Genomic DNA, 60,948 nt, shown 5'->3' on the forward strand with positions numbered 1-60,948 from the left:
GAACTTCTTCAGAAGTTCCAGCGTGTACTTCTTCTGATGGATATAGGTGACTCCTGGTCGTTGATCTATTTGAATTCCCAGGAAGTATTTAAGTTCTCCCATCATGCTCATTTCAAATTCAGCCTGCATTAACTTAGAAAATTCCTTGCACAAGGAGGGATTAGCAGAACCAAAAATGATATCATCAACGTAAATCTGAACTATAAGAATGTCATTCTTATAGGTTCTGCAGAAAAGAGTATTGTCACCTTTACCCCTTACAAACTCATTCTGTAGAAGAAAGGAGCTGAGCCTTTCATACCACGCTCTGGGAGCTTGTTTCAATCCATAGAGTGACTTCTTGAGCTTGTAGACATGCTCTGGATGTTTGTTGTCTTCAAAACCTGGAGGTTGCTTAACATACACTTCTTCTGAAATGTAGCCATTGAGGAAGGCACTTTTGACGTCCATCTGATGGAGAATGATGTTGTGATTTACTGAGAAGGAAATCAATAGCCTTATAGCTTCAAGCCTTGCTACTGGAGCAAAGGTCTCAGTGTAATCAATTCCCTCTTGTTGACTGTAGCCTTGAGCTACCAGTCTTGCCTTGTTTCTTGTTACTTCTCCTTTTTCATTCAGCTTGTTTCTGAACACCCACTTGGTTCCTATGACATGGAACCCTTTAGGTTTAGGCATTAAGGTCCATACATCATTCTTGGTGAACTGATCTAGCTCTTCTTGCATTGCTTGAATCCAGCCTTTGTCTTCAAGAGCTTCATCAACTGATTTTGGCTCAATGAGAGACACAAATCCCTTCAGACTCAGAAGAGTCTCTTCTGAAGGTTTGAGCATAGACCTGGTTCTGACGGGAGCATCTTTGTTGCCAATGATCAGTTCTTCTGGATGAGAAGCAACTATTCTTTTCTTCTTCTGAAGAGGATCAGAAGTTGTTGGAAAATCTTCAGATGCTTCAGCCTCTGGAGCAACATCCTCTGGGCTTTTTATTGGTTGATTTGCTTCTGAACAGTCAATGCTTAAATCTGCAAATCTTTCAAACAGCTTTGACTTTTCTGAGCCAAGCTTATCATCAAATCTAATCTGGATGGATTCCTCAACAGTTTGATGAATAATATTATAAATTCTAAAACCTTTGGATCTTTCAGAATAACCAAGAAAATAACATTTTAAAGCTTTAGAATCGAATTTACCCAATTGCTCCTTAGTGTTGAGCATGAAGCAAGTACTTCCGAATGGATGGAAGTAAGAAATATCAGGTTGCCTTCCTTTGCATAGCTCATAAGGAGTTTTCTCCAGAATTGGTCTAATGGAGATTCTGTTCTGGATGTAGCAAGCAGTGTTGATTGCTTCTGCCCAGAAGTGTTTGGCCATACTTGATTCTTGCATCATGATGCGTGCCATCTCCTGAAGAGTTCTATTCTTTCTTTCAACTACTCCATTTTGTTGAGGAGTGCGAGGACAAGAGAAGTTGTGAGAGATTCCTTGAGAGTTGAATAAATCTTCAAAAGCTTTGTTCTCAAATTCTCCACCATGGTCACTTCTGACAGTAATCACGGAAGATTGAAACTCCCTCTGAACTTGGGTGATGAAGTTGGTAAACACAGTATGTGTTTCATCTTTGTGCCTTAGGAACTTTACCCATGTCCACCTGCTATAATCATCTACAATGACTAACCCATACTTCTTTCCTCCAATGGATTCAGTTTTCACTGGTCCAAAGAGATCAATGTGAAGTAGCTCAAGGGGCCTTGTTGTAGATACTACATTCTTTGCTTTAAAAGGCTTCTTGGTGAATTTACCCTTCTGACAAGCTTCACATAGAGCCTCTGATGAATACTTCAGATGAGGCAATCCTCTGACGAGATTTAGCTTGCTAAGTTGAGAAATTTTTCTGAGACTTGCATGTCCTAGGCGTCTGTGCCAGATCCATTGCTCATCATTAACTGACATGAGACACTTGACCTTCTGAGATAGCAGTTCAGAGGATCTGATCTTGTAAATATCATTTTTTCTCTTCCCAGAAAATAAAACGGATCCATCTGTTTGACTAACAGCTTTGCATCCAGTTTGATTGAAGATCACATCGTAACCTTTGTCAGCAATTTGGCTTATGGAGAGCAAGTTGTGAAATAATCCTTCCACCAGAAGTACATCATTGATAACTGGAGTTTTTCCATCTCCTATGGAACCTTTTCCAATAATTTTTCCCTTCAGGTTTCCTCCAAATTCAACGTCTCCTCCTGACTTAAGCGGTGTCAGTTTTTGGAATATAGACCTTGTGCCCGTCATGTGTCGCGAGCATCCACTGTCCAGGTACCATGACAGGTGTCTTAACTGAGCTGCATAAGATGTCTGCAACAGGAATAATTTTTGCTTTAGGTACCCACATTTTGGGTCCTTTCTTGTTAGTTTTCCCAGAAGTTCTTGGAACTTTGGGTGCAACAGGAGGATAATGCAGAGGAACTTGAGTATAATATTTAGACATATCAAGTTTAAATTTCCCTTTTGATTTCACCACCTTTGGTGTAGCCTTTTCTGGAATGACAGTGCCAGCGGGAACGAAATGTTTATGCAAGGGTTCGCGTTTGGACTCAGTTGACTCATCTTTCATGGATTGAAAGTAGCCAAGACCACTGTTCCCATTTCTGCTCATGCCATAGATCATTGAAGCCATAAGACTTCTGTCTATACCCTTTGCAAGGAACTTTTGAAACGCTTTCTCATATTTTGTTTCATACTTAACATCAGATGATGCAAGTTGATCTTCTAGCACATCATTTTTAGCACGAAGAACAGCATTGTCATTAATAAGAATATAGTTTTCATCCATGAGTTCAGAGACTGACTTCTCATGAACTTCTGAAGAACTGGTTTTAGCAGCATATTTCTTCTTAAGCTCTTTATGCTTATTTAGCAAAATATCATGTTTCTTCATTATTTCAGATAAAGCAGTTCTTAGCTCAGATAGAGAAAAGTCAGAGAATACCTCATCATCATTTTCAGAGTCTGAATCATCTTCTGAAGCTTCAGCACCTCTGCTAGTGGTAGCCATTAGAGCCTCCACAACTTCATCTTCTTCTGACTCAGCTTCTTCAGAATCAGTTGCATCAAAGGTTATGAGGGCTTTCTTCTTGAAGACTTTTCTAGGTCTCTTGTCTTTCTTAAGCTTGGGACAGTCACTCTTGTAGTGCCCAGATTCCTTGCATTCGAAGCAAGTGACTTCCTTTCCAGATGATTTCTTCTGACCAGATGAAGATTCATATTTTCCTGAGCTTCTCTTTGGTCCTTTTCCCTTGCTATGTCTGTTCTTCCAAAGTTTGCTTAGCCTCTTTGTGAAGAGAGACAGCTCTTCATCATCAGACGCATCTGATAGCTCTTCAGATGAGTTCTCTTCTTCTGCCTGATAAGCTTTTGCTTTGTCAGACTTTGACTTAAGAGCAATAGACTTGTCTTTCTTCTGAGGCTTGTCTCCTTTGAGTTCAATCTCATGGCTCCTGAGATGACTCACAAGTTCTTCTAACTTCAAAGAGTTCAGATTTCTGGAGAGTTTCAGGGCAGTGACAAAAGCTCTCCACTCTTTAGGCAAACTTCTGATAATCTTCTTGACATGATCACCAGTAGAGTAGCCCTTGTTTAGCACTCTGATTCCAGCAATCAGAGTTTGAAACCTTGAGTACATCTCCTCAATGGTTTCACCAGATTCCATCTTAAACTGCTCATATTGTTGTATGAGAGCAAGAGCCTTGGTTTCCTTGACCTCCTCATTTCCTTCATGCGTCATGACCAAGGAGTCAAAGATGGATTTAGCTGTTTCTTTGTCAGAGATCTTCTCATACTCAATATATGATATTGAGCTGAATAGCATGGACTTCGCCTTGTGATGATCCTTGAAACGCTTCTTCTGAGCGTCAGTCATTTCAGAACGAGGGATCTTCACTCCTGAAGCATCTATTGGATCAGTATAGCCTTCAATGACCATATCCCAGAGATCTGGGTCAGTGCCAAGGAAATAACATTCTATTCTATCTTTCCAGTACTCAAACTTTTCACCATCAAAGATTGGTGCTCTGAGTTGATTGTTGTTGTTATTGTTGTCAGCGGAAGTATTGGCTTGGGCCATTGCTTGTTTTTCACACAAGGTTCTGGATCACTGAACACTGTTAGGTGTTAAAATCAGAACCGGAGCTCTGATGCCAATTGAAGGTGCGAAAAACACTAGAAAGGGGGGGTTTGAATAGAGTTTTTGAATCTTGGGTATACTTTTCGGCCTTTTCAAAACTCAAGGATAAAAACTAAGTGCTGAAAGATAGGAAGTAAAGCACACGAGTATTTTATCCTGGTTCACTTGAGATAAAAGCTCAAGCTAATCCAGTCCACCTGTGAAGGTGATTTCTTCCTTCTTCTGATGAAGGCAATCCACTAAAATCAATGAATGTTACAACTGCACTTTGCAACCTGCTAAGTGACTAACAGTACACTGATTTTCTCACTAGTATCCTCTTAAGAAGCTGATCTACCGATCCCCTTAAGACTAGCTAAATACTGAATCAGCCTTGATTCAGTCCTCTCAAGATCCGACCAACCTTGGTCTCTTGATGAACTTTACAGTATGATGTAAAAGGTTTCGGGTTTACAATGAGTGCTTCTCACAAGCTAATAGTAAACTCAGAAGTTTAAGAACAGTGAAGAAATAATGCTAAGAGAATGGTTCGTATATGTTGAATACTTTCAGCAAAGTTTCTTAGCCTCTTTCTTCTATCTTCAGCCTTTATATACTCCAAGACTTGTGATGTAGCCGTTGCTAGGGTTTTATCCGTTGGAGTGGCAATTCTGAAATATCAGACTGCTAGGCTGTACACGGTAGGTGGCGGACAGACTGAGACTTGTACGACGTTGTACTGTGATAGCGACCTGTCCTTTCACCAGTTGACTTGAGATGAAGGAGCTTCAGATGAACGTTGATGAAGCTTCTGATCATCGTCAGATTGGAGCTTGGATTCCTCTGACCGTGCAACTTCTGCTTCTGAACAAGTTCCTCAGAACTTCTGATCGTCAGAGCTAGAATAGCTTGGGTCTTCAGAACCAGCTTCTTGTAAGTCTTCAGAACTTGAGTCTTCTGCATCTGGACCGTTCCACTGGAACATCTGGCCTTCAGAACTTCTGACTTGAGTTCTTCAGATCTTCTTGAGAGCTTCCATCTTCAGAGCTTCTGAAGCTTTTGCCACTGTTCAGAACGAACATGGTAGATTAAATAGCTCTCTTTTTAGTAACCCTTGGTTCTTCTTCTTCTGAACGAATAAGCTTGGGTCAGATTCAGAACCTGTTTGTCACAACTTAAAAAGACAAACATTAGGGTACCACAATTGTTCATCATCACAAACCTTAATTGTAATCATCAAAATATAGAGATGCAACCACTGATCAAACCTTGATCTTACATAGCACATGCAATAGCAGCTTCAGTAGAAAATGGAAAACACCGAGCAAACCTATCAATAATTTAGCAACCATGAAAACAGTTTAATAAATCCATAATCCAGACAAATTAGGAACAGTTGAACAAAGTGGGGAGAGCCCCCAATTCGGGAAATTTTACAACAAAGTCAGAATGAAAGAACAAACCGCTACAGAGAATCAAACAATCGGTCCATATAAACTTCAAATTTAAGAACATGGTGTCGAAATAACAAGCGACAAGCAAGCACCAACGAAGACATTACAGTGTAAACGGCGATAAAAATGTAAAAAAATTAAGAACCCTAAAACGAAGGGGAAAACGAAGGGGGAAGATTTGTACGAACCTGAATCAAACAAATCGAAAACGAAGTTCACAGGTCGAAGGGAGGGGATCCTTATATATGTCAACACTCGGGCTCCAACTTGTCTTATAGTGTTTCCAGTGCCTGCTGAAGTGCTCAAGAAGTGTGGGATCTATTTCGCGTGTAGTGGGGACACGTAGTACATAGTCAGGGTAAGGAAGGACCTGGGGGTTTGGTGTTTTCATGATTCAGGTGTGATGAGTGGAACTCAGTTGGTGTGATTGTGTTGAAACTGCAGATTTCTGTAAGAGGGAGGAGGAGAAGAAAAATATGAGCTAGGTAAGATGTAGATCTACATATAGCCCATTGCACTGGGTTGGCATCCTATATTACTACCTTCAGTCCTCATTATATGAACCTTATATAGTATTTTAAGGATGTAGTTAAATTAGAGAAAAAAAAATAGTAAAAATGCATTAAATTTATCTAGGATTATAGACTTCCAAACATTCTTTGGGTTTGCCCTAGTACATGCAGATTGCAAACCGAATCTTGCCCTCATTAGTGATACGGAAAAGTCTTTCATGAAGGGCATATTAGTAATAATGACTTATGACTTAAATCGTACTTATCTCATACTTTAGCAATCAGGGCCTGTTTGGTATGTTGTATAGTATAAGACCTGATAGTATAATGCCTGATTGTATCAGGCCTGATAGGATAAGACGTGATAAAATTTTAATACTATACAACGTTTATTCATACACCGTATAATTTGGCGGCGATAGTGGTGGTGGTGGTGGTATTGGAAAGAGATGGTGGCAGTGGTGGTGGATGGTGGTGGCGGGGGGTGGTGGTGGAGGGGGGTGGCGGCGGTGCTGTAGGCGACACCTGTGGTGGTAATGGCGATAACGATGACGGTATTAACGATGGTGATAGTGGTGGAGCGTGGCGGTGGCGGCAACGACGATGGTGGTGTAGGTGGCGGTAGCGGTTGTGGCGGTAGTGGTGGTGGCGGTCATGGTGGAGGGTGGTGGAGGTGGCGGCGGGGGTGATGGTGGCGGCAATGATGGTGGTAGTGGCGATAATGATGACGATATCAATGATGGTGGCGGTGGTGGAGCGTGGTGGTGTGGCGGTGACAGTGGTGGTGGTGACGGTGGCGGCGGCAGTGGTGGTGGTAGTGGTAGCGGCAGTGGTGGTGGAGGGTTGTGGTGGTGGTGTTTGATTAAATATATTCAAGTAGTTTACACATCACACTCTTATCATGCCTTATCTTTCATGTAAAGGGTGGATTAATTAATCCATCATTTTAATGTATAAGAGGTTATTGGTGTATAAGCTAATACAATACAATGTAAGCACCAAACAATGGATAAGTCCATAATGTATTGTATAAACTAATATAATCATGTCTAATACGACGTACCAAACGAGCCCTCAATCTACGAATTAGATCTTATATTGGTTGAGGGAATTTCACTTCGAACGGAAAATCGTTGCAACCTAGTCGGCTAATGACACTTCATAAAATTCACTATGTTACCTTTCGCAGGTTTATTTAGATAGCCCTGAGCAAGTCAACGACGCATAGGTCATCCGTGGGTATATGTGATGTGCCACTGGGGTTTTAGTTGCTTTTAGGTGGCTTTTGATAAAATTTTTTTTTTGGATGGGCAGATGTTAGTTGTTAGTAAATGTTAGTACATTGGTCCTCGTGAGGGTACGAACCCTGGAAACTTCACCCTCCAAAACTATTATGTCCCTTAGCTCTTAACACTTGACCTAACATTCGGGGACGGGGATTATCGATGAACTGTAATCCGATTTTGTCAACGAGTCACTGTTTCCCAATGTTCTATGAGTAACGATGATGATAATCATAAACTTACAGTGTGAAGCAATGTTGACCTAGTTTCAGCGTTGGTAGCAATGACTTGGTGACTCTATGTATTAACATTATTAGATGCTGCTACAATATAAAATGGTTTCGCCCAATGACTTGCCATTCCAATATGTGTATTGAATTAACTAATAATAATATTCCAACTACAAAAAAATGTAATAAACTATTTATGTGTCATTTGTTGGGTTTAAATAAAGGTAAATACATACAATATATAAATTTAATTGGAAAAGATTGACAAATGTGATGCGTTAGTCTGATGGTTATTCTGCTCGTGTATTGAGCTTGAGATCCCAGGATCGAATCACCCAATAATGCATTATTTTTACATTTATTTTTATTTCTTTGCCTCCTACAAAGGAGCCAAAAGTTATGTCTGAATTTTGAAATTCCCGCCCTTTATCTACCAAAAAAAATAAAAATTCCCGCCCTTTCATTTATCCCAACTTTGTCTACTTTATTTCAACGTTTGTTAGTTTCCCTCCTAGATTGGAGCCAAAAACTTAAGTCTATATTTGTAATTCCCACATTTCAATAATGTCACATTCCTAATTGATTATAATCCATTAATTTGTATTTCAAATTTAAAAATACAAAATATAAATATTTTTCAAATAATAGTCTATCTTTCATGAAGGGCATATCAGTAATAATAATGACTTATGAATTAAATCTTATGTATCTCATACTTTAGCAATCAATCTACAGATTATAGTCTCATATTGGTTGAGGGAATTTCACTTCGAACGGAAAATCGTTGCAACCTAGTCGGCTAATAACAATACAATACGTTTCATGAATTCACATTTGATTGATGCACTTAGGCTATTTAGTTAGTTGCCCTAAGTGTTGCTAGGTTATATGTGACGTGCCATTAGGGTTTTTTGTTGATTTTATTGGGGTTATTGACAAAATTGTTTTTTGATAGGCATTTCTTAGTTGTTAGTAAATTGTTCTTCATGAGGGTGCGAAGAGTGCATAATTCATAATAAAGTCTTAGAGATAGCTCAAACCCAGATAAGAGGCGACGACGACTTGATGTGGTGATGTCTTCTCCATGGTTGTCAATCTCTAGAGATTACCTAATCTCGTGGATGGGAGGTAATCTCGTAACGTGATCTCGTAGAGATTACCCTCGTGCAAAAATAATACTTTTAAAACTATAATAATGATTAAGTCACACTAATAATACTAAAACTATCAAAATTATCCAACAATGACAATTAAAACCATGCATAAAATTACCAAATATTCAAACAAGTTAGGATAAACTTAAAACCAGGAACAAATAAGTCACTAGACATCCAAATTTAAAATCTCACAACACCATCAAATATTGCACAACTAGAATCATCATCTCCATCATCACCATCAAGTTATTCCTCATATGAGATGGACTTAGAGCCTCCAACATTAGGATCAAGGACCAAATTCTCACCATTGTCTTGAACTAATTCAATGACATCCACAGTATCATCATGACGACTGTCAATCTTATTCTCCTCTACATCTACATCTCTAGTTCATTCATGATCAAATTGGATTTCATCAAAAGGAAGAGGAAGTCGCGCCGAAGGAGGAGGATGAAGATGCGTTGGTGGTCGCGCGAGAGGACGAGTGAAGGCTCTGCACGCATATATGAGAAGTGGAAAGAACAACGGAGTTGAGTGGAAAGAACGACAGAGATGAGTGCAAACCCTAAAACTATTTGGCCCTTCATCATTTAAATGTTTAAATGTATTATTTTTTTTTTGTGTGTCTTAATTTTCATGATTTATATCTTCAGCCCTGCCTTTATGGTTCAAATATTTTGCATACCAGTGGAAATACTCCTAAATTATACACTACTTTTTTTTTTACTAAAAATAACTAAAGGAAGAATAGCCAAAAAAAATTATAACCAAAGTTGAATAAATTTACATTTATTAAATAATATTTTATATATTAACGTTATAAATTATACAAGTTTAAAAGTTAAAATTACTTCGTTGTTGATAAAAAGTGTACAAAAATATGTTAATATAATTTATATATTTTATGAATTTAAAAACTAAATCCTTTGTGTAAAATATTTTTCTGGTTACAGGAGGAAAATTTTAAATGGAGCTCATGATTTGTCATATTATTAGATAAATAAATTCTTAAAATGATTATTTTTATTAACAAAAAGTAGAATGAAATATATTGGGAGGACTATAGGTGTACTCCAAACCATATATCTAGTAATATGGTATTTCAAATTAATTTTTTGGTTAAAATAATGTAGATCTAAGTCGAGACAATATAATGGTGTACGCCTACAAAGTAACGCTCTTCAATTTTGATATATTTATAGCTTGGATGCACAAATGAAACAAGAAGATAAACATCAAACACAATTATATAATAAAATTGCAGAATGTAAATGAAGTTTCTTCCAACACATCCTTTGGGGGGGGGGGCTACAAAAGGGCTAAACATAAGGAAATTGTTAGCTAAGTTAATACATGCCGCAGGCCAAGAAAACACACCCAATCATAATAATGACCAACTGTGGAAATGAACCATATTCAAAGAGCTGAGGAGGTCAGGAATTGGATGCAGGGCCATTTCTTTTCCTCTTCCGATAATTGAGTTCGACAACGGCATCAGGGGAAGAGGATATTACAGATTGGTCAGAAGATGAGTCTGATGCTGTGGAAGGTTCTGGATCGGTATCATCAGAAAGCCATGGAGCTTCAATGCTTATCCCAAGTCCATCAAGAAATTCAAGTGACATCATCTTAGGGTCTTCTCGACGAATCGGGGACCAGCGAACAAATGGTCTTGGCCTCATGTCCATCAGCAGGCGAGTGATCATGAATCCATAAGGAATGCCATGACTGTTGTTAGACCACATGCGCTTCAAATGCCCATACACAAGGTCCACAGGGTCTAATTCACGGTTCTTTAGGACGTGATAAATTATGAAACAATCCAATTCACGGACATATTGGTGTTGGTTAAGCCTGGGACAGAACACATTGACTGACATTATGTGAACGAGGTATGCAGCAGGGGTAAGGTTGAGAACGTTTGTGGCATCCTCATCAAAAATGGATGGTCTGCCATACAGGGTTTGGCAGATGTCGGCATTGTCGAGTTCACGTCTCCAGCCCTTTTCAAATTTAGCTCCACTGCTTCGGGCTCCCAGTATCCCAGCAAGAGTATGCATGTCAAATGACAATGCATAGTCAACAACTTCACCTGAGAACCCTAATTCGCGATCAAAGGTTGCACCTCCCCAGAATTCTGAAACCAGCTCCGGATACATGGCCCCATACGAGGCAAAGTTGATGCATGTTAGTGATGATGATGCGATTTGTCTGGATCCTGGCAAATTCCATGATACGACCTCATCCATGTCAAAGCAAAAAGGTTTGCATATAGTTCGGGCAGCCATTTCAGATATATTGTCTGCAAAAAAAATGAGAGCATGTGTGTTAGACTGCGTATTTAGAAATTTATACATGGCAACCCTAAATCCCTAAATCATATACAGAAGTATAATCTCTAAGTCTCGCCAATCTCTAAATCCAGATAACAGAAACATAGTGCCGTTGCATAATGTAACAAAATGAAAAGAGAAAATCATGACCAATGTATACAACAATTAAGGAAAGTCCTAATTGCCTAAATCCCTCTTTCCAGATAAGGGGAAAATCATACTACACTAGCACTAATGTATTTAACAATTAATAAAGACATAATTCCCTAAATCCCTAATTCAATAAAAGGGGAAAATGTTCCTAAACTAGGAATGATAACAAACCCAGATAAAACATGCACTCAACCTAGCTAATCGGGAAAATGGAACATCGATTTCTCATCAAAACGATTAAAAGAAAAAACATAAATACATGTGGAATCAAACACCAAATTAATCTACCTTACAGAAGATTGTTTGAGGCCAAGATGCTTACATAAAAAAAGTTTGATGCCAAGATGAACCAAAGGACATGTGAAATCAAACACAGATTTAGTCTAACCTACAGAACTTTGAGTCGAAAACGAAAAATTGATCATGTACAGGCTAGAGGGAAGAAAAGGGTAGTACCTTGTAAATTAGTAGTTTACAGCGTAAGCTTTTTGGTCCGCATGTTAATGAGCTTCACAAACACTAGGGGGGGTAGCACCATGATTGCCTAACGATGTGAGTTATCGTCTTGCTTCAAACGACACCCGTTGAAATCTTCAAGTTGGGTTTGAAAAGTCGTGTCCGCAGACAATGCACAATGACCAATGCAATTATGATGTGGTCTGAGTTCTCTATTTTCAGGCTTGTCAACGAAGGATCTGGATTTTCCTGATAGAATAAATCATTTAATTTTTGCCTTAATTTTTACCAGGTCATTATGTGTTCAAAATCATGTACAACGGATATATTAATTAAAGTGGAATATAAAATTTATTTACAAAAGAATAGTTAATGAATTATCATTATATATTAAATCTAATAATTTATAATTCTGCTCCACTCACACCACCTCTAATTTTCCATCTTAATTTACTATTTATCTATTGTTTTTCAATCAAATCAACTATCACACTTCACATCTCTTTATTTTCTCTCATTTCTTTATTTAATATCTCTCCTCCCTCCTCCATTGCTTTTTTATTTTTTTCCAGAAGAATAAGTTAGCACTCCATCACATGACATGGTCATGTGAGATATCAACACGAGGGGATCCAAATTCTTGAAAATCGTATATAAATATTGTTAATTAGAAGGACTAAATAAAAACATAAATATTGTTAATTAATAAAAGCTCTATTGAATATATTCAGTAGTAGATTTAACATAAACTTATGAGTTCAAAAAAAAAACATAAACTTATAATATTAACTTCATAATAAAGATTCATACGATGAAAAACCTAAACATATTATTTTCTTCTGAAATAATCATAAAAAAACATGAATCAAAATATAAAATGAGTACAGTAATTTAAAAATTATATGAACAACATACCTTCCCCAAACATATTTTGGTTACTAAGTTATATAAATTCATGAAGCTAAAACATTGCTTTTACAAATCTTGGAAAAGGCTTGGCATGAAAAATCACGCCCATGCGTGTTGAAAACTGAAACACACTTTCAGTCCAAGGGTCATCAATCACATTTGTGTTCATTTTGACTATAAAAAGACCTCTTTCAGCCAAAAAAGGTAAACCACATTCACAACAAACCCTAAACCTTATCTTTCTCATTACTGTGTAAAATACACCACTTGAAACACCATGCAGAACGGCTCAGTCTGGGCATACAACGACAGACAATTCTCTATCATGTGGAAAAGAGAAGTGGTATAAACCCATGACTTTGATTTCTTTTGTGTGCTTCTCTTCATTATTTTTCGATATTCTGACGAACGGTCATGTTTTCTGCATTTTCAGCAAACCATTTTCTTCATCCCGAAGAACTTTTTGGATCAATGGGGTCACGAGCTTCGTCCTGAAGTTGTTATAACAGACCCTGCCGGAAACTGCTTCGATTGCGTGATCAAACGAACGGTTGATGAGGCATATTTCTGGGCGGACTTCGCAATGAAGGTGATCCGCCGCTACCAAATTAACCGTCCTGTTCGAATGCATTTCGAGCTGATCGACGGCGGCCATTTACTCATGAGGATCACGATTGACGGCGAAGGGGAGATCTCGTACCCCATCGTCAAAAGTTGGCCGCTGCTGTTTTAAGGCCCCCTTTTTTTTTCTTTTCTTTAGTGTTTGTATGTCCCATCCCATCTTCTTCCTTCACACATCAATGAAATGTGACTTTTCTTTAGTGATTTGTTTAATTTCCACTTGATCTGTCCTAAAAGAGACAAAATACTACTAATGGGTGAACCAGAACGAAGATTAATTAAGTAAAAACGTAAATAATCTTGTTTACATAGCTTTGTGTGCACTGAAAAGTGAAAAGATGAGCTGATGAAGGGTCGGAGAGAGAGGAAGAGGGGGAGAGAAAATAAGTTTTTTATTATTTTTTTATGAGCGCATAGAAAAGAAGTGGTGTTAAAGTTTTTGATATATTCATTTAGAATTTTTTTTTTGAAAGAATTCATTTAGAAATTGAAGTAGTGCAAAATTGGATATTAATTTGGACTAAATAAATTGAATTGTTTTCTATTTTGAGAGTTATATATATATATCGATGTAACACCCCGATTTCCGAGTGTCACTTTAGTAACTCAAAAATAAAATAAAGCGGAAAAGCAGGTATATTTTTTTTTTTCGATATTTGTTTTAAGTAAATAAAAGACTTGACGAATTAAAGACTCAACCCAATCGCGATTAACAGCGACTAATATACAGTATAAGTACAGCCCTCGCTGCAACTAAAAACATCGTCACGATAGTCCTCAAGTGACGGAAAGTAACATCAAATAACTGAAAGTAGTGCCCGCAGGCAAATAAGTGTGACTCATAAATAGAGTCATAAGTTTTATAAATACAGTCCTCCGAAGAGTAAGTCAGCCCAAAACGGCTTCCAAAAGAAAGACTTCTACGTCCGACAAACTCCCTGTGATCCTCATGGAAGAGAACCACACAAAAAGCTAATAGTCGGGGACCTACCCTGCCCCAAAATAAGAAATGACAGTCAGAGCTATGACAACGACACCCGATGTACTACACCCCTAACATCGACCCTCATCTGATCCTGCATGAAGTCCGGGTCCACGTCGAAGGCTCAGTAGTAGTCATTTCGCTCCGGGTCCTCCCCGAACGACGAACCATCTCGAATCGGCTGTTGAACGTTTGGCAGCAGGCCGACCGCCCAAACACAAACATGAACACAAAGCCAAGGCGCGAGGGTCAACTCACAGAATATAATAGATAATACAAGCAACATGTGAAGAATAAGGGGGGTATATATATATATATGTTGTATATATACGTATAACTTACGTATTGCCTACCCTAAGGTATATACATAACATTTATCAACATCAAATCATCAAGATATATAACGATGTTTATCATCATCAAATCACAAATAACAATTGGATCTCCAACCCATCAACAAATATAGTTAGGTGCATGGCGTGCCAATGCAATGTCATGCTCAAAATATGATCCGGATAAAATGTCACCATCTCGATGGATGGGACGAGCCAAGCATCTCGCTCCGCTAAAGCATCTCGCTCGTATGAAGCATCTCGCTTCTGTAAAGCATCTCGCTTTTATAAAGCATCTCGCTTTTATGAAGCATCTCGCTCCTGTGAAGCATCTCGCTCCAATGAAGTTCGATCTGAGATAGTCCTTCGGAAAGCAGCACACTTTCCAAGAAATGTATGCATGGATGCAATATGGTTAGCCAAACAACGAAACGTCCTCACCAAGGTACGCGTGTCTAGCTAGAGTACATTGTCTCTACAATACCCTGAGGTAAACAAAGAAGTGCTAGTCGCACTTGGTAACTTTCCTAGTCACTTTGGCTCACCGTCTCGATGGCCAACCAAACTGCTCCACGAGCAAAAGAATGCATCTCGCACTCAGTGACCTTTCAAGTTACCCTGGCTCACCATCTCGATGGCCAAACAACTGATCAACGATTAGAGAGAATGCTGCTCGCATTCAGTGACCTCTCGTCACAATGGCTCATCTTCTTGATGACCGAACCAAATGCTCAAGGAGCAAGGAGTGTCATCCGCACTCAGTGACTGTCCCAGTCACAACGCTAGGATCGCCGACACTTCCCGTTTTCAAACTTATTTCAGATCCTAAGTCTTTTCCAAGAAATTGTTATTACTATTTGAATATGTTCTATCTTTGGTTAATGCATTATGAATTTCATTTATGAAGTCAAGTTTCGTTTCTCTTTGTTCCAAAACTCTATAAGTAAAAAGATCCCAATAAACCCAAGTAATTCCCCGGGAAGGTCTCGATCCTAAAATGACTATGGCTTAGACCTCCGGTCAAAGCCTGCCTAACATTTCCCAAACCTCGTCATTAGCATGGCATAACATCACGTTTTCCCACACTCCGAAATCATATAATCATGTACTATCTCAAATCAGTACAATTCAATAGAGCATATGCAAAACATCATAAACTCAGCAGAAATAATGGCATATAGCTCAGTTCAATAACAATATCAATATAATATCCAACATTCAAGCAATATTCAAGTCGAATTCATCGACGCCTATAAAGCAATAGCTAGTAAGTAAGTTGCCCTCACCTCGAGTTGTTCCAGTCTCGCGGTGTAGGTCTCCCTCACAAGCTTGTTCAATCAATCCCAAAGTTTCCACAATTGAACCTTTGAGCAAACAAAGCAATAATGAATTAACACAAGTCGATACAGTCGAAACAATCCTAACTAATGTTCGACAAAGCTCAAGAAGCTTCAGAGTACAACATTTAGGCACGAATGGAAGGGCTTCCCCCGAATGGATGAGTTTTGACTCGATTCAAGTTTTGTACAAAAACACTTTATTCGCTAAAACGTGCATAACTCGAGCTACAAAACTCGGAATGACACGAAACCGGCGCCAAAATTTCGACAATTTAAAGAGCTACACAATGGCTCAGGTCATAGAGGCCCAAAAATTATTTTTGGACACGGTACCCAAGCAAATAGGTTTCGGCCACTATGGAAAATAGGGTTTTCGAACTTTTTCTTCGATCTAAATCAATTCCTAGGTATTCTTAGGCGATATCTAGGCCAGGGAAACTCTCAGAAAAATTATCGGGTCGAAAACTGTCACAGGGGTATTTTGGTCAATATTTTTAGCTCAGAAACTCAAAATCAGAATTTCGAAAAACAAATTAGATGGGGTCGATCCTAACGACATTTATAACAACTAATCCTACTGAAGCTAAGCTCAGTCGAGAGTTTTTGATCAAAAAAGCAGAACCTCAGCATAAAAATGGGTTTTTGAGCAGAATTGAAATTCGGCGGCAATTCGGCGAGATTCAGCAGAAAAAAACCGGATATTCATGCTCTAGAGCACGCAGGCAATAAGTTTAGACACTGAAATCAACTTATTTGGACAGTTTTACAAAAAGCTCAAAACTTTGAGCACAGAAAGACATAGAGAAAAGCGACAGAATTTACGATCAGAGGTAGGGAAAAGCATCAGTACCTCGAGGTCTACGCGTAGCAACGAACGGAACGACGATCGGTCAAGAATTGGAAAAATCACTTTTCCTCCTTTTTCCTCTCCAATGCCTCGGCCGTGTGTGTGTTGTGAAGCTTTTGTTTTTTTTTTCATTTTTCAAAGTATATATAGGAAATTGAAAACGTGAGAAAATGATTATTTCGCGATTCCGATTTTTCCTACTGATTCCTACGTATTTTAGACATGATATTCTTCCCGCTGAATCTTCTAATTCTCCAAAGAAATATCAGTATGATTTTTGGTTTTCGAGGCTTGTTTTTAATGTTTACCGGCTTAAAAATGCACTTTATGCACTTTATGCTTTTGACCTCGGATGCAGAAACTTCCTTCTGAAGAAAGATTCGGAACGTCGATTAGAGTGGGCGTACGCGAATGAAATCTTTATTTGAAGCTCCGAATAGAAAAAGTCTTCATCGTCCGTTGATTTTAGGGTTTCTGAACTATCAGGGTTTCGGTTTCGGCAAACTTCCGAGTGTTGGAAATTGACGTTCGTACATTCCAGGGTTTCGTATCGAAACGCTTGTCATGGAAATGAATAAGAGAAATTCTGACATTCCTCTGAATATTTTTTTTTGGAATTAGTTCCTATAGTGCTTTAAGGGTAAATTAATTGTTTACTAACGTTCTTGACCTAGGTTTAAGCGAATACTAATCGTGTTATAACTTTTATCGACTTTGATACAATCCTTAGCTTTTTCCTGAACTTTCTCCTTCACAAATTTATCCCATTCAATAAGCACTTGTTCAAGTTTTCCTTCACGTTACATCAAATTAATCGTGAAAAGAAATTTCATTCGATTTATTCCAAACTTAAAAACTTGGGTCTCACAATCGAAGTGTTTTTCGATTTTATTGCATTTTACCAACTTTAATCACTTACCTTAAATTAAGAATATAAGCATCAAAATATTGGTTATATACTATGAATTAATATCATTTAGGAACAATATGTAAGTTAAAAAATTTAAAACTTTAAAGATTAGTTAAATTCAAATCTCACCTCAAAGTGTCTAATGATGACACAAAAATAAATAATTTCATGAGGCAAAAACTTTTCCATTTCTACAATATGAATAACATGTGGTTACTATTATGTAGAAAATATAAAATAAAATTGGTATGTCAGTTTTTAAAATAAAAAACATAGAATTCAAAACTAATTTATTTAAATAATAATAATGTAATATTAAAATTAAAAAAGAACGAAAAAATTATTTCTATTACGTGTGGTTAAATTATATTTATTGAAAAATTTAGTGATTAATATATCAGTTAAAATTTCCGAAAGACATGATTAATTAGTTGGAATTTATACAATATATTAATCCTAAAAACTGAAATTTAATAGTTTTAAATTTTAACATAAATTTTAGATAAACTCCAAATAATTTATTAATAATGATCTTTTAATTTAAAAACCACACAACACATTCATGATCATAATGACAAGATAAAATAATTTCTTCTTTAATGATGAATAGAAAAATAACCTTTGCACTACAAAAGTTTCAGTTACATGTGACTAATATCATATTATGTGTTTATTGAAAAATTTAATGGATAATATGTGGTTAATAACACGTAGGAATTCAAAAGGATATGATTAGTTACTTAGGATTTACAGGAAATATTAATATTTTAGCCTTTAAGAAGTGAATATTTGTAACAAGATTTCATAGGACATGACAACATATTTAGATTTATTTATATATTAATTAATATTAATATTAACCTTTAGCAATTGACAACCCTTTCACCTACTGAATTTTTTTTCTATTTAATTAATATTAGTTGCACACTAAATAAAAAATTTATTATTAGTTATAGAATTTCATGACACATGGTAAATTGTATTTGATTTATATAATATTTTAATTAATATTAACAATAATATTTAACAACTGACGGTGGGAGTTTTAGGAGTTTTAACATTAAATTTGATATGAATGTCAGAATAAATATGGACTAACCCTTTCACTTTCACCATTTTTTTAAGATTATAGTTAATATTAGTTATACACCAAATAACCACACCAAATAATGAGGTTAATATCAGTTATGGAATTACAAAGGACACATATAATGAGTTTTGATTTATTGAATAGTAAATAAAATAATAATTAATATTAGCCATAATTAAAAGTTGAAGGCAGTGATTTTAATACTAAATATTATATCTATGCATAATATAACCTTCTCACTATCCCTTTTTCCTTGAAGTTCTGTTTGACAGTTTCAGTTCTCATATAAGTGTCATGCTATATTCTTTTTATATTTATCTCGAAACTATTTAAAAAAGGTTTAATGGTTTATCATTATTTGACTCATGAGTTAAGAAATTTCAAGGGGCACACATAGAGTTACTATTACAAGTGGTGAAAAAAAATAAAAAATAATAAAGACAAGACTTGCAATTAATGTTTTTTTATTTTTTTTGAAATGAAAGAATTTTTTTTCTTGAAGATAACAATCTTTGATGGTCTGAATTCTGAAATGAAATCAATCACTTCAAAGTTCAAACTCAATGAGACATGTAACAAAAAAAAAACTCAATGAGATATCACATCGGTATTTATGAGATTTTTAATGCTAAATTATCAGTAATCAATTACTTCTAAAATACTCCAAAATTGGCAGCTGATAAGACAAAGGGAATTTTTACGCGCCAGAAGAAAAATGAAACAGTCAGGCGTAATCATTTCTGCATCGGGAAAGAAGAATATTTCACAGTAATCAAAGGCTGCTGAACATTAATCCCACACACGACTAAAACACTATCTATCACTTTCTGCGGGATTCACATACTTCTCTCCCCTTTGTCAAAACCTTACTTCTCATCCAACTAGCAGGCATTCAAGCAGGCAGCAGGAATTGAGGTTAGCCCCTTTTCGCATTTGTTAGGGTTTCTTCACTTGATCTTGGTTTTACTGTTTTGGTTTTTTTTTTATATTATGTTTTCAGCTTCAATTTTTCCCCAATTTTTCCTTCATATGCTTGATTTGATTGTTCTTTTTTCTGATTGCATCACTGAGTAACCATATTGTTCCTTTGTTTTAAGTTTGCTCATCCTCTATTTGCCTATTTATGTGTCCAACCATGCAGTTACTTTTGAATTTCTAATAGCATGCAGTTACTTGTTTTGATTATTCTTTTTTCTAATTGCAATTTGAAAAAAGAATAATTTAGAAAAGAGAATAATCAAAACTGGCGCACACACACACATGGTATATTGGTTGCAAACCGTTTTGTAACTTCCCCCTGTTTGGACTATAAATATAGTGATGTAGTGGTGTTTATTCCCCTCAACCATTCTTGTAACTTTGAAGGTGAAATATACAACTTTTAAGAACTGCAGAAGTGATAGATATACATGCATTATTTAAATTCTGCTTCTGGTTCTAATTGATGATTGCTGTTGCTATTCCCTTGAATTATTTCAAAAATACTATTTGTTGGTGACATACTTTAAGTTTATTCTTGAATTGTACACATCAAACCCCTTTTGTTCAAACCCCATTATGCATTCTAATGTATATAATGTCTACATTTTGATTTGTTTGCAGAAATTGTTAATTCTATATTTCACAACATGCCTCTAAGAGATATTTGCCCACACCACTGCTATGATTCAGACAACTTGGCTATATGGGATGTTCCTGCTGCTGATTTGATTATACGTTCATCACTGGATGCAATCAACACTGCTGCTACCCTTGGCCATATTTACCCAGAGATTGTACAGGAGTTTTGGGGGTCTGCAAAATTCACTGAAGATGATGGACTGAAAGGTGAGTTTTTGACTATGTCCTTAATTACAACATGAAGTCAATCTCAGAAGTACTAGGGGTTCGAAGTGAAGGGGCAAAATTCAAAACAGGGTGGATGCTTGAAAACGATCCTGTTCACATCAGAAAAACTGTTTATGGAAATGGTAACCTCTCTGCCCCTGAAGCCACAAAGGCAGCCAATTTGACTCAACCTGCAAGGGTGATTCATTTATTGATCACTAATGTCTACACACCAAGGCTCAAATACCATGATTATGTCTTTGAGAAGGACGTTTTTATAATGTACCACATGCTGAATAATGTCCCCATAGATCCAGTGAATTTAGTCTATGAGCATCTAAAGACTGTGCAGGCCAACACAGCGCATGCAATTCCATATGGCTATCTGATCACACACTCTCTGAATAAAATGAGGTCTCACCCCTTCCCAGGTTGGAGCCACTTCTACCCGGTGCTTGTTGCTGTTATGGACAAGGATATTTTTCTGTGCAGTGGTGTCAGACTTCCTGATGTTGAGTATGAAGATGAGGATTCTGATATGGATTCAGAGAGTGAAGCCGAGGACAAATAGATAGGTGGCTGCTGATGTGTTATGTTGTTTTGTTTAGTATAATTCTTAATTGTGGTTTGTAATTTAACAAGTATTTAGACAAATTTATATTTCACTTTCCTCTGGTATGGCAGTAGTCAACCAGATGAAAGCTTGTGTTCTTCTATGCTGACAATGGTTTAATTTTATGGTTTAATTTATGCAAGTGTTCTATGCTGATAATGGTTTCACTTTGATTATGGTTTTATGATTTTACTTTCTTTGATGGTGTTTCTGGAAAATGGTATATACTTTAGTAAATATCATTGCAAAGATACTCTGGTAAATATCTTTAGTAAATATTATTGATAATCAATTTTTGCTTGATGATCACACATGGAGAGGGCAGCCATGACCAGCCAAGGAAAGAATATAGAATAGTGTATGTGTGTGTGTGGTGTGAGTGATAGTGTTATGGTTGTTGATTTCTGAGGGCATGAGGGTTCAGCCCTTAATGTGCTTGAAAAGCTTTTGCGAAAACTCACATAAAACTGTTTTTGTTTTCAAAAAAAAGATACTCTGGTAAATATCATGGTTTGCAGATGTTCATGAGTTTGATAATATGCCCAGTTTTTTTTTTCCTTTCCTTTTCTTTCTTGTTTTATGATTTCTGTGTTAAATTATTGGACTTATACACATTTAATCGAACAGATAACAAAAATCGATAACTGTCAAAGTGGTTAATGCCACACCAGTTTAGCTATGGGTCCTAGGTTCAAATCCAAACTTTGGCAGTTTTTTAAGTAGGTTGACCTTATTAAGGTTGATATTATAAAAAAAAAAAGCTAAAGTAGGATTCGAACACTCTACCTTAAACAATCAAATAAAGTACTTGGCCAATGAGACAAGGCTGTAATTTGGTCATTTAAGTCAACAATATATAATATATTCTAAAATATTTTGTTACACGGTGTTGTAACCCACACTTCATCAAGTTCAATCTCATCTACTTCGCAGCCCCAACAACAATGTCTGCATCTTTGTTTCTCTCTAGAAACTAGTGTTAAAATACTAAAATTAACAATATCAAATTTATTTTTTCATTAATAGATAAATTGATTTATTTTCACATGAGATATCTATTCTCATTAAAATGTTTACTCAAAAAACGCCATATTTTATTTAAACCTGAACAAAGCAAAATTGATTTATTTACACATCTTCTCATGAAAATGGGTACTCTATAACGTCAGTAAAATTGATTTATTTACATAGCATTCATAAAATGAAAAGAAAAGAAGACAACACTATATATAGAAGACAAAAACATTTCTTTTATTAAAAACAAAGAGGTAATGAAACGAAAGCATTCATACTAAAAGTAAAAACCAAGAACTGGAACGTGATAAGGAATTTAAAGAATCAGCTGTGATTCATGATGGGACCATCTAACGTAACGATTCCTTGTGCCGAAAGTTAGGGTAAGAGGGAAAATAAAATCAATCTGAATGTAAAAATATTCACATACATATATCTTTCTAAATTTTGTTTTTCAACCATTTTTGTTAACTTAAATTAATTGATCCTATTAAATTATTTTTTTACAGGTAAATATACCCAATTAATTAAAAGTTAGATTATTTGTTTTATTTTATTTGTAAAATTTCAAAATTTCCTGCAGGAACAAAACCCCAACGCTACCCACTCTTCATTTATCCTTCATCTTTTCATTCACGTGCTTTGTTGCAGGGTCATCATTAGCTCCGCGTTGGTAACCCACACGACCAATTGAACAGTGCCTTGAGCACAGTGACCAAGGGCTTCGGCTGCGGATAGGTGAGCTCTGTACTCAGAAGCCATCTAACGTGATAAACACGCCGTTTATCTATGATGATCCCTCTCCTCCCCCCCTTAAATATGAAGCATGCAACACACTATGCTAGGGTTTGTGGAAGGCAGCGAGGAATCAAGGTACGAATTTCACATTTTCCTGAAATAGGGTTTATAAAGAAATGCTTCATGCTCGACTACATCTCTATCGTTTAGACTCAATTTTGTGTTCGTTATCACCATGTTTTAGGTTTATTCTTTCTGAGGCTTCTTGTCATTAGTAGCGTGTTTTTAATGTAGGGATTTAGGGGTTTGATGATAGAACTTTTATATTTTTCAGGTTATATTCATGCTTCAGTTTTTCCACATTGAAAAACATGCTTAGTTATTTACTTTATCCTCTTTTTTTCCCCTATGTGTGCGTAGTATTCATAGCTTGTCTGCTTGTTTATCTTTTAATGGAATATTGGCTAGCTCTATTTTATTTTTAATCCATGGTACCTGATCATCTTTCCCCTGATTATGTAAATTTTGAATTTCCATCACTATATAACTTTATTGTTTTATTTTAGGCATTCTAATTCAGCATGACTGGAAGCAATTTATTTGTATTTTCGCTGCAATGATTATTTCCTTCGTGACCTATATATATTGTTGTTCTGACTCACTTGCTTGTTGTAACATGTTTCACTTACAGAACACACATATTTGTTCACAGTTGTCGACACCACAGTTCCTGAAATGGCGTCCAGAGCTATATGCAAGCCTAGGTGTTTTCACAAGACTGAGCTCCGTGGGTGGAAGATACCGGGTGGCAAACGAATCGCATCCTCTTCGTTGATGTGCATCAACGCTGCTTCTCATGCACCTGTCTATCCCACACTTGTTTCAGAATTCTGGGGGGGTGCTAAGGTTGAAGGAGGCCAAGGAATAACTGGGGAGGTTCTTGACTTGACGTTGTCATGTAACATGATAACACTTTCTGAGATACTCAAAGCCCCAATGGAGGGAAGAAGATATATGTGTGGTTGGGATGCCCATTTCGACCGTGCTGATATAAATTTAACTCTGTATGGCAGGGCATCCATAACTGCTGAGGAAGCCTCTAAGGTGCTCTATCTGACGGACGATGCCTGCCTTGTTCACCTTTTAATTGTGAACGTGTTCTGTCTAAGGATATCCCAACACACAGTGATACGTGATCGGGATATGTTCATTATGTATCATATCCTGAAGAAATTTGAGATAGACCCTGTGTACCTTGTGTATGACCACTTGAGGCAAGCTGTGGGAAACACCTCTTTTGGTATTCCTTATGGATTTCTGATTACCAAGCTGCTGGATGTTAAGGGCGATGACCAATTTGTTGCTTGGAGCCATTTTGATCATATACACCCTGAAGTTATTTCTGATAAGTTTCTTGACTCTCATCATGTTAGCACTGTTGTCCATAATGAAGTGGTTTCTGAGGATGATGAAGGCAACGGGGATGCTGACCTAGGCGACATGTCCAAATCACTTGAAACGGACACTTCTTCAGCCACTTCTGGATCCTCCTCTTCTGGGCCCTGTGATGTTATTGTCCTTGTAGGTTCATTGAAGAGGAAGAGAGCTGAAGCAGAAGGTGCAGATGAAGAAGGTGCAGATGCAGAATGCCCAATTGCAGAAGGTGCAGATGCTGAAGGTGCAGACGCAGGAGGCCCAGACGCAGAAACCCCAACATCGGCTGTTTGAAGATTGTTTAATGCTTACCTGCTTGTTTGATTTCCAGACTGCTTGTTTAATTTTCCTGCTTGTTTATGTGTTGAAACCAATTTGCCATGTTTAATTTGTTCTGGGTTTGTGATCTGACTATTTGAGACTCTTGGTAGCTTTAATCAGCCATCAATATGTTAAGTTTAATTATGGTTAAATTATGCTTAAATTATCCATTTCGAATGTTTAATTTTATATTTATATTTTTATAAGCAATAGTGCCATACACATGTTACGAGCATAGTATTAAATGTTGCTATCATCAAAATTAAATAGGCCTTATAACCCATCGTGTTTCACATGAAAATACTGATAATAAATTAAAATCAAATAGTCAGAAACTGGATGCATAGTCTTCCGATGAATCAAAAAATAAAAATTGATTTGGAAGTATTGTTTTTTACATTTCTATCGAAATAGCAAGTAATTTTTTAATTTTTTTAACTTAGTCATAAGTTTTTTTTTTTTAGATAAGCCATTGTATTATTAATATAAAGGCACAAGGGGTGCCACCCATGTAACATGTACCAAAACAAAGAAAGAAAAGGACTATTTCTATGTACTTATGTACCAATATCAAGTGGCAATTGGTAAGTGATTGTAATAGAGTAGGCCTATTTCCATGTACTAATTTATTAATATTTAATAATTTTCAGTATTCTAATCTAAAATATAAATATAAATAAAACATGAAAGAAAATATGCAAGTGTGAAAATAGTATTTAGAGAGAGGAAATGCATGAAGAATTGAAGATAATCAAAAATATAAATTAAATCGGCGAAATGTCAAAAATAAAATAAAATAAAATGAATGAAGGAAGGTTAAAAGGCCAAATTCCTTCTCCTCTTCACATGTGATACAAACAACAAGCGAGAGGTAGAGTGAGATGGAGAAACAGGCAATGATGAGTCTTTTTCTCGGTAATTAACATGGTCAGTAGTCAGTAACCCTTACCCCCAACTACTATCCTAAGCGTGCACCAGAGAAGAGTGTATCAGAAGAACCATCGTGATAGGCTCCTCGATCAATTCGAAAACGCCGATCATCCACTCATACAAGACCCCATAATGACTACACTTCCCCACACACTGTCACATTTGAAGCAGTTGACGAGCTTAGCAAACCCTTTACTCTCTCTGCCAATATTGGAAGAATTTGAAGAACTAAACAGGTAATCATCTTCCTGCATTAATAGTTTCTTCTTAATTAGCAGTGTATTCTTGTATAATGCATGAGTGATTTCTTCTTGTATGAGGAAAAACCTTTTAGCTGACATTGTTTTTATTTTTTATTAATATTATAAGAATTAACATCTCTGATGAAATACATTTTTTGATGGTTGCAGTAGTTGTGGCTGGAAATGGAAAATCGTGGAAACTTCCCCCACAGAGGTTTCATTATCGAAATCACGGGTGATAAGGTTGTAACGCTTGGTTGTCCAAAATTTTTAACTGCCACATACGCTTTATTATTCATTCAATATATACTCCTATGTGGACTAACATGTTTCATTTACGTTTCAGAGTTATTCCCGCATCTCCGACATGTTCATGGCTGATTTTGGTCCAAGGATAACTCGGACATGTTTATTCAAAGATCCCGCTGGCAGTTTGTTCAATATCCGGATGGTGAGAGATATGGACTCAGATAACTTCACTGCTGGGATAGCTTCATTGAGAGCCCATTACCGATTGCAAAGAGGGGGTTGGCTGAACCTCTACTATCTTGGTGCTTCTGAGTTCTACTTGAAAGCATTCGATCGGGATATGAAAGAGGTGGATTATCATAAACTACCACAAGTAGTCCAGGAAGTAGGTTGGGATGATTTCCATTATGAACCCAACCAGTATGATAGCGACCCTGATGATCTCTCAGAAGATTTCATCAATGAGGATTCTTTTTACCTAAAAAAGTCACATCTTACATCCAACCGTAAGGTAAACCCTAACATGTTATATTAGTTTATTAGCCTAGTTTATTAGGTAATGAGGATAACTTATTCAACTGTATTTTTTTTTTGTCCAAGTTCTTATCAAATTCATGGTAACTAAATGTCACAGTCTGTACCTGTTGCTTTGGTGAGAAAAGCCATTCTTCCACACAAGCCGGATCGTTGTGTTTTAAGGGATGAAATTGGCAGACGATATTATTGTGATATGCATTGGGCGAAACGCAGCGGTTCTACCTGCTCTATATCTGGAGGTTGGACTGAATTTGTGAAGACCAATGATTTGGCACAGGGCGATCGTCTCCGCATGGGCATTGAGCTGAAGGATTGTACTGTGATCCACATTGAGGTGCTACAACGAGCGGAGCGATCGAAGAATGCAAGAGGATCCCCTGCTGTTTGAGTGAGATATTTGTCTGGCTATATTTTTAAGTTTTTGATGAACTTCAAATTGTTATTTTTTTCTCTTGGTATTGTTGGAAACATGGAATGACAATTATGTATGCTTGAATTATATTATGGCTCAGTATTTGTTATCTTCAGATTGTGTTTTCAGACTTATTTAATCTGAGATGTTGAGACAAAAAACATACATGTTTGAAAATCATTTAGATGCTTTATCCTTTTTTAATGTCCAAACTTATATAACTCAAGTGTTGAGATACAAAACATATGTTTGATAATCATTTAGGTACGTACTGTGTACATGATTTTTAATTATTTTTTTGAAATCATAGAACATGTATTTTTAGTGTTCAAATGTTACTCACATTTGTAACTTTATGTTTTTTTTCGCCTGAGGCATTCTGAACTTTTCTTGACTCTTGATTTGCTTGTTATTTTCATCTATCGAAAAAAATTTCATTTTCCTAAAAAAAAACACTACCATATAATATCATTTGTGGGACTCAACACAAGAAATTGATTTCTACCTAAATTCGAAGAGAATTACAAAAAAAAGTGCGAGTCATTTCGTTTAGGGACAAAAAAAAAATCAGGAGTATGTAAATAGAAAAATTAATAAAATTATTTATGGGACTTTACACATAAAATTGATTCCTCAAATATTTTTTTCGATGGATAAATGATTCATAGCTAAATTATAAGAAACTGGTAAAAACGGTGAGTCATTTCGTTTTGGAAAAAAAAAATCCCGGAGTTTGTAACAAGACAAAATAAAAAATAAAATTAACTTTCTTCCGGGTTGTTTGTTTGAGAATTTGAAACTACAAACTAGTTGATTTATCTCATAATATGCTATACTAAAAATAGTCTTTTTTATGCTAATTTTTGTTATTTTCTAACTTTTGGAAGATTGAGTCCGTAGGCCATTTCTTGTCCGTTCGATCTTGCTCTACAGGCTTGTTCATAGCCGTTCATTATATAGTCTCAATCGCTTGTGTAAAAAGCTAGGGCTACCCTTCATAATGCCTTATGCCCTAATCATTATCATCATTACACGAGTACACCACCTTTTTGGTGGCCCAAAAAAGCTCTCGAACCAAAGACGGCTGCGTGTGGTAGCTTCTTGAAGAGGACTTTCTATCTTCCGTCACATTGTCCACCACTGTTGGCCTCATTGATTGGTGGAACCACAAACAATCTGAATTGTTCATCATCATGGAAGGGTGAAGGAGAGTGGCCATACTAATCTTTGTGCTACTCCATCTGCGTATATATAACCTTAGGGTACATGCTATACCAGACACCAGTATCCTCATTTCCAAATTTAAAGTTAAGGTCTTCCAAATCATCAAACGAGAGACACTCATGGCTGGTCGTCCAAAATCTGCTGCCAAGAAAAGCACCCCTAAGAAACGTGCAAAGCCTTCACCAGCAAGCAGAAACGCAAAAAATGAAGTGATTGACATATCTTCAAGGTGAGCTCAACCCCATTGTACTTCCTTTTAATATCATTTGGCTTATCTAAAAAAAACTCACAAGTCAACACTATTGGTATATGTCAACTTTAAGGCCACCATATTCTCTGAATGTTTAACATATAAAGTGAAACAAACCTTCATATTCATACGGCAGCTTTTAAATGTTTTCATGGATACTTGCAATGATCTGTAAAAAATGTTTTAATTACAAGAAACTTCTATACTATTTTATAAGCGTGATATCTCAGGTTTAATACCATTTGAACTTTATACAAGCTCCTTGACTTGCATGCACACAGTGTTTTGGATGATGAACTTGCTATTTGAATGAACTATTTGTTTTTCCTATTTTAAAATTTAAACCACTTTTCTTTGGAACTGAGACGATTGGGTAGCACGTCATGGCAATACATCTTATTATGCAGAATCTTTTTGTTATAAGCTTGATATTTCAGTTTTAATAGCATGTGAACTATATACAAGGTCCTTGACTTGCATGCATACAGTGTTTTGGATGAACATGCTATTTGAATGAACTCTTTGTTTTTTACATTTTCAAATACTATTCTTTGGACTATATACAAGCTCTTATACCTGCTCTGCACGAACCTGTGATTTTAATTGTCATACTTGTTTCAGTATGAGGTCTTAGTTTTTATATTTTCAAGTACTTTACTTTGGAACTGAGAATGTTGGGTAGCACGTTGTCGCAAAAGTGTTTACCAACATCTGCAGTTGAAGTTGGGTTACACGCAGCATATCAAGTTAGATGTCGAGGAGAAGATCCCCCAACTTGACTTGTTGCTGCTGGTAAAACACTTTGGGGACATCCAAATTTGCTATTCCTTTGTTATACATAGTTCCTACATTGAACTTGATCCTGGATGTTAGACAGGCATCATAGGATCAAATATTTTTTTGATCATTCACACACTCATATGTTCATCAACTTGATTAAATGTTTTTGATGTTCATATGCTCATGAATTAACATAACTGTTTTCTCAGTTACCACGAGAGTGTCCACCTCCAGACCATGAAAGAGGATACGATGGGAGGGCAGAATCTGTCAAGGGAGATTCTAGACCTGAAGTCAACGCTGATGGATCTTGCTAACACTGTGAACAAACTTGTGACCACAGTGTTTACACCGAGCCCCCTTGTCACACCTCCTGGACTAAGAGAATCAACATTCCCAAGGTCTGTAGAGGATCAGCTCAAGCCTTCAGGTCTATCTGCACGAAGCGAGAAAGCCTTGGATGATCAAACCCCCTTTAAGTGCAAAATGACAGGGAAGAAGCTGTTTTTAACTCAATTTGATGCTAATACCCGAGAGTACTTTAAGTTCGACCCGCTTCATGGTGTTAATGTTGGTTCGGTTTCTGGAATTGAAATACCTCAGGTACACCACTCATATAGGATGTTAAATTTTTATATTGAAAACATTTTCTTATACTTTACATATTTGAGATATTGAATCTAACTTATTTATAAACGTTGTGCAGTATCTGCCAGTTATTTATAGGCCTCCAGGAACAATGAAGCTGAACCAAATTGAGGCTACGGTTGCTGCGTGCATATTCGCGGATAGCGGCTTGTCTGGATTAGATGGGTATTTAACTATGACTTTTCATTGCTCTCACAACTTATATATAAGTACGTGAATGTTAATGAGTTAAATGTGTTCATGTTGCAGCAAGGAAACACTGGTGAGGTCCAAATTCTGTTATGCCACCAGAGACACACTGAAAACACTCCGTCCACTAGGGTGGGTGGACCAGGATGTGAGGCTTGCCTATTTTTTTTCTTTTTTTTCTTTATGGAAATGCTATGTTAAGCTTCCAATATGTATGTTGATATGCGAACGTAATTTCCTTTAATTTATAGGTCATTAACATGGTTGTCCACATGCTGACTTTCGAAGATGTGGACTTCGCCCACATGAGGACCAAGTGGTTCTTGCCCACAGTTTTTTCGGTAAGCCTTTGTCTTAGTTATTCATGTTAAAAGCTAGTTACACTTGAAGATTAAATTATGTTTAACTATTTGTCATGTTTTTTTCCTATAGCAATATGCATTGCAGGAACAGTCTAACACCAAGACGGAGGACATTGCAGCATGGTACAAGGATACCTTTATGGGAGACCCGGCAAGAGTGAGGAAGGTAAACAATTGCATTGTAGCTAGCATGCTTAGACTTACACTTTCTTTCAATTTATGCCATTGTTTGTTGCTCAAGTCTGGATTCATGTTTTTTTGCAAATATTCATCCCTATTAATGATCAAAACAATCATTGGTATATGGCTGTGGTTGAGGTGACTGCAAAGAAAATCATTTTGCTGGACTCATTACCAAATGCAGCCCGTAGACAGATCAGGCGGAGAAAATGTATTAGATTGGTAAGTATCAACATGATTACGTATGTTTATATGTGCTTGACACTTTGTTGATCTTCTATTTATGTAAAATCTCATGCAGGGTATTTTCCTTGACGAGTTGTTTGCGCTGCCAAGTTTCTCCACTCCCCCGGGTTTTCCAGCCATGGCTGAGTTCGATGTCATTGAGCCGGAGGACATTGGAGAGCAGGACCCTGGATCGTAAGAAATAAGCATACGTCAATTTTGTTTTTCAATTTAATTGCAATTTACTAAAGCGTTCCTTGACACTTGACAGGAACGATTGCGGGGTTTGGGTGTCTACTTGGATGACGGACAGTGTTTGGGCTGAAAACTATAGGATTTTTGTAATCCTTTGTTATTTTTGCTTAATTTATACATATATTCCCATGTGTGTGTATTACCTTTGGACCATTTCTTTTCTTATATTTTGTACTTCTGTTTACGTAGGTGTCCGATGAGACAAGGTTGCGGCTTGCTGTGGACTTGGTGATCAAGCCACACAACCTATGCCTCAATGAGGTCATTGCAAATGCCTTCAAATGGTGGAACGAATACCCAAAGAACAAGGAATCAATCTGATCTGTGACTGTTTATGGACAATTGTGTGTGTGTTGTGGTAATGGTTTGTAATATTTGTGGCAATGGTTTGGACTGTTATTTGTGACAGTGGTTTGGACTGTTATTTGTGATTTGGTCTGTAATTTGGACTGTTATTTGTGATTTGGACTGTTATTTGTGATTTCGGGACAATGGTTTGGTTTGGAATTTGGTGACAATGGTTTGTTTTTGGAAAGTTGAGATTTGGTATGTAATTTGTGGTTTTGAACTATGGTTTGTCATTTGTGATTATGGACACTTGATTGGAATGAAGTGCTCCTGTTATGGTGATGTTTTTGCTTGTAAGTGTTCTCATCTCCCTGAAAGTCCTATTGTTGGTGCCGGGGCAGTGCAAGGCTATATAACTAAGAGATAAGTACACTATGCCATGCAACTATATTTTACTTGCCTTACCTATTTTGCATGGCTAATCGCTTAGCCTTCTTATTATACTTGCAGATGTAGTTGAGGGATCACTCTCTCATCTCGCACTTACCCATTCTTATTCTTAGTGTCTTTTGAAACTTGTGTGGTCTTTCTCAGGGAAGGGCGCACATACAACAGTATGGGGGCAAATGACCCCACGGAAATCTTAAGCAATATATCAACATATAATGGATACTATAATATTGCCCCTTCAAGGAATTTGGTTGTGCCCCCATACTACGAGAGATTCTGTGATTGTTTCTATGTTTTATGTTCTAGTAAAAATGTCCGTTGGATCATTCTTTTACTTTTCTTTTTTAGAGAGTTACAATATTCCAGCATTTTGTAGTTTTTATTTCTCTGTTTTTGTTCAATTTGTGTCTTTTCTCATATGAGTTGGAAAATTACATGAACCCACCCCAACTTCCTCCTTTCCAAATTTCCCTCACAATATCCCACCAAATCTTTTCTTTGGTGGAAGACATTAATCGTTAATTTTTTCGAAGAATTTGCTGCTACCCATTATATATGTAAGAGCTATTATGCATCACTTGGTTTTCATTTTTTTATTGGCCTTCCATTTAGCAGTAAACCAACAAACCATATTGTCATTTTTCACTTGTTTTTTTGATTAAAATGATTCTTATAAAAAATTTTGCAAAGATTTTTTTTTTGGACATATTGCCCCACAAACAAACATTTCTGGATCCGTCACTGGTCTTTCTACTACATGGCCTTGTTCACAAGCACCTGGTCTTTATTGTTTGAAGTGTTAAAAAGTTTTTATATTTTCAAATACTTTTCCTTGACAAAATTTACTCAACAGAATAAATGATTTGATGAAATTCGATAGGTTACGTTTTGCATTTCTGAAGGTATAACGTTTATTTAACCATCCAGGTTTTGAGGTAAATGACTTGTAATGAAAACATGTTTGTAAGACTCAAATGAATCATCTTTATAGTGTTTTTATTTTGGACTTACATATTTAAATGTTTTCTTTCAACACTCTCTCACTCAGAAGCCTTCTTCCCATCAACAAGCAGCTAACAAATTTACACTTAGGAAATAGGAATGATAAGGGTTACTTATAGGAAAACCTAAAACAAATTCTTGTTATTGATGATGTTCTTATGCATAGACCAAGCTATAAACCTATAAGAGAGTTCAATTTAAATAAGTGCAGCTTGTTCTTCTTCTCCCAATTTCTGCTTTTCTGCCAATGTGACTGCAGCATAAAAACTTTCCTACCCAAGCCCAATTTTATTTATTTTACTAAACAGATATATTAGTCAGAATAAATTATTTATTTTATTTATTTATAGTGTTGTTATTTCATCAACTGTAAATACATTTTCCGATGCATAAAAAAAAACAACAATAAAGACTTGTACACAATTTTCGTTGCTCTGAATTCTCTTTTTCTCACTTGGTTAATGTGATGCCATCTCTAGACTGTGCTTAAGCATTGGGAACTGGCCCAAAACTGTTCTTTGCAAAAAAAAAACCAAGTCCCAAACTTTGACCATTAATTCCGTTAATTTCTATGCGAGTGCAGGTTCGATAAATAGGGTTTCATTTCTCCTTCTTGTCACACAAATCCCCTTTCACATTTCTCTCAGTTTTGATGTTTTTCCTCTCCAATGTTTTATTTGCTCTTTCAGGATTTGGCTACTCAGATCCACAGTTCCCTAACCATCCTTCATCAGTCTGCATTCGCAAAGAAGCTAAATACAATGGGACCTTGTTCCAGTAGAAAATGCTCTTTGGAGGCCGTTTGTGAGTGTGTTTGGAAAACCCATTCAGGATCCACGTTTGGCCCCAATCCACGTTTACAGAAGCAAGTTGCTTTTGGATTTCTGGATCCACGTTTGGCCTCTCCAGATTTGAAACCAAACACACACTGTGTTTATTCTGTGCACTTCACCAGAATTGGACGAGGCTTGGTCATGAGGAACAAGAGGACCAGCAGTAAATCGATGCTGAATATAAAGAGAGCTTGCTGCAGCTCGGAGAACGTTGTCTCAGAGGTTCATTTTAACGACCTGGACCAGAACAAGACGAGCCTTGGTCGTGAGAAAGAAACAGACCAGGATGCTACGAATCTTGGGTCCCTTATCAAGTGCACCTTGCATAGGTGTAGCATAAATTATTTATCAGCCCCTGTAGGTCTGCTAGTTCCTTGAATTCCACCTTGTCCTTCTTACCCCACTTCACACCCTCACACCTTCTTCATACCCTCCTCAACTGTCAACACCACCCCTTCTTCACACTCTTCTCACCTGTCATCACCACCATTACTACACGCTCTCCTCAACTCCACACTCTATGTAGTTTCCACCGCCGCATACCACCACCCTACAACCATTCTCGCACCCTTCTTCCTTGTTGAGCTACAACCAACTCACCACTCATGTGTCTATGCCAGTAACCAAGCTCCACAATGATCAAATCAGGTTGTTTCACCGTGTTTTAACTCTATCAAATAACAATGGAAGGTTGTTTCACCGTGTTTCAATATCTGATTCCTCACTAACATCTTTCGGTCACCTTGTACAGAAATAGCTTGTAGAGGGCAACTCTTAGGAAGATACAATGTTCCAGTATCTTATTGATCTGAATTTCCAATTGTACCTTTAAGATTCTATTTAAACTACGTTTATTAGCTTCTAATTCTGTTCTTTCCCATTATGTTAAGTGTTAACATTAGCTTGAGGCATACCACATACAAGTTTGATCAAAATTATGGTTTTCAGCATAAGCATGCAGCAAAGACTTCTTATTAAGTTTAAAATTGGCTTGACAAAAAAATAACATACTAACATTTTTTTAGATTAAAATTCTGGACTCAAACCATTTAAGATCTGTTTTCCACCAAATGTAGGGTGCAAAGTAACAGTGTATCCGACATCTTTGTTGTAATGTTTTCATGACAATTTTAATCAATCAATTAACATGATGAAAACTAGAATTCATTCATTGTACAAAATACAGACGTGTTAGAGAATCAGCTTCATAGTAACTACAGTCGTTTGGGTCGAAAGAACACATATAAACTAACTAAGCCACACTGGGCACAACAAAATGCAACAACATTAGAGCAATAATAATAAAAACTGCACAATTAATTGTTATTTTAAATTTCTTCTCAAGAGAAGCAACTTCCAGCATTGTTGTTTCCAATGTTTCCTTAGTTGTCTCCAACTCTTTCTCCAAGCATAAAATTTTCCCCTTTTGGTCTTCCACCTCTTCCTTCATGTCTCTGTACATCTTTACTAATCCATTGAAAACCCTATACAAACCTGGATTAATTTCATCACACCACACAAAAAATTTGCAGGGTATTATGGGAGGTAAGCCATATCTTCCACAACCCCAAAACTTCCTCCTAGGGTTCTTTTCAGTATTTGAATGTTTGATAGTGGCTTGTACACCACAAAAGCACAGTAGGAAGTTCTCCCCCCCAAGCGATGATGATAACCTTCTTGTACAGGAAGAAGATGAAGAACTCTCCATTGCCTATTCAACAAATGAGAAAGTATTAATTCCAGGGAGGGGTGAGATCTCTGTGTTGATTCAAGAGGGTCCCTTCAGAACGTTATCACAAGCACAAAATTGGTGCCAGTTTAAGTATAAGCAACTTCGTAGCAAGTAACAGATCAAACAAAAGGTTGTCAACAAATGCATATAAAGTTGACCTATGTTTTCTTCCATAAGTTTTCATCATAAGCTGTAATATCAAAGTACTAAACTAATAACAACTAATACTACACTGGATCTTAGCCAAAAGGCAGTCTTTTAAGAAAAAATCCGACAGTATGGAACCACACTGGACATGAGTTGGAGTAGCAGATCAACATAAAAATGGAATTTGAATGCCCAGAAGCTAGTTATGATCATGCATGAACAATGTACCTCACAACAAGTCAGTTAATTCCAATCAGACACTTAAATAAGCGAGTGAAAACAACCAGAGAATACCTTGGTGCTGCAAAAGGGTGGCCTTCGTGGTGAGCGTGTATGGCTGAATCGTGTTCTGTGCAGATAGAGGGAGGAGTACACGAATGCTTTCAATTCGATCTTCGGGCAACAGCGGAAAGGTTATGACCGGCGCCGGCGAATGACGGTAGAGATGAGTTTCCACCGTTGTTACAGAGTGTGATGCCGATTAGGGTTCTTAAATGGAATTGTGATTTTTGAATTTGAATTGGGGTTAGATTTGGGTTTTAGGGTTTCATAAAATTTCTTGGGATTTGGGTTTTAGGTTTTCAAATTATTCTTATTTTACTTGTTTTCGTTTTTTATTTTCATTTTCGGTAAATTACGTAAATGCAATTTTATAAATTATGTAAAGTTCAGGGACTAAAGTCAGAGAACTGAATACTTTCCTTGGTCAAACGCTGACAAGGCACGAAGTAACACAGGTCGGTTTCCTATAGAGCCACATACGGGTGGCATCGCTGCCTCAAAAATCCGGAGTGGCTTGGAAGAGCTCGCCTTCTTTTTTATCTAAGAGCATCTACATCCATCATACTCATTAAAATATCTACACTTCATTTTTTACAGTTTCCCATGAAGTGTAGATATTTTAGTGAGCTTGAAAAGTGAGCTTGTATTTATTACAAGCACTTACAATCAATATAATTAATTAAGTTGCAAATATAATTCATTAAAATGAAAATAAATAATAAAATGTACAAATGTGATGTTGATGGTAAAACTCACTATAGAAACATTTAAGAGTTATTGGGTTGAAGTAAAAAGTTAGGAAAGTGGTGTAGATGATGTGACATTATTGAAAATTGTAAAAAATGAAGTATAGATATTTTAGTGAGTATGATGGATATGTAGATGCTCTAAGTATAATTTAATAGTTGCACATCATACTAATAAAATTAAATAAGGGCAATCTAGTCAAATTATACTATCAATAATTGTCTTCTTACTCTTTGTGCTACAATTTTAAACTACAAACTTTTTGAAACGGATGGAGTAAAATATCCACCAAAAGGTGAGGAATAAGCTTGTGAAGAGATCTTGGATAAAGAGAAAATCCCTTACCTTCTAAACTACAACTTTGCCAATTAATCTGTATAGGCATTAGTGCATTACCATGTAACTAGCAACTCCAATGCCTTGGGCTCTTATCTGAGCTCTTATACACTATTCAGCACTATTCAGCACTATTTATGTGCCACGTCAGACTTAAGAGCCTGCTAAGAGTCTGAAGCAGATTTTGCTCCAATGCATGGGCTCTTAAATTACTATTACAAGGGTCCCACCCTGTCCCACCATGCAACATTAATTTATAATATTTATTTTCATCCAATTTAGATTTAAAATTTAATACTAAAGCAATACTATAAATAAATTTAAACAATAATTAAATTTAATTATTTCCTTTTAATTTCTTAATACTATAATTAAATATTAATGTTTGGGCTAAAAGTTCAAAAAAAAAAAATTGGGCTAATTAAAGGAGTCCAAAGAGGAAAAAACCGGCCATGCCGGTCAAAAAAGGCCCAAATGGCCACAAAACCTGCTCCAGCCGGTCAACCAGGGGCTCCAACTGCTGGATGACTTGCTCTGCTGGTCACCCCCTATAAAAGCCAAACCTCACCTCCTCTTCACTCAAAACCCTAGCCGTCCTCTCCCTCCTTCTCTCATCTTCTGAACCTCTCCCAATCGGTCACCACCGCCACCAAACAACCACCACCACCACCGAACATACGATTCGCCCCCCAAAACCCTTGTTCGATCATCCACTCTTTCTCTCTTCCTCCTCTTCCTCTTCCTCACCCACTTACTGTCTCTTCCTCCTCTTCTCGCTCTCCCTCACGTTCTCTCCAGCCAATACCACAAACCGCCACCAACCCGCTACGCTCCGGGCCCAACGCTCCCAAACCGCCACGCTCCGGCCACGATCCAGCCGCCACCGCCCCTCTTTCATACGCTCAAGGCCTTAAAAGTCGGAAAAGAGCTTCCTTTTCACACATGCAAGCAGTTTTTGTTGATCTTCGTCAGTTCCTTTACTCTTCTATCGTATTTCTCTCATTTCCCTTCCAGATCGGAGCCAAAACGACCGGATCGGAGCTCCTGTTCTTCCACACAGTCAAGATCACACCCTTTCAGCTTCTGTGTTTTTTTATTTTTCTTTTTTCTATGTATAAAAATTCATCTTCTGTAATCAATAAATTTGTTAATCTTCTGAACATTTCATTATAATTTTATAATTATTTATTGTTGAATAAAATTTCTGGAATCGTGGTTCATGTTATGTTGATGTTCATTCTGTTTCCTTTCCCTCTGAAATCTGTTGAAGCAAGTGAGAGAAAATATTAATTTTTAATCTAAGAGCCCATAAAGCAGGGGCTCTTGCACAAGAGACCCTGCACTGTAGCTAAGAGCCTCAAGGCCAACTCCAACGCTGGCAAAAAATAAGAGCCGGCTCTTAAGCCCTCCAGCTGGGCTAAGAGCCCAGCGTTGGAGATGCTATGAACCATTTGAACGTCCCACTACATATGAAGAGTTCCTAATATTCTCAATCAAAGAGTACATATATATGAAATCTAGAAGGAGAATTCGGGACCAACATCAAGGCATGAAAGGAGTCAGAGTCTTTTATATTTTGATTATATTTATCATCATTAAAATATATTTGTAATTCAATAAATTTTATTGTATTTTTAATTTAACATTTTTATATTTTTATAGGCTCACATGCATTGCACGCTAAAAGTTCTTGGCGTAATTCTACTCAAAATTTCTCTGTAGTTTGTCATTAATGTATGGGTAAATGGTCACATTGGTCCTTAAAAGTGTCCACCGACTTCACATTCATCTCTGAAAGAATTTTATCCATCATGCGGTCCCCCAAAGTGTTAAACGTCCGTCACTTTAGTCTTTCCGTTAAAAAAAGTATGACGGACGTTAACAATTTCCTTTTTTTAAAGCTGAAAAATCATTAAATTAAATTAAAATAACAAATGAACTAAATATCTAATTAATTAAAACAGAAAAAAAAAACTAAACTTGATGAGAATCACCAACATCATTCTCTGTCTTCTTTTTCTCATCTTCTTCATCATCTTCACCAATCCTTCCATCATAATCAAACCCCACCACAAACCCCATTCTCCACCCCCACCGAAATGCAGTTCTCGCCATCCTGATGAGACTTTCAAACCCACGGATTTGAATCTAGATTTACAAACCCACATAAAAGCTTCAATCTTTCCCTTTTTTGGTTTGAAGCTTCAATCCAGATTTCCAATCCAATCAAATCTTTTACTGTGCACACGAACCTAGGTCAGAGTGGGTGAAGGGGATGATGACTCGATCTGGGTGAAGGGAATGGAGGGGGATTTCTGTGGGGAGTTGGGGGTGGAGGTGGACCTGGGTTCGGTCTGGGTTTTTGGGTGTGGCTAGGTTGCGGTGGCGGAGGATTTCAGTTGTTGGAGGTTTTGAGTTGGTGTTGTTTTTTGGTTGTTGGTTTGAAGGTAGTGCTTGCTGGGTGGCTTCAGGTTTGTGGCAGAGATTATGGGTTGAAGTGGTTTTATGAAGGGGAAGGTTGTGATTGGGTGAAGGGTTTGGTTGAGGCTTTGTGCCGGGAGTTGGGTTTGGGGCCTCCCCTATGGGGCTGCGCGCCCCACCCTTTTTTTTTAAACCCAAAAGTGCCCTACGGAAAGGTACTTTCCGTATTCAATTTAACTGAATACGGAAAGGTACTTTCCGTATTATATTTTGATGAATACGGAAAGGTATTTTCCGTATTTAACTCTGACAGGATTCCCCCTTTTTCCACCATTACTCCTCCCTCACCAACTTTCACCAACCCCTCACCAGCCCCCCTGAACCTCCTCAATGCCTCCAGACCACCCTCTCTCTCACCCTCTCCTACCTCACTTTCATTCCCAAGCTCTCCACCACCATCCACTCCTTCATTTCCCAAGCTCTCCACCACTACAACAAGTGTTGTAGTAGAGGTAAGTCTATGTGTTTATTTGTTGTTATTTTGTAGGATTAAGTAGTGGAAGTAGTTAGATTAAGTAGTTTAAGTAGTTAGATTAAGTAGTTTAAGTAGTTAGAAGGATGGGTTTTTCAATACTGAGTCGTGATATAATACGGATTGTTATCTTCCGTATTGAATATGGAAAGGTACTTTCCGTATTCAGTATGGAAAGTAACAATCCGTATTCGGTATGGAAAGTATATTTCCGTATTGAGTATGGAATGTAACTTTCCGTATTCTCTTCCAGGGATGACAGATTCATTTTTCTTTGGTGAGTCACAATTGATTGAAGCTGGATTTCACAATGGTCAACCTGAAGAGGCCACTACAGAGGTGCCACCACCAGCATTTGTGCCCCCGTGTATAAGTATAGATGTCTCGCATTTATTTGCAACTGATCAGGTATTCTTTGAACATATTTTTGCATTGTTTTGAGAGTGTAATATATCAATTCTTATTATGTCTTGATCACCCTTGTAATCAATTCTTATTATTATAACAGATTTTCCCTACCCGTGATGATCTTATCAATTGGGTTCATGGAATTGCGATTGAAAATGGATATGTTACGTTGATCACAAAGTCAGATTATGGTGGGAATGGAAGCAGAAAAGCTTATGTCATGTTGGGGTGCGAGAAGCATGGTAAATATGTTCCTTATAGAGACCCTGACCTTGTTGAAGGGACGAGATCACAAAAGACAGGTTGTCCTTTTAGACTAAAAGGACGACCTAGGAAAAATGGCATAGATAGAGATTGGCGGCTAAAGGTGATGGAAGGTATACACAACCATGAACCAGCTAGGTCACTACTTGGGCACAATTTTGTTGGTCGTCTAAAACCCGGAGAGAAGGAGCAAGTGGGAAAAATGACAAGGAGTTGGGTTCCACCGAGAAAGATGTTGTTGACTTTGAAGGAAAACAATCCTTCAAACTTGACTACCATATCTCAGATTTATGGTGTTTGCAAGAGGTTAAGAAAATCCCTCCGCGGGGGATTGACAGAAATGCAACACTTGTTGAAGAAGTTGGACGGTGACAAGTATGTCCACTTTGAAAGACATGAGCCTGGATCGGAAGTCATTAGGGATGTATTTTGGGCTCATCCAAATGCTATCAAACTGTTCAACACATTTCCATATGTAGTGATTATGGATTGCACATACAAGACAAACAAATATGCAATTCCCTTGCTTGAGATTGTTGGACTGACTTCCACAGATAAGACATACTCCATAGCCTTTTGCTACATTGTTAATGAGGGCACAGATGACTACGTTTGGGCACTGGAGTGTATGAAGTCTCTATTAGCTGATCAAGCCATGTTGCCTAAGGTGATTGTTACTGACAGGGATCTTGCCTTATTGAGTGCTGCTAAGCAAAGCCTTCCTAACACTACACATTTATTATGCTTGTGGCACATCAACAAGTGTGTTTTGGCAAAGTGCAAACTCTATGTTGGCACAGATGATTTTGCTGAGTTGGTTATGATGAAGTGGGCAGAGGTGGTGGATGCTGCAACAGTTGAAGAATTTGAAGTGAAATGGATGCAATTGTTTAATATGTGCAAGTGGGCAGAGTCCTGTCATTTACAACCACCCCATCATCAGAGTCCTGTCATTTCCAACCACCCCATCATCAGAGTCTTGTCATTTTCATCCACTAAATGACGAACTTGAAACCTGACATTACTATCTACCACCAACCAACCCCAACCACACTTGTATTATCCACCAAACACCATAAATCTTTTGACCATTCTGCTATAAATCTCTCTGGGTTCTTTATTCTTCTTCATCCTTTTCTTCATGTCTTGCTTTCGAAGATAAAAAAAACAATGGAACAAGACTGGGATGCATTAGTCCGCCGTTGCAAACGTCAAGGCAGCACTTATAGCAGCTCTCGTCCTCTCATTCCTGGGCCAGCTGGCGCCGTCCAGGCTGCCATGTATGGGCGTAGATCCAACCCTAACACACTACTCATTCCGACCCAAGAATTTTTGAGGCGTGCGCTCGAAGACAGATCAACCGAAACCGATCCTGATTTCAATTCAAATGCTTGGCTTACAGCCCTGCAATTGGTGGAATCTGCCACTCCGCTGGGCACAATCACAACGAATGTTGAGAGAGTAGAGAGTGTTGTTGCTGTTATTAAATCATGCACTCCCAATGGTTTCGGAGATGCCAAAGTTACCCTCAAGGTATTTGCTCGCCTTTGATTATTCACCCCAGTGTTGTTGCTGTTATCCTGCCTTTGATTATTTACGGTGTAGTTATACGGGTTTTTTTCAATACAAGAGTCGGCATATAATGAGTGAAAATAGAAAGCATGATTAATATAAAGAGAGTCCTAATACAAAGAGTCACATGTCATAATATAAAAATACAAAAAAAATATACAAATATATAGTCAATCACTCGCCCCGACCCCTACCGGCCCCTCTACGACCTCTAGGTCCACGGGCTCTGCCTCCACGGCCTCTGCCTCCACGCGCACCCTCTGCAGGAGCACCCTCTCCACGGGCTCTGCCTCCACGGCCTCTGCCTCCACGCGCTCTGTCTCCACGACCTCTGCCTCCTGCAGCTCTAGCTCCTCGGACAGCAGCAAAGGCTACCCCCTGGGTACCAATGAAGGCATTGGATCTAATAAGATCCAGCGCCCTCTCAGTGAGGGATCGGGAATGCGTGCCCTCTGCAGGAGCATCTGGCACCTCGAGTGACTGCTCCAACAAGTCCCCGGCCCGACGCATAACAGTCTGCAAAAATAATGTAGATACATTAGATACAAATAAAATATCATGAACAAAAAATCACAATTGAATGGAAAATAAAATTCAAACTTACCACTGCACTGAACTCCTCCCTCCTATCATCAGGGATGATGAACCGATGGGACACAGCGCTGTACCACCTCATGTAATCCTCCACAGCCTCTCCCGGATATGTAGCGGGGATCCCCTGAGGGCGGAGGTGCGGCGCAAACTCAGCAAAGGCAGCATCTGCGGTCTCAGCAAGGGACCCAGACGTCTGGATCTCAGAGGGGTGTCGAGGGACATCCTGTATGAAGCCAAACTGGCGCAGAACCCTCTCTGGTAGATGCCGTCGAACAACACGGCCAAATGGCGACCGGATGTAGCCAGAATACATGGCCCTCGGATCCCGTGGTCGATGAGCCCGATGGTCCTCAAATGGGGTCCATATAACGTCATCCATCGTCAGCTCATCGAGCATGACTCGCCTCTCATCAAGGCCTGCATGCCCGACCCGGGACATAGCCCACCGCCGCGCCCTAGGCTGGTCCTGCGAGTACTCCGGATCCGCCCTACGGATAATGACGCGGTCAGAAAGGTACTCGTAGACCTATCCTAGCAGGAGCGAGGTAAAACCTCCCATCTGGGCCGTCCCCCTCCTGGACGCTCGACTAAGCTGGTCGTATAGCGTAGCGAGCGCAATCGCGCCCCACGCGTACTCGCACACTCGACCAAGATCCTCCAACATCCCTATCCAGTAGACGGTCGTATGGTAGCCTCCGCTCTTGCTAGCAAAGAGCGTGGCGCCTAGCTGGTTCACCAGCCAAATCCGTGCAGCGTCCTCATATCGGTGCTCTACAATGAAGTGAATTAAGTTAATAGTTTATAATAATACAATAATAATAGATACAAAGACAATACAATAATAATTAAGACATACCCGCCAACGCAGCCTCATACCGGGTCTGCAAGACCCCAAAGCGAATAGTCTGGGACCTATTCGTATCAAACTCAGCCTCATAAATACCAACAGATCCTCCCATCAACTGAGCACAGAGCGCTGCACACTCGTCCCTCTCCCCCCTCCCAGGCGTATAGAACCTCGACCCCATGGGGAGATGGAGAAGAGCCGACACGTCGTCCAAGGTGATAGTCATCTCCCCGAACGGCATGTGGAAGCTACTAGTCTCCTCATGCCATCGCTCCACAAGGGCCAAAATAAGGCCTGCATCTGTCACCGGGTAGCTGCAATATGGTAGCTGATGAAGACCCGTCTGCTCAATCAACTCTCGAACCCGCCTGTGACTGTCTGAATCACCATCACAAGCAAGGTTCCAAACCTTCCCCCCAGCTGTGGCCACCTTCAACTGTCGACGGTCCACATACCGCTCGTCTGTGCGTAGGAGTGCATGCCACGCCCAGGGAGCCTTGTGATCAGCATAATGGGTGAGGAGCGATAGCTCAACAGGCCCCCCCGGAAACGGCGGCAACCTCTGGATCAGGTCCTCCTCGCCACCCTGTGCCCCCTGCTCCCCCTGCTCTGGCGGCAGGACATCAGCATCAACAGTAGGCGGAGGAATACTATCCTCGTCAGATCCTCCCATGCCGGATGAGGCCTCGCCTGATGACTCCTCGCCGGAAGACTCCTCGCCTGAGGACTCCTCGCCTGAGGACTCCTCGCCTGAGGACTCCTCGCCTGATGACTCAACCATGGGAGAGGGCGGAGAAACAACTGTAGGTATCTCAACCGTGGGAGACGGCGGATAATCAACCAGAGGAACCTCAATCATGGGAGACGGCGGAGAAACAACTGGAGCTGAAGCCTCCACCGCCTGAGAGGTTGCAGCATGATCGCCGCGCCGGCTAGAAGCATGTAACCGCCGGTGTCTATCCTCAGTAGCCCCGACATCCTCACTAGAAGCATGAGACCTCTTTCTGTTCTTCATTCTCACTATATATTCAGAGCAAACATTCACTATATATACCATTTCAGCCATAGACAGAAACATGATGCAAGCAAATGGAAAATTCCTAGAATTTTATAAGTACATAGATGATAATCGGATCTTCTGTGGATTATGCATGCTTGGATCAACTTTTATTTTCCTAATAATCAATTATGGCATCTAGAAACTACTCACAAATGCTTTGGAAACCTTCTATAATTGATTCTGAACCCAGAATCAATTATAAGTGTTGGGTTTGGTTCTGAGATGAATACGGAAAACGTTTTTCCGTATTCAATACGGAAAACCATGTTCCATACTGAATACGGAAAACCATTTTCCATATTCAATACGGAAACCTGTGATCCGTATTTACCCAGAAACGCCATTAACGACAATGAGCTATCGGCCCTAAACCCAAACCACATTCAAGACATTTCAGCCAACAATACCTCTACACAAGCAACAATCGACTACCCTAGGGTTCAATGATTAACATAATTTCAAGTTAAATGAGGAAAATCCAAAAATCCTTACCTCTAGGTTTCAATTCTGAGAATGGGGTTGTGAAGAGCTTTGATGGAGATGATGGAACCTTTCAAGTACACGGTTCAAGCAAGGGGAGCGACAGAGATCGAAGGTTGAAGAGGGGAGAAGAGCTTGGCAAAATACGGAAATGGGTTTGAAATGGGTTTGAATAAACCCTTGCCGGTTTACATACTAATATAATACGGATATTAAACTTCCGTATTCAATACGGAAATGTGTCTTCCGTATTCTATTAAAGGGGGGCGTTCCAGTAATTTCCCCACTTTAAGTGGGGCGGGGAGCCCCATAGGGGGGGCCCCAAACCCAACTCCCCTTTGTGCCAGGGATCAATTTCTCCTGAGGAAGAAGCGATGGTGGTGATTGATGGTTCATGGAAGGTGAGGTTGGTTGTTGTTTGGCGGTTCAATGACAGGGGAAGTGGGAATGGTTGCTCTGGATCAAGTGAGGACGATAGAGAAGATGCGAGAAAGAGAAAGCAGATCTGGTAACGTGAGCAGATCTAGTTCACAGTTTCAGTAGGAAGCACAAGAGGAGGAGCAAATCGCAACAAAGGAGAGGAAAACAGAGTAATTTCTCAAATATGATACCCATTTTCGTTTTTTGAATGCTCACTTCAGAAAGTTGCAAACTTTGCTCTAATCTTGTGTAATTTGTTTTGAGTTGCAGGGTGGTTTCATTGGGTCAAGTTGAGTTCGAAGCTTTTTCTCATCCATCATAATCATTCCGTTGCTGGGTTTTTATTTTGTTAAACAAACAAATCATGTTGTGAAAGTGTTACCATGGATGAATATGTTGTTGAAGAGATAGTGTTTGTTGTTTTGCCTCAGAGATTGGGACCAGATGTTCAAGAAGAAGGAGATGATGAAGAAAATGAGAAGAAGGAGAGATTTTGTGTTTTTGATTTGTAATTGAGTTTTTTTAATTAATCAATTTTTTAGTTAATTTGTTTTTTTTAATTTAAACTAATGATTTCCACCTAGGTAAAAAAAATATAAAAACGGAAATTGTTAACGTCCGTTATACTTTTTTTTAACAGAAGGACCAATTTGACTGGCATTAGCCACTTTGGGGGACCGCGGGATGGATAAAATTCATTCAGGGACGAATATGAAGTCGGTGGACACTTTGAAGGACCAAAGTGACCATTTACCCTTAATGTATTGAGTTTTCCTTTATTTCCCAAAATGCATATGCATTCTTGCTTAATATATAATTTAGAACAACACAAGGATGTTGACTATTATTACGATAAATATTAGGGAATGTTGAAGCAATAATCGTAAACATTAGGAAAAGTTAGTACAATGTTCTTAGTAAAATAATGGTAATTAGTGTCTTATTAAATAATAGAGATTAAAGATGATGTCAATATAATAATAATAAAGCATCAGGGAGTTCAAAGTAATTTTTCCAAATATATAATATGTATTTAGTTATTACAGATATAAGTTAAAGAGGCTAAATTCTACAACTATTTACCACCAAGTACATAGATTTAATTTACTGATACAAGGTTTTTTTTTTTTGATCGGCTACTGATACAAGGTTGTTCTCGCTTAAGCACAGTTTTCAGGTTCGAGTCTTTATAAATGTACAACTGCATTAAATACTTAATAGAAAAAGCTTTACTGTCCATTATTATCATACCCGATTCAAAATTGAAAAAAGCAATTAAATACACTAAAAAAGATTCTACTTCTATGTAGTCCATGGTTTTGACTTTGCATCCAAGAAAATCAGTCACTACTAGCACTCTGCAATGCAAGATGTCCAGCTTATCCACCTATTACGAGAAACCAAAAGCCAACAAAAGCAATAATTATCTTTAAAATAATAAAAACAAAAGCAATAATTGACAGGTGAATAAATTTATATAATTACTACAAATTTAGCGCTTTCATGGACTAATTAATTTTGACCTTTCCTGTCTTTAGTGGCTTCTAAACCCCTAGAGGACTAATTAATTTTGGCCTTTCCTTTGATGTAAGTTGGGTATGATTCTCTAAAATAAGAGTTATTTTTTAGATTAAGATAAATCATATTTAGTATTTACCTTAAATAGCATGTTGATTTTTTAGAACAGATTAACATTTTAATAGTTTCGAAACAGAGTTCACTTAGTTTGAATTGATTTATTTTTGTTAGAAATCTTTTTTTTCTCAGTTTTAAGTGTTTTTGAAAGAAAAATCATTTGTTATAATTAAATCTTTTCAAACATATCATTTTCCGATATAAAAAAAATCTTTTCAATCATACACTAGTTTATGTAACCAAAAACATACACTAGTTTATACACTGTACTTTTAATATTAAAAATGGGGGATAATAATAATAATATTAAAAAAAAAATATTTATAATATTCATTTTTATGGTTATTATTTTGAAAAAAAGTAAGAATCATATAATATTTTTTCTTAACAAAAATGATAGAACGGAAAGAGAGCACCACCAGACTATCGGGCAGAATGCCAATAACATGCTGAAGAGACTAACATAGGCTAACTTCTAGGTAAGCTAACTCCTAGGTAAGCTAACTCCTAGGTAGATGACCATCCTTTCCCTTGGATGGTGAAGGAAACCTTCATCTCGAGGGAAATAACTAATCGTCAGAACATGCTTTTACACTGCAAAAGCAAAAGATATTGAGGAGATATACGAGAGGCTTGAAGGGAGAAAGAGGAGAAGCGATGATGAGGTTGATGCTAGAGGGGACATAATAGAGAAGTAAAAAGCTTAGCATACAACCTTTTTCGAAAGCAAAAAGTTTATTGAATTCATATAGAGTCGAGATATAAACCCTCTCGACAAGGAATGATCCAAAAGTACTTTGTGTGGGAGGTGAAAGTTGAACATTCCTTTTTATGCCACAACTTTACAGAAGAGAAGGTAAAGGTGGAAACCATGAAGTTGATTCATTATGCCTTAGTTGGATCACGTTCAAAAGGAAAGGAGATGGTATAATGAACCATTTGTGAGTACTTGGGAGGAGATGAGAAAAATGATGAGAAGACGTTATGCACATTCTTATTATTTTAGAGAACTCAACAATAGAAAGAAAGAGCAGAAAGCGAGGTCACCTGAAAGTGAAAAGTTAAAGCACTTGAAAGAAAAAGAAAGTAAGAGTTAAAAGACAATGGAAAAGAGAGAAAATCAAAAATAAAGAATGCTTAAGAGAATAGAAAAGAGAGTGAAAAGAAGGATGAATTGAGAGAAAAAGTAAACAAAGAAAGAGAGAAGAAACTTGAATTAAGAGAAAAAGAAAAGGAGTGTGAAAAGAATACAGAAGGGATAAAAAAGAAAGAAGGGAGCAAATAATAGTGATGGTCAAATGTTTATATTGTCAAGAAGTTGAGTTGAATTCTAATGGTTCTAATGATCTTTCTTTGTCTAGTGGAATTAGGCCCCGTTTGGAAGAGCTTATCTGGTAGCATAAGTTCTTATGTCAGTGTTTATGAGAGCTTATGCAAACAGCTTATGACATACCATAAGCTGTTTTGAGCTTATTTTCATAAGCTATTTATGATAGCTTATGAATAAGCGCTTATGTCATAAGCGCTTATGACCATAGCGCTTAATTAAGTTGTGTTTCCAAACGGGGCCTTAAACTATTTTACATGATCCAGAACTGTTAGAAAAATAATATAAAACCATTCATGTGGCTTTTACCCAACAACTTAAGTTTTTGGATAATTGGTTGCTTGACATGGTATCAAAGTCTCTATGACCAAACGGTCTAAAGTTCGATCCTTGCCGCCCTCAATTGTTCTAATAAAAAGTTGAATTTAAGCACATGGTAGGTGGGCATGTGCATTTGTCCACGCTTCAAGCCCAAATGACTTTTGCGTGAATGAGTGTGTTAGAAAAATAATATAAAACCATTTATGAGACCTTTACCCAACAACTTAAAGTTTTGGGATAATTGGTTGCTTGATAAGAATCATGTGACCTTACATCAATTGATAATCACATTGGTCTCATTCCCAGTGCACCATTAGGTACTAAGCGGACATTTATTAGCAATCCTTAAGAGACGGAGCAAGAAGCTAGTTGTTTATGTTTATTTGACTCACATGACTAATTTTTTTTATGATACATCTTGCATCTTGCATGATGAGTGCATCTTCACATGTTTTTAATTGTATTCCTAGTTTGAGAAATTGTAAGAAGGTGGATGTGCCATAGCTAGAGAATTTGAGACTCATAGTTCTAATTGTGCATTTATAAGAAAATACATTTTTGATTATCTTGATGAATTTGGCTATTTGCAAAGTGTGGTACTTGTATGTCGATTGAGATAGGTTCTTAGATATTGCATTTTTTGAATGTTGCTTTAATGGTTGGTTGTATGCTTAATGTGAGTCTTCGATCTCAGCGGCTGAACTAGGATTTATCCATTAAATAGCGTATTCAATATTATTTTTTATGACTTATTTATTTCTTTAATTCTAGGTAATACTAAGCTAAATTCAGGGACAAATGTTTTACCTTTGATTCAAGGTAATATTAAGCTAAATTCAGGGACAAATTTTTCTTAAAGAAGGAGGGCATGATGAGAATATAGGAGACAGTGAGACACTTGAAGATTAATGAAAAAAAGACTAAAAAGTCGAAAGAAGAACATAATATTTTCGCTTTATTCTTTTAATTTACGTATGTATTTTTGGGGTGAATTTTCCGATAACCCTTTTGTATTTCTCCAAGTTTATTTTCAGTGTCTTTTATGAGTTATTAAGCCATCATTAGGATTAGGGGACTTTTACTTTAGGTTTTAATATTAATTAATAGGTGTTTAATTACTAGTGGAGTTAATAACTGATGGAGTCATTTAATTGTTAGTGGGAAAATTTTCATTTAATGGAATGTGTAGTAGCCTACTTAGTCTTTAAATACGAACAATGTAACATTTGATGATCAGATTTTGAAGATTAATCAAATTGAAAATTTGCTTCCTTGTGAGGGTGAATGTTCTCATAGGTTCTTCACTGAACCATTTACTGATCTTATTAAAAAATCATTTTCTTATGCAATCCTGATTTGACTTATCAATATTTGATTGTGGCGCCTTCTCCCATATTTCATTTCCATTTTTTTTTTACTTTCAATTATGTTAAGTCTTTGTGTCATTTTCTTTCGTTCATGACTCGCTCTGTAGAATGTTTTTTCGGGGATTTGTGACTCAAAATCGTAGTTCAGAAAATCATCTTTCACCTCATTTTTAAATCAACCAATTCATATTTTTTGTAACCCGAGTCATGTGCAAGTCCTAGTTAGGTCTGAAAATTCAAGAGGCTTAGGTTGAACCTCATTAGAAAATGACGTGAATGACAGGTGAAACATAGTAATTAGTCTGCTACATGCCTAAAATCTAACCTCTAAAGCTTTAGATAAATAATATTACCTTAGGCTTAGGCTTGGAAAAGCTATAAGATAAATTTGGAATGCATGAATATTATTTCGGTCGAGTTCGGTCACGGCTGTGTGAATTTTTTTCAAATCGAATCCAACCAAAATAATTCTCACTTTAATCTATTTTCCAACCTGCCAACTTGCTCGAACTTGCCCATGAGTGTATAGTTTAGGTCGGGTTTTTCGAATTTTGGTCGAGTGAATAAATTATGCTCACCTGTACTAGAAATATATAATGGATTAGGGCACCATCGTCCATAATATATCTTCTGCATCTAATTGGAGGTGAAAAATAAAGAGGAAATAGAGAGATATATAAAGAAAAAGAAAAGGAAGAGAGAAAGTGAAAGATATGGAGGATGTTATGATGGAAAATGAAAAATAATCTAAAAAATAGATAAAATTAGAGTTGTGAGGCCGTAAGTGGAATGTGAAAAATAGGTATATCCAAATAAATAGCCCAAGAAGAGTATGTTTCTTTGGCCCATTATGTGGTAAAGACTAAGACGGCAAAGATTCAATTACACGCTTTGATGAAATCCATGAATTCAGACTATATCAACAAAAAAAAAAAGTATCGTAGAAGTCATATGATTTCAAAATCCACCTTGTTTCCCTCATTTTTACAAGTCATATTAACGGAAGAAAAGGACATCAAGTTTTATTCTTCTTTACTGAAACAAGATAACGGTTTTATTGAACTGAACGGAACACACATCAGTACAAATAAAAGACTATCTTTATCTATTGAGTTCAAAAAAAAGACTATCTTTATCTGTTCATTTCATTGACAACGGTGCAAACTACAAATTGACATTATCACCCACTTTAAAATAAAAAAGTGAATAAAACTTTTTTGATCAAATAAAAAGTTGAATATTGTTGCATTCAACTTGTGTTCAAATAGACTTTAAAAAAAAAAATTTGTGTTCAAAATTCAAATAGACAATAGATACTACAAAAGTATCAGGCCGGTTCTACCCTACTATATTACCAATATAAAATGAAATTAAAATGAGTATGAACTCAAAAAATCAAGCATGTGACAGCTAATAAGTGTATCCAGGAACAACTTTTATTTAGATCACCAAATAAGAAGGTCACTATTCTTCATCTCATTCGTATCAAAATCACAATTATTATCCGCATCTCTAATGGGGTTGCTTAAACCAGTTGACACACTTAAGTAACGTTGCTTATTGTAGAGTACCACTGGAGTAATATGACATGACAGTCTGGTTGCTTAAATTTAAGCAACGGTTGCTTATTTAAGCAACGATTGGTTATTCTCTTTCTTTTTATTTTTTTTATTAAAAAATTATATTTTCTCTTTTATTCATGATTTTGAATAGTATGATAACTTTGAAATAATATAAATATATAAGATATAGTGAGAACAAAATAAAAGTATAGGCCGATGGTAACCTTAACTTAACGTTGTTGCGTGAATCAAGGCCATTTTTACATTTGATATTGATAAGTGCCATTTTTACGTGTATTTGTATATTATTTTAGGCACTTATTTGACCTATATGCTTGAATTATTCATCATTTTAACCCTCAAAGTATTTAGTTTAGTAAAATACTTAGTTCTAGCCTAAAAAAAGTGAAAATTTTATTTATTTCATGTGTTTAACTTGGACTTTTGATATAGGGAAGAAATTTATGAAAAATCCAAGTTTAAAGTGAAAATTTGCATTTTTAGAGAAGCAAAGTGTGGCGCTGAGCGGGAAAAACCCTGTGTTGAAGGAAAGTGTGGTGCTGAGCGGGATTCAGGGTCGCTGAGCGCCCGGGGTCGTCTCAAACACCTATAATAGGCCAGAAATCAAATTTTTGAAGTATCTCTCCATTTCTCTTCAAAATTCCTCACATTTTGGCACCAAAACAGAGCAAGGGAGTTGGGCTTCATGGAGTAGAGGTCCCTAGGTCTAGGATTGGCGGATTGAAGCTCCAGAGCGTGGTGGCGACCGCCGAAGGACCATGACAACCTCTTGGAGGCGATGAAAAGCTTGGGAAAGCTTATATCGCCGTGGATCCTTCGTCGTTCTTATGGGTTTCATCTCTTCTTCCTTATCCCTTGTATATGTTGTTTCTATTTTTGTATTTAAATTGTTGAAACTTGATTGTTTGAATTGTTGTAAACTCATTTGTTGATGTAAATCAAAATCTTTCATGTATGGTGTTTCTTTCTATGCTTCATGCTTCTAACCAATCAATTGATAATCAAATGAGTCTCACTAATTTAATTTGTAAATAGATCGAGAGGTTGATATGAGTTGGTGAATGCTTAGATAAATGAAAGTAGAGCGCCTATGTCTTAGGTCACAACACCGTGTTAAAGTTTTACTTTCTTCGCTTCAAGTATCGATTGATTTGTGTTAGATTTCTATGGACTAGTATGAGATCAGGAGATAATTGTGGGTTCGGTTCAAGAAAGAAACCACTCAGTGAACTAGTTGTCCTAGAATGAGAATATCTTGGGTAGGAGCAATAGTGGATTTCCACGTGACAGGTGGGGTTCTGAGTTCTAATAGGAGTTTCCGGGGTGACAACAGAGATTTGCAAGCCTAGGGTACCTTGTTCTACGAAAAATTGGTCATTGAGAATGTCTTTGAGAGAGAACTTGAGTTGTAGTGTTCCTTTAGGTTTTCTAGATGGCAAGGATTAAGTCTAGGTATTCAACTAATAGATTCACCTAGGCTAGGGATAGTTAGGTAGATAACTCTCGGCATCATAAGTGAAATGTACCTTTACATAAGTGATTGAGTGGAAACAATTAGAGAATTAGGTGAAAATGCAATCTGAATGCGTGTTCTTCTTTGTTACCTCCATAAACTTTCTTTTACTGCTTTCATTTATATTCAAAAAGCATAAAACCAATTTTATCAAACATCTTTCTATTCGCTTGAATCGATATTTAACTGGTGGAACCGATGTTCACACAATCTCTGAGGACGATAAACTCGTATCTGCTTTGCTATGATTGAATCATAAAGGTTAAGCCAAAAGCAGTACAACTAGGATAAAACCTTTATCAAATTTGTAATCATATCAAGTTATGCAATCATATCAAAATTCAAGGTAACCTTAACTCTACTAAAATACTAGTTTAAAGATAAGAGCTGCCGAACTCTTTATGAACATTAATTTGATTGTATCTCTAGTCAATGTGAGATTTCTAAATGGTCCCTCTGTTAAGAGGAAAATTGTTCAGGAAACTGATGGGAAACTTTGAACATCACTCCCAACAATCTAAATGTTTCTAGAAGTAACATCTATGATTTCTTCATTATCTAGCAATATTGTGATATTTGATATATTAAACACAAAATGAAAAACATTCTCATCTGGAACATTTTTTATTTGATTTTGGATCCGATCTGATATTAACAAAAGCAAATACGCGTAGACTTTTACAGAATAACATACTAACCAAAATTGTTGCTTTAATAATGATGTTTGATAAGGGATGTTCAAGATCACTACGCTTTTGCAGCTCCAAAAGAACATCAACAAGGTCTTCCTCTGCTTCTTCAGTTTCTTTTTCTTTTCAAATTCTTATCTCTATGACTTCTTATAGAGCCGTGTATAAACATTTTGGAGCCTAAGACGAAAATGTTAGAGTGAATTCTTTTTAACAAAAATTTTAAAAAATTTAATCTATCATAAATTATTAATTTTTGCATTTTGGATTTTGCATAACAATTCTTACTTTTTGATCTCCAAACAGTGTTGACTACCACCAACAAGAGGAAACCAATGATTGCAGATATGGAAACTTGAAGATCCAACCCCATACTTGCTATGGAAAAGAAAAAGGCTAGTTAGCTAGAATCATGTCATGACTACATACAATCAGAAGTTAAATCTAAACAAAAAATATCCGTGTTACTTCATTGCTTGGGGTGATTCTATGGTAGTGTTTCACGTGGAGCATAAAGACTTTTAACAAGAATATAATGGATAGATGCACCTATTGGTCATCTTACTTAATTCGATAGTTGCATTTTGTTTTCTTTTAGTATCCCATCACTTTTATGAGAACACTGATTTGGATTGACTTTTTGAGGTTTTACTATGTCCATTGCATTCAAACAAATGTAAACTGCCAATTCTAATGCTTAAATTGATAATAAATAAATAAATGGGAAAACACAAATTAGTATATATGTTATATCATGAAACAAAAACAATGATGATTGCATCGGTCGATGTTAACGAGTTAAAAATTAACACCATGATTAGTTTAGCAATAATGTTTTGTTCACCAATCAATTCCACCTCCAACTTGGGAAGTAGTGAAGAAATGAGAGAAAAATAAGTGATATAATATGTGATGTGACAGAAGATGCAGAGAGAAATAAAAATGAAAAATAAGTGAAAATGAGATGAAAGAGAACCGAGGTGTGTATAAATCATTACTCTTAGTTTAGTGTTGACATTATGATTGATGTTAAAAAACTTAAAATTAACGTGTTTTTGTTGGCACGCGACAGACATAAATTACTAACATTGGTTAAGTCGACCTTATATGTAAGACCCAAGTTTTTAAACTTATGCCAAGTGAATAAAATTCTTATTCGCGATTAGGGTTGATGTATCGTGAAGGGAAAACCTGAACAAGAGTTTACTAAATGAAATAAATTTGTGAAGGAGAAAGTTCAGGAAAAGTCTAAGGATTTCATCAAAATCGATAAAAAGGTATAGCACGATCGATATACGCTTAAACCTAGGGCAGAAACCCTACTAAATAGCTAGTTTACACTTAAAGTCACGATGGAAATTAATTTCAAAAATCTTCAGAGAAAGGTTAGAACTTCTCTTATTCCTTATACAACAATCGTTTCAAGGCGAAACCCTAGGATCTACGAACGTCCGATTCCAATCCTCGGAAGTTTGCCGAAACTAGAACCCTGATAGTTCAAAACCCTAAAATCAACAGTCAATGAAGACTTTTTCTATTCGGAGCTTCAAATGAAGATTCCACACGCGTACACCCATTTCTCTTGATGATTTCAATCTTTCTTCAGAAGGAAGTTTTCTCTTCCGACATTCAATGCAAAAAGTAACTTATCGGGTAAAATAGTTTTACACCGACTTTGCATTAGTCACTTAAAATACAAGGAAACCTCTTTTGAGTTTTGGATTTATGTCGCCAAAACCTATCTTAGAATTCACGGAGAATGAAGCCGGAAAAATCAGAATCGCGAAACTTTCATTTTCCCGCGTTTTTCCAACCTCTATATATAGCAAGAATGAGAAAAAATGGCAAACTTCACCATTTTCTCTCTCAAGGCCGCGAGCTTCATTGGAGGAGGAGGAAGAAGAGATTTTCTTCATTTCTTGCTTGATCGTTGATTCAACAGTTGCTGCTTGAAGGTATCGAGGTATAGTCGCTAATCCTTACCTCTGATCGTCTTTTCCATAGCTTTTCTCTATGTCTTTCTATGCTCCTAGTTTTGAGGTTTTTGCAAAACTATCCTGATAACTTCATTTTTCTATCTAAACATCTTCCCTACGTGCCCAAGAGTATGTTTAGCTAATAATACTGCGCCGATTCTCGAAAAACTACCGTCGAGTTTCAATTCTGCTTAAAATACCCATTTTGGGACAAAGCTTCGTCCTTTGGGCTGAAAACTATCGCCTTAGCTTAGTGCTAGTAGGATTAGTTGTCATAAACGTCGTTGGTGACGTCCCCATCCAATTTGTTTTTCGAAATTTCAGTTTTGAAATTCTGAGCTACAAATATTGACCAAAATACCCCTGCGACAGTTTTCGATCCGATAATTTTTCCGAGTTTAGAATACCCTTAGTTACGACTAATAATAACCTAGGAACCAAGTTTGATCGAAGAAAAATCGACCCACCTAATTACCAATAGTGGCCGAGCACCCTAGGGGGGGAGGAAGAAAATTCTTGTTTCAAAAACTTGTCCTTTCGCGCTAGATTATCGTACCTCAGAGTATATACTACTTCGTGTAACCTTAGTGAGTATTGATTACTGAGTTTCTGATAGTTTTTGATGGAATTCTGTGGTTTTACTCTAAAGGTTCTTTTGAAGAATTTCCTGAAGATCAAGGAGCACATTGTGAAGGAACTTTCGAGGACAATCCTGGAGAATCTACAGGTGAGGGCTACTCACTGAATCCTTAGTTAATGCTTAGGGTCGACGCATTCGACATTGATTTACTATTTATGCACTTGTTTGTGTTTGACTGGAAAAATGTTTTCTGAGGCTTCGGCTGACAATGTAGATGATTCATCTACTGACTGTTTTTGAGATTGAATTACATGGTACGTGCTAAGTGGGTAATCTAGGATGTGTGATGTATGTTTTATATGCTAAGTGCTACGTGATTATTCTAGGATGTGTTGATATATGACATGTTTGTTGACTGTGCTGATTTAATTATGTCTTTTCACTCATATCTGTGGTACTGAGGAGTGAGAATAGCGGGCAGGTCATGCCGATTTTATTTTGAGACTTTGGGGAAAGTTTGATAGGACGAATGAGATTCGGGCCTTGTTATGGTTTTAATGGATCGAGACATTCTCGGGGAGTTAATTGGGATTATGGGATGTTGAAAACTCATAAGATTTGCGATAAGACTAAAAGGAAATTATTTTGTAAGGAAAACTCATAAGACATTAAACAACCTCTAAATCTTTAAGTAATGATAATAATCTCGAAAGGAAAGCTTAGGAGTAAAATCTTAGTTTTGGGAAAGCGAGAAGTGTCGTCGGATCCAAGTGTTGAGAATATTAAGAAGTTCTGAGTATGTTGATACTCTTGTGCTCTGGGAGCAGTTGTGTTGTTGGGCTATCCGAGAGATAAGCCGGGAAACGGGTAGTTTCCGAGTATGTTGATACTCTTTGCTCGTTGAGCAGTTTTGACCATCGGATGGAGATGAGTCGGATGATTTGGAGATCATCATGAGTTGTTATGTTGTTGTAAAGAAGTGTCTTTTGTCGCAGAATCGACTTTACCTTAGGGTAAGCTTTTAGAGACATTAATTTAGCTAGAACACGTGGCGACGTGTCGAGTGAGGTCGGAGACGTTGTTTGGCTAATCATTTCGCATCCATGCACCATTAATGAGGTATTAACACGAGACAGACTTCGGACCTCGGTGGATTCCAAAATGGTCATAAGACCCGGATTTCCGCGTAAGAGCGCTATTAGGCGACTCTTAGTAGCAGACCAAAATGGCAGACCTTCGGGTTTTATGCTGATCTGACTACCGTTGTTGTTGGTATAAGAGGCACGCGGGCTGAAATGGTCCCACCGTGGTTGGTGCTAGGGCTGATCCGTTTGATGTCCATCCTTTCCGAAATGCATTTGGTTAACTGGGTTAACCGTCATCAGCATTTCATGCAACACGCATACTGACTTAGTTGCTGAGTGTGATTGATAATTGTTAATCCTATTTGATGCATGCTATTTGTCATTACTGTCGTTACATTCATTATGGAATATACAACCCTAGGATGCTATCCCTAGCTATAAGCCTAAGTGGCTATTCTCTTATCTGTATCTATCGGTGCTATTACTTACATAATTCTTTGGAGTTGACCCTCGCGTCTTCTGTGTGTGCTTTGGCGGACTACGCCTATTGTCAGATGTCTTTAGCGGATTGGTTCACGATGGTCCACCCTTCGGGGGGGACTAGATATGAGATGATAGATCAGGATGACCCCGACGCGTGGGTGGTTGACCCCGCTAGCCATCGTGCGACGTACTCGGGGAGGATCATGGAGGATCGTGTGGACAGTGGAGGACATTTGATGGAGGGAGTGCTGAGGAGGTGCACTATCAGTTTCAACTTGCCGCCCGGAGTGCATTGCGGACCAGGAGTAGGAGCGCCACCACCACCGTCGTCTTCGGATGATGAGGACCCCTTAGAGGAGGAGCCTGTGGGAGTGCATTCTTCAGAGTCCAGCACACCCACCGTTGCTATCATTGATGATCATGGTTCGGGCCCTAAGCCCGAGAGGCCAGCACCGGAGCGCATTGCGGTTGCGAGAGGAGGACGGGTAGTGTACGTAGACTTGGTCGTTCTGGATTCATATTCAGACGACGATCATGCTAGCATGTAGGTTTTAGTGCTGGTGTGAGCTCCTCGAGATAGGATTAGTGTAGGAGTAGATTCTTAGCTCTGACCATTATTTGTTTCTTTGGGGACAGGGCAGTTTCCCACCTATAGCTTTTTGTGTGGTTTCTTTACGGGGAATCACAGAGAGTTGGTTGGGCTAGGAGGTCTTGTTTCAGGCCGATTGGGCTAACTTATTCTCGTTTTTGAGGTTTGTGTTGCGGACACTTCACCTTTACTTTGGTCTGTACATATTGCCTACGGGCGTTACACTTTTCTTCTTCCGTCACTGGAGGTTACTCGTGACGAGGTTGCTACTTACAGCGGGGGCTGTAATTTATATTGTATATTAGTTCTGTTGTCTTTCGCACTTGAGTTATATTTATTTCAGTCTTGTTTATATTATCGACAAAAAAAATATTCACGTTTTCCGCATTAAGTTTATTTTTGGTTACTAAAGTGACGCCACCGAAATCGGGGTGTGACATTATACATGTGTCATGATGGCTGACGGCTATCATCCTTCACTTAGTTTAGTTGTGTAGGCTAACTTGAACCTTCACGATGTAGCGTCAGTCCAGTAGGAAAATTGTGTAAGAAAATATAATAACTGCACAACATAACATAATGTAAAAAATAAAAAAATTTACCGGAACAATCTAAATGTATAGAAATAGGTAAAAGACTAATAATCTCAAATGTATTTATCTGAGAAAAATGATGTTTGTGTATGTAAATACTATTATTAAAAATTTAAATACATCATATAAGTTTTTCATTCTTAAACACACTTGAATTAGTTTTTCATATCTAAATCAAAATTTATTGTCCCCAAATGATAATTCAAATGGTAAGAGATGATCATATATTGGGTTGAGAGGGAGAGGTTCAGAGATCAAATATTGAAGAGGATAATTTATCTTTCCGATGTAAAAAATTAAAATTTATTAAAAAATATAAGGTTTAATTTCAACACAACTATAAATGAATTAAATAATGAAGATTCTTTTTAATAAATTTGGAAAAAATAGAAAAATCAAACAACTTCTACTAAATAATGATGTCAATGTTAAAACAAACAGACAATAACATTATATAGAGAAAGGGAAAAAAGAGATAAAATAGAATATTTAAAACAAAAGTAGATAAATTTTAATTGTATTCAATGTATAAATATACGTACAATTGTACAAAGCCAGGGGGCACATTTTCTTTACCGTAAGTCATGGGGGCAACTTTTTTACACAGGGGCAATCAAATCAAATACTTAGCATTATAATTTATAACTAAGTAATACTCCCTCCATTTCTTATTAACTGTTCACTTTAAAGAAAAAATTGTGTTTCTATGTATCTGTTCATTTAGAGTTTCAAGAGTGCATTAATTGATGTTTTTCCAAGAAATGTCTTTACAGAAATAATAAATGAAGAAAGATAAAATACATTCTAAAGAGTTATATAAGAAAACAAATAACACTTTTATGAAAATCAACACAATTAATTGGTTTCCTTAATTTGTGTGAACCTTCTCTTCTTCCTTGACAGATAAATAGGAACGGAGGGAGTATGTTTTGTTTCAAATCAAACAAGTAAATTTTGGAATTGAAAATCAGGTGGGGGCATTTGACCCATGGTCTTGTATGTGCATCCGTGCCTCGATGCACCTATTGTTCATCTTACTTAATTGGATACTTGCATTTTTTTTTTTTGAATCCCATCACTTTTATGAGAACACTGATTTGGATTGACATTTTGAGGTTTTACTATGTCCATTGCACTCAAACAAATGTAAACTGCCAATTCTAATGCTTAAATTGATAATAAATAAATAAATGGGAAAACGCAAATTATATATCATGCAACAAAAATGATGATGATTGCATCGGTCGATGTTAACGAGTTAAAAATTGACGCCAGGATTAGTTTAGTGTTGACATTATGACTGACGTTAAAAGACTTAAAATTAACGTGTTTTGTTGGCACGAGACAGACATAATTAAATTACTAACATTGGTTAAGTCGACTCTAAACCAACCTTATACATGTGTCATGATGGCCGACGACTATCATCTTTCAGTTAGTTTAGTTGTATAGGCTAACTCGAACCTTCACGTCTCACGATGTAGCGCCAGCCAAGTAGGAAAATTGTGTAAGAAAATATAATAACTTTACAACATAACATAATGTAAAAAATTAAAAATTTACCGGAACAATCTAAATGTATAGAAATTGGTAA

At 37.3% G+C, this 60,948-nt stretch overlaps 2 protein-coding genes across 3 annotated transcripts; one reads left to right on the plus strand and one right to left on the minus strand.

The window, feature by feature from the left end:
- Positions 1–39,746: 39,746 nt before the first annotated feature.
- Positions 39,747–41,706, plus strand: LOC130723879 (protein FAR1-RELATED SEQUENCE 5-like). Its single transcript, XM_057575023.1, has 3 exons — positions 39,747–39,948; positions 40,222–40,376; positions 40,477–41,706. Exons 2-3 carry the CDS (start codon positions 40,224–40,226, stop codon positions 41,641–41,643), a joined length of 1,320 nt encoding a protein of 439 aa, XP_057431006.1. The 5' UTR covers positions 39,747–39,948; positions 40,222–40,223; the 3' UTR covers positions 41,644–41,706.
- Positions 41,707–42,268: 562 nt separating this feature from the next.
- Positions 42,269–45,522, minus strand: LOC130726710 (serine/threonine-protein phosphatase 7 long form homolog). Of its 2 annotated transcripts, XM_057578007.1 has the most exons (4): positions 45,206–45,522; positions 43,663–44,673; positions 42,817–43,577; positions 42,270–42,728 (listed from the first exon to the last, which is right to left on the minus strand). In XM_057578007.1, the coding sequence occupies exons 2-3, from the start codon at positions 44,666–44,668 to the stop codon at positions 43,333–43,335; spliced, it is 1,251 nt and encodes a 416-aa protein (XP_057433990.1). In that variant the 5' UTR covers positions 44,669–44,673; positions 45,206–45,522; the 3' UTR covers positions 42,270–42,728; positions 42,817–43,332. The 2 variants fall into 2 exon arrangements, with proteins under 2 accessions (XP_057433989.1, XP_057433990.1); XM_057578006.1 differs by lacking the exon at positions 45,206–45,522 and having other exon boundaries at positions 42,269–42,728; positions 43,663–45,104.
- Positions 45,523–60,948: the final 15,426 nt, after the last annotated feature.

The sequence above is a fragment of the Lotus japonicus genome, chromosome 6 (genome assembly GCF_012489685.1).
Source record: "Lotus japonicus ecotype B-129 chromosome 6, LjGifu_v1.2".
Lineage (NCBI taxonomy): Eukaryota > Viridiplantae > Streptophyta > Magnoliopsida > Fabales > Fabaceae > Lotus > Lotus japonicus.

Coding starts and splice junctions, on each gene's coding strand:
- LOC130723879 (XM_057575023.1), top strand. CDS start 40,224: ATGACAGATTCATTTTTCTTTGGTGAGTCACAATTGATTGAAGCTGGA. Junction 40,377..40,476: donor ATTTATTTGCAACTGATCAG/GTATTCTTTGAA, acceptor TTATTATAACAG/ATTTTCCCTACCCGTGATGA.
- LOC130726710 (XM_057578006.1), bottom strand. CDS start 44,731: ATGTTTCTGTCTATGGCTGAAATGGTATATATAGTGAATGTTTGCTCT. Junction 43,578..43,662: donor GTATGAGGCTGCGTTGGCGG/GTATGTCTTAAT, acceptor ACTTCATTGTAG/AGCACCGATATGAGGACGCT.